The sequence below is a fragment of the Physella acuta genome, unplaced genomic scaffold (genome assembly GCF_028476545.2).
Source record: "Physella acuta isolate Inbredline_101_S28 unplaced genomic scaffold, ASM2847654v3 ptg000367l, whole genome shotgun sequence".
Lineage (NCBI taxonomy): Eukaryota > Metazoa > Mollusca > Gastropoda > Physidae > Physella > Physella acuta.
The window spans coordinates 277,149-347,912 of NW_026731886.1; the positions used below are offsets into that span (position 1 = coordinate 277,149).

A 70,764-nucleotide genomic window follows, 5' to 3' on the forward strand; every position below is an offset into this window, starting at 1 on the left:
ACCTGATCTTCATTGTTAGCGTCATCAGACCTTTATTGTTAACAATACAACATTAGACCTTTATTGTTAACAATACAACACCAGACCAAGTTATTGTCAACACTTTTGTTTTTCTAGTTCATAACCCCTTCCCCTCCTTCCCCTTCACTTCATTCCCCACCCCTCCTTCTCTCCCCTCCTTCCCTGAACTAACCCCCCCCCCCCCTCCCCCCCTTCTGAACTAAAATACCTTTTGAAACGATCCAAAGAGCCGATATAAAAATGTTTAATTGAATTGCTCCTGAAAAAAAAGTCTCATCTCTTAAAATGCAAGTTTGAGGTTTGTGTGTTTTTATTTGCACACTGTTGCACAACCATGCAATCGACAAGTGCTGGCGGGGGGGGGGGGGGGCTACTGGCCCAGCCGATGGAGAAAATCTTGATAATTCTTTAACATATTGTGTGATCGGATTTGATGGGTTCCTGACCTGTCCACAGAAACTGGTAAACTCTACTCCTCCTACGGCTTGTTGGCTTGAAAAGGCACTAATGAATATACCCAGTGGTAGGCATACGTTCAGAGACATTACTTCCTCCATACTTCATATACGAGAAAGTAAAAAGGCCCAAAATGAATAGACTAAGATAATATTTTTTGTTCATATATATATATATATATATATATATATATATATATATATATATATATATATATATATATATATATATATATATATATATATATATATATATATATATATATATATATATATATATATATATTCATAAGGGGGACCAAATCGTATGATAATTTGCACTTTCTGAAAATTTAATACATAAAAGTATTAAATTGCGTATAAATACTTATTTGTGACTTTTTTCCCTGAGACTTTTTTTCCTAAAATCCCACACACATGCCTATAGCCCAAACCCTTGTCTATACCCCCACCCCCCATAGGTCTAAACTTCTGCTGCTCCTTAAGTCCAACCTCCCCCTAAACCCTACCCCACCCCTCCCCCGTATATCCACCCTGGACGAATTTGCTTTATGTTAAGCACATGTTGAAGTTTTTAAAAATTGCTCAAAAACAAGTTGCCAATATCTTCTGTCAAGACTGGACTTGCTAACATTATAACAACCCAACCCCTGGACTAGCTAACATTATAACAACCCAACCCCCAGGGGCGGAATTGTGGCCACCCCGCAAAAAATATTTGGTCCCCCTTATGAATATATATATATATATATATATATATATATATATATATATATATATATATATATATATATATATATATATATATATATATATATATATATATATATATATATATATATATATATATATATATATATATATATATATATATGAACAAAAAATATTATCTTAGTCTATTCATTTTGGGCCTTTTTACTTTCTCGTATATGAAGTATGGAGGAAGTATTGTAATCAGGCAAAAAAAAAATCGAGATTTTCACAGATCTCGTCGTTTTACACCTCCCTGAGTCGGAAAAACATAGGGAAATTTCAAATATAAGTATTATATCAAATTTGTAGTTTTGTATCAACTTTTCCGCGATTTCCGATAACCTGAAGTGGAACTTATTTTAGTTTCAATTTTTCAAAAGCCTATAGCTTTTTCAGATAGATAAATGAAATTTCATATGTAAGTAAAAGATCTAATTTTCTGCCTTGTGTCCAATTTTGAGTCATTTCCGTTGACCGGAAGTAGTAATTTAAGCTATTTCCGATTTCTCAAAAAACGTATGTGAATTTATAAAGTTCTAATAACATTCTGCACTATTATACACATTTTGTTTGGCGTTCACTTGGTGTGCAATTCTTTTTTCTACGAGATTCTATTTTTTCTATTTTAAAAAGTTACTAAAAATGGATTAAAAATATTGTCTATATCCCGAGTTGCCATCGCCCGCAGTGTTATATAAGAATATTCGAGAAAGTTTAGGGGAGATCACTCCCGGTTTATTTAATATAAAACTTTTGTTTACATATAGGGGCCTACAATAACACGATGAAAACTGTCAAAATTTCATGTGATTTTTGTGCACGATTACAATACTTGCTCTATGCTCTGTATACGAGAAAGTAAAAAAATACATCAACATTTGTGGTGTTTGTGTAGTCTGAACAGTTACAGAAATGTAAAAGGAAAAAGAAAAAAAAATGTATTTTACACAAGGTGCTTCAATGGAATTAAAACAAAAGAGAAAATAATTAGTGCTGCACTACTTGAGTACTTTCTCGCCACCATGTTTGGTCCTGATCAATAGAATGGCACTTATAATGGGAAATATCTTAAGGAACTATGAACACCTAGTTGTAAATAACTAATCATCAACAAGCCGGGGGGGGGGGGGGATATGGCAATTAGCAGAATAGTCTGGAAAAGGGGGAGTTGCTAGACGTACAGATTGACTGTAGAAATTTTAGAAGACCAATCACAGTCGGCAGAATTACCATTGGGTTAGAAATCAACTAAAAGATTGGCGCTACTTTACAAAAACAACTTGGATGAAGTTTGTTTTTTTACGCAACAGCATATGTTAGCTACTGTAGTACATAAACTGGTACATCTGTTTGGTTTGTACAAAGCCACTACCAGGATGAACGAAAACGTAATTTTGGAATACAGAGTCATTGTTTTGGTCGGAGTTGGATCCCTGCGACTCCCTCCGTCCATAACTTCGTCAAGACTCAACCCCCATATCGTAACCTCCCCCCCCCCCATATCGTAACCTCCCCCCCCCAGTAAAGATGTCCTAAGACAAGGGTCCCATATCACACTTTCACCCCCCCCCCCCATCCTCTCTCCCACCATACACACACAACCTGCTAGTTTCTGACATACCACTACCCCCCTATCTACATTCTGCCTCTTCCCTTCCCCCTACTACAGACATTCCCCCACCCCCACCCCCACCCCACTTCTTTAAAGCAGCTCGCTCTGTCACGAGCCAGTCTTTAAGGCACAAAAAGCTAATTTTCCACATCCTTCACCCCCCCCCCCCATCCTTCACCACCCACATCCTTCACCCCCCACATCCTTCATTCAACAAGGAGCCCCCCACATACACACACACACCCCCCACCCCCAGCACTCCATGTATCTCCACCATAATCGCCATTGATTAGCTGTCTGACAAAACTGACTTGGGTTGTGGCAAATCCCAAAGAAACTTGCGTCTGTGTTTGGGTGAGAAGTGGATAGATCATATCCTGTGCTGGGTGGGGGAGGAGGGGAGGGGGGGAGGGGGGGGGGTGAATGATTTCACTGGCACTGAGTCGTAGAGAACTTCCAGCATTTGATTACCAAACGTTAGGGCAACACGGGCACTGAAGCAGACGACTCGGTCGTTTGTCCGTTTATTTGTGTTCCTTCTGCTTCACGAGTTGTCGTCCCTTAACATTTGTCTTCCCTTGACCTAAACTTTCAACATTTGTCTTCCCTTGACCTAAACTTTCAACATTTGTCTTCCCTTGACCTAAACTCTCAACATTTATCTTCCCTTGGCCTAAACTTTCAACATTTGTCTTCCCTTGACCTAAACTTTCAACATTTGTCTTCCCTTGACCTAAACTTTCAACATTTGTATTCCCTTGACCTAAACTTTCAAAATTTATCTTCCCTTGACCTAAACTTTCAACTTCTAAAACGAATTAACTAATTATTTGTTTTAATTAAAGCTATTTCATAACATTGTGTAATTTTTTATTATTGTTTTTTTATAAAGATTCGTTTTGTATACAAATAATCATGAACACGATATGCCAATAATCATGATATGCCAATAATCATGGACATGATATGCCAATAATCATGGACATGATATGCCAATAACATCGCTCGTCAATGCCACGAGCTGCGGGCATGCAGGCAAGTGACACTGTCGCGCCATCGTCATCCATCGTACCGTATTTATCCCAGTTACCATCGTCATCCATCTTACCGTATTTATCCCAGTTACCATCGTCATCCATCTTACCGTATTTATCCCAGTTACCATCGTCATCCATCTTACCGTATGTATCCCAATTACCATCGTCATCCATCTTACCGTATTTATCCCAATTACCATCGTCATCCATCGTACCGTATTTATCACAATTGCTGCGCTTTGTTGTTAGTGGCTGGATCGACTGACATTTTGAAATGTTTTCGGGGGTCGCCTGAATATTTAGGCTAGAATTTCGAGAATATTTTCTAACAAACCTACTAATTTTTTGTATCCTTACACTTTTTTAAGATCAACCCCTCACCCCCGATGTAAATCACCATCTTAGCCATCTACTGTCCCTCCCCCTATCTGACCAAGTGCCTTCTGTACCGTAGTATCCCTGCCTTCCTAACAAACTAGCCCACCCAGCGGCCTGAGATTGATGTGTGCCAACTTTTATGATCCGGCGCTACAAGCATCTGGGAATTGATTTTTTCAAGCACAAATTCAAGTCTCTCTTATCTAGTCCTGTGTTCTTCTTCGTGGCTCTTTCCTGCTTCGTTAGTCTCTGTCAGTGGTTCTCACAGGTCACTGCTGCAGTCAGTGGTTCTCACAGGTCACTGCTCCAGTCAGTCAGTGATTCTCACAGGTCACTGCTCCAGTCAGTGGTTCTCACAGGTCACTGCTCCAGTCAGTGGTTCTCACAGGTCACTGCTCCAGTCAGTGGTTCTCACAGGTCACTGCTCCAGTCAGTGGTTCTCACAGGTCACTGCTGCAGTCAGTGGTTTTCACAGGTCACTGCTCCAGTCAGTGGTTCTCACAGCTCACTGCTGCAGTCAGTCAATGGTTCTCACAGGTCACTGCTGCAGTCAGTCAATGGTTCTCACAGGTCACTGCTCCAGTCAGTGGTTCTCACAGGTCACTGCTGCAGTCAGTGGTTCTCACAGGTCACTGCTGCAGTCAGTGGTTCTCACAGATCACTGCTGCAGTCAGTCAGTGGTTCTCACAGGTCACTGCTCCAGTCAGTGGTTCTCACAGGTCACTGCTCCAGTCTGTCAGTGGTTCTCACAGGTCACTGCTGCAGTCAGTGGTTCTCACAGGTCACTGCTGCAGTCAGTCAGTGGTTCTCACAGGTCACTGCTGCAGTCAGTCAGTGGTTCTCACAGGTCACTGCTGCAGTCAGTGGTTCTCACAGGTCACTGCTGCAGTCAGTGGTTCTCACAGGTCACTGCTTCAGTCAGTCAGTGGTTCTAACAGGTCACTGCTGCAGTCAGTGGTTCTCACAGGTCACTGCTGCAGTCAGTGGTTCTCACAGGTCACTGCTGCAGTCAATGGTTCTCACAGGTCACTGCTGCAGTCAGTCAATGGTTCTCACAGGTCACTGCTGCAGTCAGCCAGTGGTTCTCAAAGGTCACTTCTGCAGTCAGTCAGTGGTTCTCACAGATCACTGCTCCAGTCAGTCAATGGTTCTCACAGGTAACTGCTCCAGTCAGTGGTTCTCACAGATCACTGCTCCAGTCAGTCAGTGGTTCTCACAGGTCACTGCTGCAGTCAGTCAGTGGTTCTCACTGGTCACTGCTGCAGTCAGTGGTTCTCACAGGTCACTGCTGCAGTCAGTCAGTGGTTCTCACAGCTCACTGCTGCAGTCAGTGGTTCTCACAGGTCACTGCTCCAGTCAGTGGTTCTCACAGGTCACTGCTGCAGTCAGTGGTTCTCACAGGTCACTGCTGCAGTCAGTCAGTGGTTCTCACAGCACACTGCTGCAGTCAGTCAGTGGTTCTCACAGGTCACTGCTGCAGTCAGTCAGTGGTTCTCACAGGTAACTGCTGCAGTCAGTGGTTCTCACAGGTCACTGCTGCAGTCAGTCAGTGGTTCTCACAGGTCACTGCTGCAGTCAGTGGTTCTCACAGGTCACTGCTCCAGTCAGTCAGTGGTTCTCACAGGTCACTGCTGCAGTCAGTGGTTCTCACAGGTCACTGCTGCAGTCAGTCAGTGGTTCTCACAGGTCACTGCTGCAGTCAGTCAGTGGTTCTCACAGGTCACTGCTCCAGTCAGTCAGTGGTTCTCACAGGTCACTGCAGTCAGTCAATGGTTCTCACAGCTCACTGCTGCAGTCAGTGGTTCTCACAGCTCACTGCTGCAGTCAGTGGTTCTCACAGGTCACTGCTGCAGTCAGTGGTTCTCACAGGTCACTGCTCCAGTCAGTGGTTCTCACGGGTCACTGCTGCAGTCAGTGGTTCTCACAGGTCACTGCTGCAGTCAGTAGTTCTCACAGGTCACTGCTGCAGTCAGTCAATGGTTCTCACAGGTCACTGCTGCGGTCAGTGGTTCTCACAGGTCACTGCTGCAGTCAGTCAGTGGTTCTCACAGGTCACTGCTCCAGTCAGTGGTTCTCACAGGTCACTGCTTCAGTCAGTGGTTCTCACAGGTCACTGCTCCAGTCAGTCAGTGGTTCTCACAGGTAACTGCTGCAGTCAGTTGTTTTCACAGGTCACTGCTCCAGTCAGTGGTTCTCACAGGTCACTGCTGCAGTCAGTAGTTCTCACAGGTCACTGCTCCAGTCAGTGGTTCTCACAGGTCACTGCTGCGGTCAGTGGTTCTCACAGGTCACTGCTGCAGTCAGTCAGTGGTTCTCACAGGTCACTGCAGTCAGTCAGTGGTTCTCACAGGTCACTGCTGCAGTTTGTGGTTCTCACAGTCACTGCTGCAGTCAGTCAGTGGTTCTCACAGTCGATGCTGTAGTCAGTCAGTGGTTCTCACAGGTCACTGCTGCAGGCATTGGTTCCCACAGTCGATGCTGTAGTCAGTCAGTGGTTCTCACAGGTCACTGCTCCAGTCAGTCAGTGGTTCTCACAGGTAACTGCTCCAGTCAGTGGTTCTCACAGGTCACTGCTGCAGTCAGTCAGTGGTTCTCACAGGTAACTGCTCCAGTCAGTGGTTCTCACAGATCACTGCTCCAGTCAGTCAATGGTTCTCACAGGTCACTGCTGCAGTCAGTCAATGGTTCTCACAGGTCACTGCTCCAGTCAGTCAGTGGTTCTCACAGATCACTGCTCCAGTCAGTCAGTGGTTCTCACAGATCACTGCTGCAGTCAGTCAGTGGTTCTCACAGCTCACTGCTGCAGTCAGTCAGTGGTTCTCACAGGTCACTGCTCCAGTCAGTCAGTGGTTCTCACAGGTAACTGCTCCAGTCAGTGGTTCTCACAGATCACTGCTCCAGTCAGTCAGTGGTTCTCACAGGTAACTGCTCCAGTCAGTGGTTCTCACAGGTCACTGCTGCAGTCAGTCAATGGTTCTCACAGGTCACTGCTGCGGTCAGTGGTTCTCACAGATCACTGCTCCAGTCAGTCAATGGTTCTCACAGGTCACTGCTGCAGTCAGTCAATGGTTCTCACAGGTCACTGCTCCAGTCAGTAGTTCTCACAGGTCACTGCTGCAGTCAGTCAGTGGTTCTCACAGGTCACTGCTCCAGTCAGTGGTTCTCACAGATCACTGCTGCAGTCAGTCAGTGGTTCTCACAGGTAACTGCTCCAGTCAGTGGTTCTCACAGATCACTGCTGCAGTCAGTCAGTGGTTCTCACAGGTCACTGCTGCAGTCAGTCAGTGGTTCTCACAGCTCACTGCTGCAGTCAGTCAGTGGTTCTCACAGCTCACTGCTGCAGTCAGTCAGTGGTTCTCACAGGTCACTGCTGCAGTCAGTGGTTCTCACAGGTCACTGCTGCGGTCAGTGGTTCTCACAGATCACTGCTCCAGTCAGTCAATGGTTCTCACAGGTCACTGCTGCAGTCAGTCAATGGTTCTCACAGGTCACTGCTCCAGTCAGTAGTTCTCACAGGTCACTGCTGCAGTCAGTCAGTGGTTCTCACAGGTCACTGCTCCAGTCAGTGGTTCTCACAGATCACTGCTGCAGTCAGTCAGTGGTTCTCACAGGTAACTGCTCCAGTCAGTGGTTCTCACAGATCACTGCTGCAGTCAGTCAGTGGTTCTCACAGGTCACTGCTGCAGTCAGTCAGTGGTTCTCACAGCTCACTGCTGCAGTCAGTCAGTGGTTCTCACAGCTCACTGCTGCAGTCAGTCAGTGGTTCTCACAGGTCACTGCTCCAGTCAGTCAGTGGTTCTCACAGGTAACTGCTTCTGTCAGTGGTTCTCACAGATCACTGCTCCAGTCAGTCAGTGGTTCTCACAGGTCACTGCTGCAGTCAGTCAGTGGTTCTCACAGGTCACTGCTGCAGTCAGTGGTTCTCACAGGTCACTGCTGCAGTCAGTGGTTCTCACAGGTCACTGCTTCAGTCAGTCAGTGGTTCTAACAGGTCACTGCTGCAGTCAGTGGTTCTCACAGGTCACTGCTGCAGTCAATGGTTCTCACAGGTCACTGCTGCAGTCAGTCAATGGTTCTCACAGGTCACTGCTGCAGTCAGCCAGTGGTTCTCAAAGGTCACTTCTGCAGTCAGTCAGTGGTTCTCACAGGTCACTGCTGCAGTCAGTGGTTCTCACAGGTCACTGCTCCAGTCAGTCAGTGGTTCTCACAGGTCACTGCAGTCAGTCAATGGTTCTCACAGCTCACTGCTGCAGTCAGTGGTTCTCACAGCTCACTGCTGCAGTCAGTGGTTCTCACAGCTCACTGCTGCAGTCAGTGGTTCTCACAGGTCACTGCTGCAGTCAGTGGTTCTCACAGGTCACTGCTCCAGTCAGTCAGTGGTTCTCACAGGTCACTGCTGCAGTCAGTCAGTGGTTCTCACTGGTCACTGCTGCAGTCAGTGGTTCTCACAGGTCACTGCTGCAGTCAGTCAGTGGTTCTCACAGCTCACTGCTGCAGTCAGTGGTTCTCACAGGTCACTGCTCCAGTCAGTGGTTCTCACAGGTCACTGCTGCAGTCAGTGGTTCTCACAGGTCACTGCTGCAGTCAGTCAGTGGTTCTCACAGCACACTGCTGCAGTCAGTCAGTGGTTCTCACAGGTCACTGCTGCAGTCAGTCAGTGGTTCTCACAGGTAACTGCTCCAGTCAGTGGTTCTCACAGATCACTGCTCCAGTCAGTCAGTGGTTCTCACAGATCACTGCTCCAGTCAGTGGTTCTCAAAGATCACTGCTCCAGTCAGTCAGTGGTTCTCACAGGTCACTGCTCCAGTCAGTGGTTCTCACAGATCACTGCTCCAGTCAGTGGTTCTCACAGATCACTGCTCCAGTCAGTCAATGGTTCTCACAGGTCACTGCTGCAGTCAGTCAATGGTTCTCACAGGTCACTGCTGCGGTCAGTGGTTCTCACAGGTCACTGCTGCAGTCAGTCAGTGGTTCTCACAGGTAACTGCTCCAGTCAGTGGTTCTCACAGATCACTGCTCCAGTCAGTCAATGGTTCTCACAGGTCACTGCTGCAGTCAGTCAATGGTTCTCACAGGTCACTGCTGCGGTCAGTGGTTCTCACAGGTCACTGCTGCAGTCAGTCAGTGGTTCTCACAGGTCACTGCTGCAGTCAGTGGTTCTCACAGGTAACTGCTCCAGTCAGTGGTTCTCACAGATCACTGCTGCAGTCAGTCAGTGGTTCTCACAGGTCACTGCTGCAGTCAGTCAGTGGTTCTCACAGCTCACTGCTGCAGTCAGTCAGTGGTTCTCACAGCTCACTGCTGCAGTCAGTCAGTGGTTCTCACAGGTCACTGCTGCAGTCAGTGGTACGTCACAGAGCTGTATGTCAATGACCCCAGTCACACACTGACACTACCAGCAGACGTTTCTAGAAAGCCTCTCATTATTTCGTGTTGATGTTCCACCAAAGCTGCCGGAATTTTCATCTAACTAGGGAACTCTGGAGCTGACAGAAATCTGCCCAGGAATTCTCCTTACAGTCTGGGAATTATTTAGTACAAGCACATCATCGATTGGCTGCTTTAGTCACGTTTCTACACGACTTGGCTCTGAGTTATTTCCCTTATGGTTGAAATGCTGCATGTTTTGTTCCTAGCTATATTGACTGTCTCTATCATGTACCACTGTACCTCTCTGTATCATGTAAAACTGTACCTCTCTGTATCATGTAAAACTGTACCTCTCTGTATCATGTAAAACTGTACCTCTCTGTATCATGTACCCCTGTACGTCTGTGTATGTACCACTGTACCTCTCTGTATCATGTACCACTGTACCTCTCTGTATCATGTAAAACTGTACCTCTCTGTATCATGTAAAACTGTACCTCTCTGTATCATGTACCCCTGTACGTCTGTGTATGTACCACTGTACCTCTCTGTATCATGTACCACTGTACCTCTCTGTATCATGTAAAACTGTACCTCTCTGTATCATGTAAAACTGTACCTCTCTGTATCATGTACCCCTGTACGTCTGTGTATGTACCACTGTACCTCTCTGTATCATGTACCACTGTAGATATAACATCTACAGCTACATCCAGCTGTAAAGAGGTCATCTACAGCAACAAATTGGTGGATGTAAACATAAGGAGCTATCAACAAAGGAGTGGGGGTGGGGTGGATACAAGTATAACTCTCCCAGCAAGAGGAAGTTGTAATGTGCCATGATACTCACACACACCAACCAACCAAACGCCATGAAGCAAGCAGAAATTGACACGCACCAACCAACCAAACGCCATGAAACAAGCAGAAATCATCCAGTTTAATGCTTACAATACTGACATAGGCTGTGCATCAACTGTTCACAATGAACTGGCATTTCTTCACTGAAAGACTTGGTTAAAACAGATTGGAATCAACAGATGTCTGTCTTAGTTTTATATGGCAGACTTTCAACAGACCAGACTAAAACAGAGTAAAACAACTGTTTGACAGGCCCTGACAGGCTGCTCACCTGACAGACAGGCTGCTCACCTGCCTGACAGGCTGTTCACCTGCCTGACAGGCTGTTCACCTGCCTGACAGGCTGCTCACCTGCCTGACAGGCTGCTCACCAGACAGGCTGTTCACCTGTCTGACAGGCCTGCCTGGGTTTGGTTGTCCAAGACAGCAGGAGGGATCTGTAGGATCCAGCCAGCCGTCCCAGTGTTTGACCCATCCTCTTGAGCAGCAGACGTGACATCTGACGTCATCTCCGCCACCTGAGGGAAGTCAAAGTTGTCTGCCCAAGCCAGGGTGAAGCTGGGCAATTCCTGCTCTACTTTCTCCTGCAGCTGGGCATGTAGCTGGGATTGTTGTAGCTGTGATTGTTGTAGTTGGGACTGCTGTAGCTGTGATTGTTGTAGTTGGGACTGCTGTAGCTGTGATTGTTGTAGTTGGGACTGCTGTAGCTGTGATTGTTGTAGTTGGGACTGCTGTAGCTGTGATTGTTGTAGTTGGGACTGCTGTAGCTGTGATTGTTGTAGCTGGGACTGTTGTAGCTGTGACTGTTGAAGCTGGGACTGTTGTAGCTGGGACTGCTGTAGCTGTGATTGTTGTAGTTGGGACTGCTGTAGCTGTGATTGTTGTAGTTGGGACTGCTGTAGCTGTGATTGTTGTAGCTGTGACTGCTGTAGCTGGGACTGCTGTAGCTGGGATTGATCCTGCAGCTGTTGGCCCATGTTTGTATTGCTGTCATTCTGTGCCAACTCCTTCTCGTCCATCTGTAAGATGGTGCCAGTGAGCCCCATGACTGACGGGGTCGTGTCACTGACACATGTCATGTCTGTGGACTTGGGAAGCTGGGTTAGGACCTGCAGGACAGTAGAGTTGCTCTCTGTGCCGTAGCAGGGCTCTGGGTGACAGCTGAGCAAAGAGCTGTCTGCTGTCTTGCTGTCTAGAGGCTGGTAGACTTGCTTGGTGCTGTCCTTGACCAGCGTCCACTGGAGAGGCTTGTTGAGGCCCTGGAGGTTGAGCAGGTTCTGGCCGTCCACAGCGATGACGATGTTGGTGCTGGCCAGTGTCTGGTCAACCTGACCCAGGCTGGCCAGACTGTTCAAGAGCTCAGAGACTGGGATGGTCTGGAACAGCTGGTTGACCGGCTGGACTAGCTGGTTGACCGGCTGTACCAGCTGCTGTTGGAGGGCAAACTGCTGGAAGTGCTGGATCTGTACCGGGGTCTGACCCTGATCCTGCAGCACGGGTTGACCCGGGTTCTGGAGCAGCTGGTGCTGCTTCAAGAACTGCTGCGCCTGCTGCTGTGTGTGCTGCTGCGCCTGCTGCTGCTGCATGTGTGCTTGCACTTGTGCAGAGGTGAGCAGCTGGTTCTGGAGGGGGAAGGTTTTGATGGGCACTGTGCTGTAGATGACGTCCTCTGTGTCGTACAGCGTGCTCTGTGTGCTGCTGATGGACTGGCTGGGGAACAAGATGGGGGTCATGGTCTGGATGTTGGGCTGGATGTTGGGCTGGATGTTGGGCTGGATGTTGGGCTGGATGTTGGGCTGGATGTTGGGCTGGATGGGCCGCTGAACTTTGAGGATGCTGACTGGTGAGGCAGCAGGCAGCAGGGCCTGCTCTTGTTTGACCAACAGGGCTGTGGGGCTGGGCTTCTGCTGTATCAGCCTGTTGACCAGCGGCCCCGCAGCTGGCTTGGCTGAGCCGGTCAGCACTTTCTTGGCCTTGGTATTGGCTGGAGCCATCTTAACTGGCTCGGCCACTGGGACTCCGTCAGGGTGAACCGTTTTGTTGTGGTAGTCCAGGAACTCTTGTTTCTTGAAGACCATGAGGCAGGCGGCGCAGCTGTAGGGACAGACTTTCTTCTGTGACTCATACATCTCCTTGCGGTGGTTGGTGGTGTAGTGGCGCCGCAGGTGGTCTCTGCGCACAAAGGTCTGGGGGCAGTGCTCACACAAGAAAGGTCTGCATGGAAATATAACAAGAAGAATCAGACAGTGTTCACACAAGAAAGGTCTGCATGGAAATATAACAAGAAGAATCAGACAGTGTTCACACAAGAAAGGTCTGCATGGAAATATAACAAGAAGAATCAGACAGTGTTCACACAAGAAAGGTCTGCATGGAAATATAAGAATCAGACAGTGCTCACACAAGAAAGGTCTGCATGGAAATATAAGAATCAGACAGTGCTCACACAAGAAAGGTCTGCATGGAAATATAAGAATCAGACAGTGCTCACACAAGAATGGTCTGCATGGAAATATAAGAATCAGACAGTGCTCACACAAGAATGGCCTGCAGGGAAATATAACAAGAAGAATCAGACAGTGCTCACACAAGAAAGGCCTGCATGGAAATATAAGAATCAGACAGTGCTCACACAAGAAAGGCCTGCATGGAAATATAACAAGAAGAATCAGACAGTGCTCACACAAGAAAGGCCTGCATGGAAATATAAGAATCAGACAGTGTTCACACAAGAAAGGCCTGCATGGAAATATAACAAGAAGAATCAGACAGTGCTCACACAAGAAAGGCCTGCATGGAAATATAACAAGAAGAATCAGACAGTGCTCACACAAGAAAGGCCTGCATGGAAATATAACAAGAAGAATCAGACAGTGCTCACACAAGAAAGGCCTGCATGGAAATATAACAAGAAGAATCAGACAGTGCTCACACAAGAAAGGCCTGCATGGAAATATAAGAATCAGACAGTGTTCACACAAGAATGGTCTGCATGGAAATATAAGAATCAGACAGTGCTCACACAAGAATGGTCTGCATGGAAATATAAGAATCAGACAGTGCTCACACAAGAATGGCCTGCAGGGAAATATAACAAGAAGAATCAGACAGTGCTCACACAAGAAAGGCCTGCATGGAAATATAACAAGAAGAATCAGACAGTGCTCACACAAGAAAGGCCTGCATGGAAATATAACAAGAAGAATCAGACAGTGCTCACACAAGAAAGGCCTGCATGGAAATATAAGAATCAGACAGTGTTCACACAAGAAAGGCCTGCATGGAAATATAACAAGAAGAATCAGACAGTGCTCACACAAGAAAGGCCTGCATGGAAATATAAGAATCAGACAGTGTTCACACAAGAAAGGTCTGCATGGAAATATAACAAGAAGAATCAGACAGTGCTCACACAAGAAAGGCCTGCATGGAAATATAAGAATCAGACAGTGTTCACACAAGAAAGGTCTGCATGGAAATATAAGAATCAGACAGTGTTCACACAAGAAAGGCCTGCATGGAAATATAAGAATCAGACAGTGTTCACACAAGAAAGGCCTGCATGGAAATATAAGAATCAGACAGTGTTCACACAAGAAAGGTCTGCATGGAAATATAACAAGAAGAATCAGACAGTGCTCACACAAGAAAGGCCTGCATGGAAATATAAGAATCAGACAGTGTTCACACAAGAAAGGTCTGCATGGAAATATAAGAATCAGACAGTGTTCACACAAGAAAGGCCTGCATGGAAATATAAGAATCAGACAGTGTTCACACAAGAAAGGTCTGCATGGAAATATAACAAGAAGAATCAGACAGTGTTCACACAAGAAAGGTCTGCATGGAAATATAAGAATCAGACAGTGTTCACACAAGAAAGGTCTGCATGGAAATATAAGAATCAGACAGTGTTCACACAAGAAAGGTCTGCATGGAAATATAACAAGAAGAATCAGACAGTGCTCACACAAGAAAGGCCTGCATGGAAATATAACAAGAAGAATCAGACAGTGCTCACACAAGAATGGTCTGCATGGAAATATAACAAGAAGAATCAGACAGTGCTCACACAAGAAAGGCCTGCATGGAAATATAAGAATCAGACAGTGTTCACACAAGAAAGGTCTGCATGGAAATATAAGAATCAGACAGTGTTCACACAAGAAAGGTCTGCATGGAAATATAACAAGAAGAATCAGACAGTGTTCACACAAGAAAGGTCTGCATGGAAATATAAGAATCAGACAGTGTTCACACAAGAAAGGTCTGCATGGAAATATAAGAATCAGACAGTGTTCACACAAGAAAGGTCTGCATGGAAATATAACAAGAAGAATCAGACAGTGTTCACACAAGAAAGGTCTGCATGGAAATATAAGAATCAGACAGTGTTCACACAAGAAAGGTCTGCATGGAAATATAAGAATCAGACAGTGTTCACACAAGAAAGGTCTGCATGGAAATATAAGAATCAGACAGTGTTCACACAAGAAAGGTCTGCATGGAAATATAAGAATCAGACAGTGTTCACACAAGAAAGGTCTGCATGGAAATATAACAACAAGAATCAGACAGTGCTCACACAAGAAAGGTCTATAAATAACAAGAAGAATCAAGCCAGGATACAAAGGGAAGTAACAGCATCAATGTTGAGTTGCAGCCTGAGGAAATTGGGACATTTTTCCTGTTCACATCAAAATTTCAATAAAGAAAATTCAGTTTAAGGTCAACTGTGAGCTAAAGGTCAACTGTGAGCTAAAGGTCAACTGTGAGCTAAAGATGTGAGGTTACCTCTCCTTGGTGTGGGTGATCTTGTGTCTGCGGACATCCTTAAGTGTGGCAAATTTTTTCCCACACTCACTGCAGCTCTGCTTGGGGGGCTTGCATGGCTCCGGCTTGTAGCGGTTGTGGGAGTTGACGTGTTTCTTCAGCTCGTCCTTAGACAGGAAGTTGGCCTTACAGATGAGGCAGGTGAGGGAGTCGCCCTCGTTGGCCTCGTGCTTGGCCAGGTGAAAGGTCAGTGTTGACCTGGGGAAACAAAATGGCTGCCTCAAGCATTACAAGGTTTAGGGAAATCTAGCTGTGATTGTTTTGTCTGATCCAAACTACTACATCAAATAAAATTAGGCAGTGCTGTAATTAGTTGGTTTTTTTTTACTTATTGAAGAAAGCAGTGAAAAAAGCATCATCACTCTCTTCAATACTGTAACTAATCTTAGCAGTCATTCCAGTTTTTTGCCTGCTGTTCTATAAACTCTCCTGGTGAACTGTACAGCCACCAGGAGAAGCTTTTAGTATCTTGTCTTAACTAGATCTACAGAGATTAGTCTAATAAAAATGGTTTGGATGTGACTTGAATCAACTGAAATGACTGATAGACTTGAGTACTGACTTGTAGAGATATGACTTCCCACACACTGTGCAGGTGTAAGCCTCCCTGTTGCTGTCATGCACGGACAGGTGGTTCTTCAGGTGGTCGATGCGGTTAAAAGTCCTGGGACAAAGCTTGCACCTGGGGCAGTGAGAAACAGAAATACAGTTAGTAGCAGGGAGAAACAGTAATACAGTCAGTAGCACCTGGGGCAGTGAGAAACAGTAATATAGTCATTAGCACCTGAGGTAATTTAATTAATTTAAGTGGCCTATAGTGGTGTGATACAACTAATATGATGTTGTTGGACTACAACAACTTATATGATGGTGTTGGACTACAACAACAACAACTTACTTGATGTTGGACTACAACAACTTATATGATGGTGTTGGACTACAACAACAAAACTTACTTGATGTTGTTGGACTACAACAACTTATATGATGGTGTTGGACTACAACAACAACAACTTACTTGATGTTGTTGGACTACAACAACTTATATGATGGTGTTGGACTACAACAACAACAACTTACTTGATGTTGTTGGACTACAACAACTTATATGATGGTGTTGGACTACAACAACAACAACTTACTTGATGTTGTTGGACTACAACAACTTATATGATGGTGTTGGACTACAACAACAACAACTTACTTGATGTTGTTGGACTACAACAACTTATATGATGGTGTTGGACTACAACAACAACAACTTACTTGATGTTGTTGGACTACAACAACTTATATGATGGTGTTGGACTACAACAACAACAACTTACTTGATGTTGTTGGACTACAACAACTTATATGATGGTGTTGGACTACAACAACAACAACTTACTTGATGTTGTTGGACTACAACAACTTATATGATGGTGTTGGACTACAACAACAACAACTTACTTGATGTTGTTGGACTACAACAACTTATATGATGGTGTTGGACTACAACAACAACTTACTTGATGTTGTTGGACTACAACAACTTATATGATGGTGTTGGACTACAACAACAACAACTTACTTGATGTTGTTGGACTACAACAACTTATATGATGGTGTTGGACTACAACTACAACAACTTACTTGATGTTGTTGGGCTTCTCATGGACCACCATGTGTCTCTGGAACTTGAACTTGGAAGCAAAAGTCTTGCTGCAGCCGTCGTAGGTACAGTTGTAAGGCTGGACGTTGGTGTGGACGCTCTCATGCACCAGCAGCTGCTCCTGGCTGCACAGTGTCCTGTCACAGAACTTGCACCTGAACGTTTCCTTTGGCACCTTGACCACGTGCTCCTTGTTCTTGCTGCCCTTTGGCCGACCTGGCCCACGCCTGGGTGAGGCTTGAATGGCCGTGCCATCCCCGGGCATAACTTGGTCGAGGGCAGGCAGGGAAGCTAACTCTGTGCTGCTCTGGATGTCCCTCATGTCATGAATGATGTCATCGCAGGGAACATTCAAGCCGTGCAGATCAGACTCCAAAAATTCTTGCGGTATCTTCACCACTTTAACCGGAGAGATGAACGGCTCTGTGATTTTGGATGGCTTCCCCTTTCTCTTGCGAGCCAAGTGAAGTGAAGTTCCCCGCTGGGCCCTGACAGCCCAGGCCGTGTTGGCCCCCCTGGCCTGCAAGAGTCTCCTGTCTGAGCCGTCCAAGCTCTCCTCCTCGTCAGTAGCCTGACGGCAGATGTGTGAGTCCAGCTGGCGGGGGCGAGTGAATGCCGTCAAGCAAACGTCACAAACGTATGGCTTCAGATCGCTGGCTTGTGGGCAGCCATTCTCAAACTGCTGGGGCAGGCAGACATTTTTCTCTGGACTAGTCAGCTGGTAGGGAGGGCTCTGACCTGGTGAACTTTGACCTTCTGACTTAATCTCACCATTCCTGTTTATGGCTGGTGTCACTGCCTTGTCTGGAAAATGAGAAAAAACTGTCTGTACACATTTATATAAGCACCAGGCAACTGTCTGTACACATTTAAATACACATCAAGCAACTGTCTGTACACATTTAAATAAGCACCAGGCAACTGTCTGTACACATTTAAATACACATCAAGCAACTGTCTGTACACATTTAAATACACATCAAGCAACTGTCTGTACACATTTAAATACACATCAAGCAACTGTCTGTACACATTTAAAAAGGCACCAGATAACTGTCTGTACACATTTAAATACGCACCAGACAACTGTCTGTACACATTTAAATAAATGAGTAGCCTGGCTAATGAGTAGCCTGCCTTGTAAAAATATCTGACCTTTGTTGATTGGCTCCTTGGGATACAGTATTTGTTTACCAATGGCTTTGGCATAAGCTGCGGAGTACCAAACTCTCAACTCTCCACCTGGCTCAATATTCTGTTGGGTTCAAAGGTCACATCATTTGTAACTACTTACAAATTCAGACTATAAACATTGCCTACCTATCAGGTAACACCAACCTAACCTACCTATAAGGTAACACCAATCTAGTCTACCAATCAGGTAACACCAACCTAGCCGACCTATACGTTAACACCAATCTAGCCTACCTATAAGTTAACACCAACATTGCCTACCTATAAGTTAACACCAATCTAGCCTACCTATAAGTTAACACCAACATTGCCTACCTATAAGTTAACACCAATCTAGCCTACCTATAAGTTAACACCAACCTTGCCTACCTATCAGGTAACATTGCCTACCTATCAGGTGAGAGAAATAGTTCCCTACCTTGCAGGTGACAAAAAAAATCTGCCTGTTGTTTTCAAAAGCCGCCATGTTCTGGTTAGAGAAGAGACTAGCTGGTCTGACGAACATCATCCAGTTGCATTTGTTCTCATCAGACAGGTCCAGGTACCTGCAAGCCCCACCTACACTGGACACCTGCACAGTGAAAACATGGCTGCTGGTTGCACTACTCACTGACTTCAAATATTTAGGGCTATAACAGACCACTTCCATACAAAAAAATAATGACTTGTTTAGTTAATACAATTAGCAGCTATTCAAAACATAGCTGGATTTTGTAATCTTTTAGATTCTGAAAATATGTACTAAATTAAAGATTTTGTATTTAGCTACCAAGAATATGATTTAAATTAATTGTATGAGTAGGTTCTTGAAGAGGTTTGAACCTCACCTGAAACTCCAGAGACCCAGAGGGTTGAGATGGCCTTGAGTTAGTCAACACACCTTCAACCGGACCAAACAGCGTTCGAGATTTGATCAGTTTCTTGGCAAACACTCCTTTCTTGGCTAGAGAGAAGGAATTATTTTTACAGTGCTCATCTATGTATTCAATAGTCAATACATTCTATCAGCATCAACGCTTATTATATTCAATACATTCTATCAGGATCAATGCTTAGGTTTAACAAAGTCAAAACCTTTATGTTGTTTTGGTGTATACCAACCATATAGTGTTCAACCAAACAATTTGGAAATACTTTCTCTATTCGAAGTCCTACAACCAACCTTCATTGGACAACATAAAGTAACAAACATAGGGTGCTGATAGTCCCAACACAATCAACCTTCATTGGACAACATAAAGTAACAAACATAGGGTGCTGATAGTCCCAACCTTCATTGGACAACATAAAGTAACAAACATAGGGTGCTGATAGTCCCAACCTTCATTGGACAACATAAAGTAACAAACATAGGGTGCTGATAGTCCCAACCTTCAGTGGACAACATAAAGTAACAAACATAGAGTGCTGATAGTCCCAACCTTCACTGGACAACATAAAGTAACAAACATAGGGTGCTGATAGTCCCAACCTTCACTGGACAACATAAAGTAACAAACATAGAGTGCTGATAGTCCCAACCTTCATTGGACAACATAAAGTAACAAACATAGGGTGCTGATAGTCCCAATACAACCAACCTTCATTGGACAACATAAAGTAACAAACATAGGGTGCTGATAGTCCCAACACAACCAACCTTCATTGGACAACATAAAGTAACAAACATAGGGTGCTGATAGTCCCAACCTTCAGTGGACAACATAAAGTAACAAACATAGAGTGCTGATAGTCCCAACCTTCATTGGACAACATAAAGTAACAAACATAGAGTGCTGATAGTCCCAACACAATCAACCTTCAGTGGACAACATAAAGTAACAAACATAGGGTGCTGATAGTCCCAACCTTCATTGGACAACATAAAGTAACAAACATAGGGTGCTGATAGTCCCAACACAATCAACCTTCAGTGGACAACATAAAGTAACAAACATAGGGTGCTGATAGTCCCAACACAACCAACCTTCATTGGACAACATAAAGTAACAAACATAGGGTGCTGATAGTCCCAACACAATCAACCTTCATTGGACAACATAAAGTAACAAACATAGGGTGCTGATAGTCCCAATACAACCAACCTTCATTGGACAACATAAAGTAACAAACATAGGGTGCTGATAGTCCCAATACAACCAACCTTCATTGGACAACATAAAGTAACAAACATAGGGTGCTGATAGTCCCAACACAACCAACCTTCATTGGACAACATAAAGTAACAAACATAGGGTGCTGATAGTCCCAATACAACCAACCTTCATTGGACAACATAAAGTAACAAACATAGGGTGCTGATAGTCCCAATACAACCAACCTTCATTGGAGAACAAGTTGATATCCTTGGCTCGTTTGAAGGTTAAAACTTTAGGGAGGGAAAGACAGGCTTTAGATGGGGGAGAGTTATCATGAGTGATGGTCATGTCACCCCCATGAATACAACACTCCCCAATGTTGCACACCCCACACTCCTCACACCCTGCAGAGAAAAATCAGTCAACTTGTTCATTTCTACAACAGGAGAAAAATCAGTCAACTTGTTCATTTCTACACCAGGAGAAAAATCAGTCAACTTGTTCATTTCTACACCAGGAGAAAAATCAGTCAACTTGTTCATTTCTACACCAGGAGAAAAATCAGTCAACTTGTTCATTTCTACACAAGGAGAAAAATCAGTCAACTTGTTCATTTCTACACCAGGAGAAAAATCAGTCAACTTGTTCATTTCTACACCAGGAGAAAAATCAGTCAACTTGTTCATTTCTACACCAGGAGAAAAATCAGTCAACTTGTTCATTTCTACACCAGGAGAAAAATCAGTCAACTTGTTCATTTCTACACCAGGTGAAAAATTAGTCAACTTGTTCATTTCTACACCAGGAGAAAAATCAGTCAACTTGTTCATTTCTACACCAGGAGAAAAAAAATGTTTTTAATATAGCTTTTACGTTATACAGTAATTACACACCAAAAGTTTCAAGTATTTTTTAATAGCATTCAATACATAGAGCTATGTTACAATGTTGGTATTTTTTACACTTATTTTTTATATTTATCTGATTGGGAAAATTTCACATTTATCAAATTTCAAATTAGCGGTTTCAAACATTACAGAAATCTGTGCAGCTGTGACTACTGTGAGCTTTTCATATTTGATCAAGAAGACAATTCAATCTAACATGCGCTCTTTTGGAAAGTTATATTGCACCTGATAGGTGCTGTTACATAGCACAATAACAAAAACAATCAAAGTCTTACACACATTAAATTACATGGTCATTTAACAAATAGTCGTACTAAGCCAAATCTTACATATAGATTCTGTGATTTCACTGGTGCCATCCTTCACAGTACCATTGGCACAATTTGCTTGCATGATAAAGATGTGTACATCAACAATATCAAGTAAATATAGATCTAGATTTATTCATATTCTGTATCATCGTATGTTCAGAGTTATCTGCAATCAAAATAAAATATGCATATTTATTTCAACTAGGCCTAGATCTATTACTATATTCTATAATGTTTATTGCTTATCTAGATCTGATTATTTTATTATAAACAATGAATGGAATAATTAAGATCTTTAAAAAAATATATAGATCTAAATCTCCAGGGGGGGGGGGGGGGGAAGACGACACTAGTACTAGATTCTAGTAAAAGTATGTTTTCTAAAAATCCCCCCCCCCCTCCAAAGAGATGCCTGGAAGAAACTATCTCCCATTAGCCATAGTGTAGATCCATATAAACTATATAATCCTGACAGTGTGTCTGCTGTTGTTCAAGAGGGGAGGAAAGCAGATCTAGAATTCTAGATCTAGAATCTAGATCTAGGTCGAGTTAGATTCTAGTACATACTCTACATAGTACATACTTACTACATACATACTAATACATAGGCCTAATCTAAGCTAGATTTAGTATTTAGTAGTCTGTCTGTGTTGTAGGAATCTAAAGGGGTGGGGGGCAAAATGAATTAGGCTAATGAAACGGCTACAGGATCTAGATCTAGACTAGTATTAAAAAATGTAGGCCTAGGGGGCCTATAGATCAAGAAATATTTAAGAAACCAAATCCCTAGCAGGCCTCAACAACCCGAGTAGTACCTCATTTTTTCTACTCTTTTTATTAGGCCTACTCGTTCGAGTAGCTCGAGGCCCCTCTAGGGAACTGTGCTTTGGATTTCGGTATCACACTAAGAACAAAGCCTTTAAAATACCTGAAAATAAATTTTAATGTTAAAAGCACATTATAAGCAATTTACTTGTAATCAATATGAACATTAGCTTTTCAAATAACCAGAAAAAATAACAAAAATAATTAATACATTCCGTACTTCCCCCAACAAAAACGACCACTGCATCTTGGGATAGGACGTGTAATTGGGTCAAAATGGCTGCGCCCATTCAATAGAATAACAACAATCATGCTTTAGTCACTGTTGTCAAAAATAAATTGTTTGTGGAATGTCGGGTGATGGGCAAAAGTCTGTGGATACTGTACAAAGAAGTAAAGATATTGCAGCTAAAAGGCAAGCGTTAGATCCGTGTTTAAAGGTCAGATAAAATTTAATCATGAACTTCTCATGTCTTAAAATTTGGCCAATAATTTTTCAAAGTCAAATAATTTCTTTTAAATCAAGGGATGTTACTCATATAATTTTATTTTTCTAGTCTAGATCTAGACTAGCTAGATTTTCTAGAAAATAATGCCATGCTTAGCCCCTATGCCCAAATACTAATTATAGTAGACTGTATCCCTTTAGTCTTGAATCTTTATTATTCTATATATACACAACCTATTCATAACTTTAACCTCACACATTAAAGTAACTGCATCAAATAAATAAATATTGAAAAGAGATTTTTCAAAATTCTTTTTTTTTTATATATTCTAATGTAATGGGTACTGACTTAAGTTTTGTTTCAACTGTAATTTGTTCTTTATCAAACAGTAATGTAAATTTGTCAATTGTTTACTTATGACACAGGAAAATGAAATGACTACGCAGTGCATGAATGAAAATGGGTATAATGGAGAAATGTGTAAGGACTTCTTTGAAAACTACAGAAATTGCAAGAAATTTTGGGTAAAGTTTGATAAGATATGTACTACAAACATCTTGATCACTGGCTGAAAAGATTGATGTTGAATATAATCTAAATTATGATTTCAACATTTCAGTCCTGGGTTATGGACCAGAGAAAAAAACAGGGGATACAACCCTATCTACCCCCACCTGAAGAAAGGGAAAGTGTTAAGAAGGAGTATCTACCCTTGTTGCTTAAAAAGTGATAGTAGTCAAAGTCCAAAATGACACAATATAGTAATATATGAATATGTTTAAGTATTACAAAATGAATTATTAAAAAATCAGTGTTTCATTATGTTGGAGTATATTTTTTAAGCAAAACTCAAGTTATTGTGTTAACAAACACCCCACAAAATACAAACATGTTGACAACAAAATGATAAAGTACACAAGACAATAATAACAAAAGTACTCTTCAATATTTATTTTTTAGATTTTAATATTTGCTCTTTTACCACTTTAACAACATTGTTCTCTTTGAAAAAGACAGTTGCCAATACAAGCACTAAACAAACACCTGTGAAACTAACATGGACCAATCTGTGCTGCCATCCAGAAGTTTCTTGACAAAACATTCTCTATAAAAAGAAATAATTAAAGTTCTTTCAATAAAATTGCCATTTACTTACGTAATATGGTACTGAAAAGTAAACAAGTATTCACAACTAGAAAAACACATTTTCTTAATTTATGGTCATATAATATGGGAGCATTTGTTAAACAACACATGGTTCAAAAGGTTCTATTACATTGGCTGTGTGTACTTTAGCGCATATTTAATTACCTCAGATAATGCTGTAAAAACCAACGAGAAAAGTAAGGAAAGTAGAACTGGAACAGAAGGAACAACATCACTCAAAGGTCTGTGAGTTGTGCCCAAAAAATAGCCGTTTATAAACCATAAACTGAAAAATAATCAATTGCGATAATTTTAAAAATTCAATACAAGAATGTAAAACCCTCACAAAAACAAGTAGAACTTAAGAAGTTATCCTTTGATAAAGGACAGATGGCTTTGTAGACTTCACCTGTTTATGTGACTTGGCATATGGAGGGATAGTGTGGTCAGCACTATGCCCGTCCAGCTTAACCTTCTGTAAGTCAGGTACCCATTATTTAAAGCAGGGTGGGCTGTGACATACTCGCGTCTGGGATCAAAACTTGAAATTTTTGGGTTACCATTCATCTACTCTACCATACTACCACGCCATCTCATTAACTTAACAAAATTGAAGTCATATTGATGATATTGAATTGAGTGCAGGATTTAAAAATAAATTTATCTTTCTTGTATTAAAATCCTTGTGATGGTTGTACATTTTACCTATGTATAATACGTGCAGTCATATTGAGGCAGTTGGCCAAAATAAAGCCAACACTCCCAATCAGGGTTGTTAAGAGCCAGGAAGCAAACAGAAACAGTGCAGAAAACATCAACATCTTTTTGTTGTACCTGGAAAGAAAAAAAAGATTTGTTTGAACTAGAAATAAATCTTGAATAAGGATTCCAACAGAAAATCTAATTGATTTCACTTAAAGATAAAATACTTATTACCTATCAACTTCATCTTTACTCATGGCTGCAAACACAAAAGCCTCTGTGATCCCGTTTATAGCAATTACAAGAACATAAAGGCAATACCAGCGTAACAACACTGGACCTGTAATAATTTTAGAAGTTTTTTATACATCAAATTGTCGTTTTTTAAATGAGTATAATTTTAAACTGACCATGAAGATCTACTAAAAATATATAGGGTTTTGTAGTTTTTATTTAAAAAGCAATAATCACAATATTTAACCATTTTATATTCCACTCCAATACAGCCAATAGATTAAATATTATTTGTAAAACCAAGAGTTAAATATACCATTGGCTCAATATAAAAACATTGTTAACACTAGCATTACTAACAAAGTAAAAGTTCACTCTAAATTTTAAAAAAATCAACATTACCATTCCCAGCTGTAAGTATTTCCCCACCATATATTTGAAGTGCTAAGTAGGCGTTGGAATAACCAAATATTAAAATAATAGATCCAATTATAGTTACAATCTTGAGAATAACTCCCAAAACTATGGCACATAATCTGGTAGAATCCTGGAACAAAATAATTGACTAAATTTTTTATATTTGTTAAAAGAATTATTAATGTGCAAGAACTGCCTCAAGATAAACAAAGAGCAGATGCTGTCAAGAAGTACATAAAAATATCGATTACCTGAAACAAGTATTTAAAAAATGTGATGGTTGTAATAAAATCTGGTTAAAAAAAAAATTATGCCCACCTGGTTTTGCTGATCTACTGGCAAACCTCTTGTCAACAGCTGTGAAAAGAACAAGTAGCTGTTTTCTTCTATGGGAAGGAAGATGAAGCGAGCAGCCAAAGAACCTAAGTTGTTGATTACATCATAAACACCTGAAAAATAAATTATTTCTTCAGGTATTTAAAATTTTCCAATGCATTAACTTGAAGACAATATCAAAGCAATTTAAAACTACTTTAATTTAAATTAAACTTGATGAATAATAATTGAAACGTAACAAAGGCAGAGGAAAACTTAATGGTGACTTACCTTGGTCAGCAAAGCTCAGCACATCAAAAAATGTCATCACAAATTTTTCACCTGTAAAAAGTTAAAAGTATAGATTTTTTATTTTAAACGTTTTTATTTTCTATAAATGAATAGGCTTGCTTTATATTATGATAGTGTCATAATCATAAAATTAGAAGCACTTACACTAACTATACTTGTTAGAGAAGGTATATTTATTACATGAGCAAATGACAAGGTTAATAGCATATTTGTGTAGGGTACCTTCTGTAAGGATCTGTTTTAAAAATGACTGTTTGAAAAAACTCCAAGTAAGGCTTGCTAGAGAATTATCAATATAAGGCTGAAACAAAATGAAGAAAATCTAGTTTTATTATAAATTTATCTATTAAAGGTTTTAGACGAACTTGTGATTTAAAAAATCTTAAAAACTTTTACGGTTTTTATTAGAAATTAAAAAAAAAACTTCATGTTTTAATTTTAAAAGTTACTTTTCTAAGTCACACTGATGATCTTAAAGATGTAAAAGATATACCTTATCTTCTAGAAGCCTAGGATATATGTCTCGTATTGATTGAAGTGGAAAGTCTTCATCTTTCTTTTTGTGAGAGTTGATGAAGTGTGAAAAGTAGCCATGATACAGCAGCACATATGTCAGACTGGAGACAACCTGAGAAATGCTGAGGTCAATAACTGTTACACGACAGTCAATGAATGGTCAATACAAAAACTAATTAGCCACCATTACTTTTTATGTATAGGTAAGTCATGAGATTATTTCTTTGGGAGAGACTACAAGTACAGCACAAAGAGATACCTGGGCTATAGAGAAGTTGATGATTCCCCAGTCTGGTCTTACTAGAACTAGTACAACTGTGGTGATGCACTTAACACTTTGAGATATGCCTAGCATAACAACCTGCAAAAAAAATGTTACATTACATTTACTACTAATTTACTGTCATAGGAGAGGATATCATACTATTTTAAGAAGAACTTATTAAGTTGATGATCTACAGAAGTATTGTCTCAAAACTCTGAAAGACACTTTAAACTTCTTAACTGGTGTCATCATTCATTGAATAAAGAAATCCAACTATAATTTTTGGGTGGTGTAGTTTTAACCAATAATTTAGGATCTCAACACATGACACAACCAGGTATTATGAACCTATAGTAAAGAACTGCCTGATAAGGTGTGCTACGAGATAATTTTGAAATCCTAAAGAGATATTAGAAATCTAATTAAATTCTTAGGAATCTTTCCTGATTAAGGTGCATTACTTTTAGCTTGATGAAAAGACATGCTTGTCCCACTACAAACAAGGGCTCAGCCAGAACTTCTATTATGGTAGAGAGCGAATAACAGAAAACACCCAACCCATAATGTGAGATGTTAGAAGTTTTGGTAGGATTCTCCAGAAAGTAGAACCACACATAGCCCAAACATGAACACCAAACAACCGCAACTGGGAAACTGAAACAAAGTAATTGACTGTTACATGGTCTGTAATTATATTGAGGGTTGTAAATGTGTAATACAATAAGGTGTAAAATTACACATGATAAAATAAAAAAAAAATTAAACTATTCTAATAACAACTAGCATTAATTTTTACAACCATGATTAATACTAGTGTCCAGCTAAAACTGACAGAAGTTGGTAGGACAATTAGACCTATTTATAGTTAGCCTACAACTCATTTATAAACTGTCCACCCATGATGAGAGGAATGACCAGTGTCTGACACTTACGTGCACCAAAGCAGGTTAATTACTTGTCTCCAGTCCCTCTTGACAGACTTGCTGAGACAAGCTCGATCAAATGCTTCTTTAGAGAGGAAGAGCGTGGTTGAGTAGAGCAAAGTCAATCTGTAGAGTCATTATCATGGTACATCTTTTAAAATTCTTTCTTTTTTAAAAGGTGCTGTTTTACATTGGGAATACATTTAAGTTTTTAATTTAACATGCATGAAGTTCCTACCTTACATTTACTACACCAAGAATGTCTTGGGAAATATAGCGCAAAATAAATGCGTTCAGGACAAATGTTGACATTCTCAGCCCAAACTGGAAAATAAGAGTTTCAATATATAATCAGTGATAAAATCCAAAATATAGGACATAGTTTAAACACAGTTTTTTTAAAGTATAACTGTTTCAATTAAATGTTATCTCCATATCAACTAAATGTTGTTACGGTTACAGATATAGATCTAATAATATTTCACTTATTTATCTGAAAAAAATCTCTTGCCTGAAGTAGAATGTTATAGGATGCAGCTCGAACTGCTCCTTGCAGTAACGCTGAAGGTGATGCCATTTGTCAGCTCCCAGTTCTATCTAATAATCAGCTTTAATGATAAAAGTATGGACTTACTACTACTTACTAGTAAGTAGTGTAGTGGCATATTACTAAGTAAACAATTGTGTATTAAAACATCTCAGTAAAAAATAAAGACTAGATCTAGTGATGTTTTGAAATTAGTAGTATTGTAATCTCGACTATTTTTATAGTTAGAAATTCAAATTAGGGTTAGGTGTATGGTTGGTTGGGGTTAGCTTGTTAGTTTGTTACTGTCTAGCAATTGAATGTAGATCTATGTGTTTAGTTAACTACCAGTAAGTATTAACACCCCTTTTCATTCTATTGACGATATTATCTAATATAATATCTATCAACATTATGATAATATTAAATATTATCGGACACTGTTATAAAAAATCCCCCCAACTTTTTCGGACATTAACTCATTAAAATTGAGTCATTACTAGGTCTATATAATACTAGCCTCGGCCGAATTTAAATTTTTACGCAACTAAACTAAAACGATTGATTACCATCATAATCAAAATTAATCATCAATCATCATATTAGGCCTATATTATATTTATATTATTATAGAATCTAGGCCTATATACTAGTATTAGTTACTAGTATTAAACTTTTAACTTAGGCCTATACTATAGTTAATTATTTAATAATTATTTAGATCTCAGTTACGCTACATTGTTGACGTCGTATGTTTACCAACATCACAAGAACTTCGATACCGGCATTTTTCGCTATTGTAGTTTTTTAGTTTCATCCGGTTTCTCTTTTTCCTAGAACTTATTCGACGATTTCCATAATAATTGTAATTTAAGATTTAGTGCTATATGATGAGTTGCTCTACACTAGTGACTAGCAGTGTAGTGTATGTAGGAGGTGTGTTTGGGGGGGGGGGGGAGAATGGTAATTCTGACATTTGTTAAAACGATTTGGGGAGAATTTTACGAAAGTGTGATGAAGTACACATTTTGTATTTAAAGAGGAAGGGTGTTCTCACAATGAAGAGGTTTCAAAAAGGGATCCAGTTTCTTTCAGACATGCCCCCCCCCCCCCTTTCATGCAACTCCTCTCGATGAAATAGAAAAAAAATATAATATATACAGAAATAAATGCATTAAACTTAAACAGAAATGTTGACATTCTCAGCCCTAACTAGAACAGAAACTTTTAAAAAACCGTATATAAATTCCATTTATTATAAAGCTATTTTCACATTTTATGTGGCAGCTGAATTGTTTTCTATTTCTATTCACATTTTAATACTTGTTGTAACACGTTTTCTCAACTTACAAAAATGTATTTTGATGTTGTTTAATGTATTAAAATAACTTTGGTATATTCCCATTAATTTCTATGAGAAGATTTTTTACTAGGTATCTTGAACTTCTGTCCTGCCTTCACTGTAATGGCTTTGAAGATGAAACAGCTCAATAGCAATAGTCACATAAATAGCATAGCCAGGACAAGTGACCAATGTATTTTTGCTAATGTGCTAAGTAAATGTTTGTTGCTTGAGTTTTTAGTGGGGTGTCATTTACACTTTTGAACGAGCTATTTAGTTAACAACACAAGACTACTGTATTTAACACAAGACACACAATAATGTACAGAAACAACTTGGATACAATCAATGAAGTCAAGCAAGTATTAAAATAATTTTATTTGTCTATTTAATGTCATACACCTCCTCCTGCAGCACCTTCACTTCTTCTGGGTTGTATTACATAAAATCATCATCATCACCTTCAAAGTCCTGGTAACAATGTACATTTGGAAAGGTTATTAAAATGTGCATGCTCAATTTGTATTGCATGAGCGTTTATTACTAACCTATATATAGCTATGCTGATTCCTGCCGGAAAAAGATAAGCATGTGCAATGGAGAGAAACTACCGCCTTCAATCGCTGCAAAGTTTTGGATGGTACAGAGCATGCGTGTGTTTACAAAGAAACCGCAGAAGCCTAACCCAAACCCTAACCCTAGCGCAGCTATTAAGGTCACTGCGCATGCACAGAAATATTGAGTTTCGTATTTTCTACCGGAAAATCTTTTTCCGAGTAGTCACCTTGATATAGTTATCCTTTGCAATAGTAATCAAATTAATTTATTTATAAAAGTGCATAAGCAATACAAAGTATTTAAACATACCTTATTTGTTTGCATATTTTCTGATTTCATTAATGTACTGTATGATCTGAAAAAACAATTTCTTTAAAACCAGTGGAGGAAATTCACATGTGCATGAGATAAACTAAATAGTTAAAAATTAGGTGACTGGCATTCAGGAAAACAAAAGATAAACTGTTAACATACTGAAGAGTACAATTAAACTGTTTCTTTCAAGAAGAGCTAATAATATCCCATTTAATAAGTTTTAACCTTTAGACTCAGACAGCCAACTATAAAAAATGAATTATATACTTCAAACGAGTGTTCACTAGTTCAGAAACCAAGTCATTTTACGGCTGCATTAAACTGAAGTATCACCATGAATTATGTCCCTTTTCTTACAGCTCATGAATCATTGTGACCATTGACTCACACAAACCCTTATAGATCCCAAGACTGTAACAGGTATAATCAGCATATTTTACATATTTTTTGTTCATGATAACATACAACCTCATTCAGGGTAATCTAAGCTAGTCAGGGTAGTCATATCAGTTATTCCAAATACCCAACAAAACATTCTTTCCTCTTTAAATTTTGCAGTTGGTGTCATCCACCCCCCCCCCCCCCCCTAGTGATAATTTTAAAGTGTGCACAGTTAATAGTAAAGATGTTTATCTATAGTCAGTTATTAATACACGTGGATTAACTCTAAGCCTTTATTGAACTGACAAAAAGCAAATTTCTTCTATATATATTTTGAAAGTTTTTGCAATGGTGTCACCCGGTGCGGTCTGGATTCCCCGCCCCACGAAGCCTCTGTTATGCACAGCATCACTGAGGGCAATCTAAGCTGGTGATGATTATATATAGCATCACTGAGGGCAATCTAAGCTGGTGATGATTATATACAGCATCACGGAGGGCAATCTAAGCTGGTGATGATTATATACAGCATCACTGAGGGCAATCTAAGCTGGTGATGATTATATACAGCATCATGAAGGGCAATCTAAGCTGATGATGATTTTATATAGCATCACTGAGGGCAATCTAAGCTGGTGATGATTATATACAGCATCATGAAGGGCAATCTAAGCTGGTGATGATTATATACAGCATCACTGAGGGCAATCTAAGCTGGTGATGATTATATACAGCATCATGAAGGGCAATCTAAGCTGATGATGATTATATATAGCATCACTGAGGGCAATCTAAACTGGTGATGATTATATACAGCATCACTGAGGGCAATCTAAACTGGTGATGATTATACAAAGTATCATACACAAAAAAAACCCCTTTCAACACACCTGACTTCCGCTTGCTCCTGTTTCCGCTTTTCGTCTTCTTTTTCTTTTTGTTTCTGTTCCTGTTGTAACCGACGTTGATTTTCTCTTTCTTTTCTGTCTCTGTCTTCTCTCAAGGCTCTAAAGTCAGGCTGCTCTTCTGTCTTTGTTTTATTTAACCTGTTGACTATTTCATTTATTCTTTTTTCAACCCGAACTTTTTTTACCTGAAAATAAAAATAAAAACATTTTATGGAATGATCTAAAATTAAAGAACAGTACCATAAAAAACAATTTTAATGGAGTAATTTAAAATCAAAGAACAGTACCATAAAAAACAATTATGATGGAATTATTTAAAATTAAAGAACAGTACCATAAAAAACAATTCTAATGGAATGATTTAAAATTAAAGAACAGTAGCCTACCATAAAAAAATTGAATGTTTAAAGGAATGTTATATCTTCACCAAGAGAAATTTTCTAAAAATTATTACTTTTTAAGTAATGGCATGAACGTATAGTGAAGTATGTCAATGATTTTAAATCTTTATCTTTACAAAATATGACTCTGGCCACAAAATAAAACTTTAAAAATGACAATGGGCTCACATCTTTGTCTTTATGAAAACCAACTTGTCCCACATCCATGCTTGCTGTTTTTTTTAAGTTGCTCCACATTGTGTAGACCACATCTAAATTATTCTGTTTGTTTCCTGTTGAGATGCACTGCTTTAAACAACTACTTTACAAAGAATGTAGCATTAACTACTGTAGTATCATTAAAATGAATGAACATTTAGACTGACGCACCTTGTATGCTGTTGGCTTTGACCAGCTGGACACAGTCCTCTATAACAGCCTGAGGTATGTCATCTATAGTTTCCCCCTAGCAGAGGAAACATAACAAACACCAACAAATATCAGTAAATATAAATGGACATTAAAACAAGCGTCCATAGTTAATATTTTGCTTTTTAAATGTTTTCCTTAAGATTTCTTGAGTGTCATATTAAACTTTCTTATCTCCCCTCCACAATAACAAGTCTTACCCCTCCCTTTCCCCCCCCCCCCCCCCCCTCCTCTGAAGTGTCAAATAATTAATGTATGGATCCCTCATGTTATAAATTAAATTAATATGGTAAATCAGATCATGAATTTGTTACTGTTGTTAAATCCAGTTTTCTCAAGAACAAAGAAGACACAAACATACAGCATGTAACCTCAAGTAGACGTGGGCAGATGACAGCTTATCAACGTGAAACCTTCAGATTGAGAAAATAAACAGTACAGTAAGCAACAATCTATAAACCATTATATATATTTACTTTTAACATGACCCGAGCCTTATAAGATTTACTTACCATACATCCTCAGGCCAACCCCATCTTATCAATTCTTCATCTAAAACAAAAAAGTTTGCAATTAAATTTTACAATTTTTTATTTAGATTTTAATTTAATAAATACTTTGCTAAATCATGTGATGTGTAGTCAAGAAAAAAACTTAAAATTTGAAAACATGAGATGAAAATACTTACTTTCATTTTTATCAAATCCCATGTAAAGTGTGTAGGGCGGTGATACAACTAAAAATGTAATAGAGAGTGCAAAATTGATAAGTTTAAAATAATTAATTTAGATTATAACTATTGGTAGAATGCTGTTTATTTCATACCAATATTAAAATAGACTTTTATGTTACTTATTTATTTTATTATTTTAGCAGATTTAGGAACAATTTACTAGTTAGGCCTACTAGTTTGTTCCATTTCTTAAAAGTACCTCAATAGACTTACTACTAGGTCTACTAATAAACTAATAAAAGAGTAGGCCTATAAACCAACTAGGTACATAACTTATTAACAAGATCAAGTAACTAGATAATTGAGCACCTAAGACAATACCGCAGCTGAGAAAATATGACAAACCACCATTTCCCTCCTGAATGTTCAACACTATTGGTCGCGGCAGTTTGCAAATTTTTGTTGTGTATATATTAACATGTTGTACATCATTCTTTTTGTAACTGAATAACCTTTTAAACTGTATAAGTTTGACTTCAGATGTTTAAGAAATTGCAGATTGAATAGCCTTTATTACCCCTGCAGTGACACCCCCCCCCCCCCGGAAAATGTTGACCCCTCAAAAATATCAAGCCCATCCCCACCAGGAGAAATAAGTCTGGAATAAACACTGAGCAACATCCCAATTAGGGAGAGGCCTTTTCACTTTTTAAAAAGTCTATAGAATAGACTCGTTGAGTTTTTGTACTAGAATGGTAAAACTTAGTAGAGGACTAGATTAAATTAAATGTATAGGCCTACATATAGGCCTAACCCTCAGGGTTTGAGGTCAAATTATCTTGAATAATTTAATAAATACTTTCAAAGTTATTTGGGCTATTAATTTACTTTAACAGCCATATTGTTTAACTTTTTTTTGGTAACATTTTCGCTAGAGGTCCAGGGTAAACCACTCTAATTTACAGACTTTAATTATCAGCATACGTCATTAGCTTGGGGCCATTGTGAGTTCATATAAGTTTTTAGTTTATTTATAGTATCAAACAATACAAACTTAACCGACTTGCATTAATGAGTTTCTCGTTTAATAACAAGAACCTATTTTCAAGAAAAAAAAAGCTAAATCTAGTGCACCTTCAATATCCAAATTTGGATTTTTCTCAAGTTTTGACAAAAGTAAATTATAAAAAACTAGCATATCATACGCCACTATTTAGTTGTTTTATTTTCTACTTTTCAGTAATTCAAAATTTGTGAATTCGACGGTACCAATGCTGCCACTGAAAATATTTGCTTTAAAACAAAATCAGATGGTCGTTAAGGACGATACCCCCCTCCTTTCCCCCAACCCCACTTTTAAAGCAAACTCCTCTTAGTTACCTCCCCTAAGTTTAAAATCGTTTCAAACTACATTATCTGCCCCCTAATAGCCGTCACTAAACCCGGCTCTACAATTGTAAACATTTAGCGTGAACCAAAATTCACCAGACCATGTAGGGGTGGGGATGGTAGGGAGGGCGCTTACTGCTTGGTGTTTTCTATCGTCTCCAAGAAGAGAATTATATATATATATATCTATATATATAATTCTCTTCTGGGATCAGTTAGAAAACAAGCTGCAAGCGCGCCTTTGCAGTCCCCTCTCTTCCTCTCTATCACTATCACTACCACCCCACCCCCACATGATCTGGTGAGCGGTGTTCAGTCACTCTGTTTACATTTTACAATCATAGAGACGGGTTTGGTGACGGCTATTAGGGGCAGATAATTGAGTTTGAAACGATTTTAAACTTAGAGGAGGTAACTAAGAGGAGGCTGCTTTCACGTGGGATGGGGGGGGGGGGGGTAGTGTTTTTAAGCAAATATTTTCAATGGCAGCATTGGTACTGTTGAATTCACAAATTATAAAATTACTGAAAAGTAGAAAAAAAACAACTAAATAGCGGCGTATGATACGCAGCGGGTCGGCTCGTATAATATAATAGATTAAAACAAAAATTCATAAAGAATAACGTTTTTGTGTGTTTCGGTTGTGTTTATAATAAAATACGCTCAAATGGAGGTGAACGTAAAGCTGAAGCGGTGAATAAAATACGCTAAAATTAAAATGGAATTTTACCAAATACTCTAAGCATCCATGGGCCTATTTTACGTACATCTACCTAAAAGTCCCTAAAACTAAAACAATAGATTTAAAATAGATTAGGCCTAGGCCTATACTATACTGCCTAGGCCTAGATTCTCTAATTTTTTTTATAGGCTACAAAAAATTTTAATTTCTCAGAAACTTTCTGTCTTAAATTAAAACTTAAAATTAATAGTTTTTTTACATTTTTAGGCCTAATTTATTATAGGCCTATTTATAGATCTAATTATATAATTAAAATATAAAAAATAGGCCTAAAACAAAAAAATTAGTTAAATTTTAAAATTAGGCCCCTAGGCCCTAAAAAATGAAAAAGTCTTTAATTTTAAATAAAAAGTTAGTTAAAGTAGTAGACTCTAGGCCTAAACGAAGCCATTTTAAATGATTTTGCTGTCATTAGATTTTGAGACACTGATGTTAAGAAATTAAATCTGAACATACCATTGCTTATAAAATAAAATACCATATTGAATACTTTTTTTTTAAAATTGTCAAGAAGTAGGCCTAGCCTAGATTTAGGTAAACAATCACATTCACCCGAACCGGATGTTAAATGATGTCAATTATCAAAAACATTAACCAGCTTAACTAAGATCCGAAAGCTGACATAGTCCATAAATATAAATAAATGTCTTCTCAGTAAATAGGGGCCTATTTAATATTTATTGATAGATTTATTTTTTTAAAATGCGTACAATCTTGTAATAGATTTTTATCTTGTAAAATAAAAATCTATAATGCGCTTCAACATGTAAATTGAACTAAACGTTCTTCAAATATAGTCTAGTAGACTTGGCCTGTATAATAATAAAATTATATCACGATAACAATTTGTCTAGATATTATATTGTAGAGTAGTGAGTAGACTAATACATTTATAAAATATAATTTTTAAATATTTTGCTTTATTTTTATAGTTCATTTAGAAGCTTAATCTCCCGAAGAATGTGTATAGGCTTATTAATCTTATTCTCCATTTTGACATTGAATTTAAACAAAGATCTTTAAATTAATTTTTATGGCCAATTAAATATGTCCCTATAGGGCTGGTAAGTTCTACGGCTCAATAAAACCTGCATGAGCTATAGAACTGTTTAGTGACCTACTTACCAGCCCTATTATCTAAGACAGTAATGTTAAAAGTTAATAAAATTAGAAAAGTGAGATATATAGTTTAAAAGAAATCGCTCCATCATCGATGTGTCAGAAGGGAGAAGGGGAGCGGACCTGATCGTTTTTAGGACAGTGGCGTCTTGTTAGAGATCGATTCAGATCAAATTTTTTTTTAAATTCCAGCTAGAAATTACCATCAATTTACAGAAACTACGAAACTGTTAACATCTATATTTCCATGGTTAAATAAATGTTATGTAAATAAGCCTTTCTAATTTTTCAACGACTCATTGCAAAAAACTTTTGAGCACCTAGTTGTGCGCCAGGCAGAACGAGACTCCCTTTATCATAATGTCAGTCCACTTTAGCAGCTGTATGCTTATATCTGTTGTGTCCCCCAACAACAGAGCTTTGCATTAAGTCTTGGTTTCAATTTAACGTTTCACATTTCATACGAGGGCCTACTGTATGCTATATTGATCATCATTATACTGGTTGTCTACCCCACGTAACGCCATCTCGCACCCCCCCCCCCCCAATATGTTCTAACTGGCAGGAAGTTAACATTTTATTTTGAATTGGAGATATAGATGGATACAATGTTAGATGGACGGTTTTAGAAACTCTGAGCAAATATATGGGGTGAAAGCTGAATAAACGTATAGAAAAATAACTTAAACAGTAGCCTATTCTTTTACACGTGAGGAATCAAAACATCAATAATCAAAACTTCAGAAAATAAAACATCAGAAAACAAAACGTCAGAAAACAAAACACCAGAAAACAAAACATCAGAAAACAAAACATCAGAAAACAAAACATCAGAAAACAAAACGTCAGAAAACAAAACACCAGAAAACAAAACGTCAGAAAACAAAACAAGAAAACGACTTGTGTCCAGGCTGGGGTGACACCACGTCGAAAAAACGTAAAATTTAAAATGTACAATGTTTAACCCAGTTAAGATAACAAAATATAGGGGGGGGGAGGGAGATATCAAAACGAAAAGAATTGTTTTATCTGTGTTACCATCAGTGTGACGACGCTAAGTTAGGTCGTTTAGGTCAAGTAGAAGAAGTTAATAGAAACAGTCTATAGCTAGTAGTTTTTGAGGCTATAAGATTTACCAATTAGATTTGTCTAGATCAACAGCTTTTGTGTTCATAAGATTTACTCTTTATGATTTCTCTCCCCCCTCCATTTCCTATCGTATGCCTAACATGTTAACCGTAGGAATGATTCAGAGTAGGCGACAATTTTTTTCCAGAAATAACCATCTCACTGGATGTAGAGAATTCGCATTTGGTTCGATTTCCGATAAGTCAATCCATCCACGCTTGGTGCGTCAGCCCCTCTACACTTGGTCCCGTAGACGGCTATTCGGATGTGTGAAATGGGATGACATTTTGTGTTGTAGTCTGTGGGATGACATTTTGTGTGTTGTAGTGTGTGGGATGACATTTTGTGTGTTGTAGTGTGTGGGATGACATTTTGTGTGTTGTAGTCTGTGGGATGACATTTTGTATGTTGTAGTCTGGTTACGTTTATGATGTGTGGTTTAGTTAACTGTATGTTGGTGTGTGGTGAACTGTATGTTGGTGTGTGATGTGGCTAACAATATGCGTGAAGTTATGAATGTGCTCTGGCTTCTTATTGACGGGCAGTGGCTGTATGTTTGTCGGATTCCATCAGTAACATATGAACAGTGATGTATGTTACAGGATTAAATCTGTAACATATGAACAGTGGTGTATGTTGCCTATCTTTTACCTCTTGAATCTGCTTTCTATACGTCTAGTTGCACAAATCACGCACGACGCCATTTTCAATTCTGGAAATTGTAAATCCCAGAATGCCATAAACTCACAACTTAAATCCCAACTTGCCAAAAGATCACAACTTCGAGCACTATGCAAGAGAAGTATATTTTCTTCACTAGTTATAGGCAGTGTAGGATATTGTGAGGTCTTTGTTGGTGCCAGTCTATTTTATGAATCGTCCATACCCATGTTTGATTTTACTAGTACATTTAAAAAATAAGACAACAAATTCAAGTTTTAATAAATATTTTAATTAAAAAACCAATTCTTTAATTCACACTAAAGTCTGTTCATGACACACATGAACACGGTAATTAAACATCAACTCAGTAAATGAACACATCACTAAAACAATGATACATATTAAGACAATGATACATATCACTAAAACAATGATACATATCAATCATTAAGACAATGATACACCTTCAAATAGAAATAAACAAGTTTAAAAGGTACAATGTGGACATTATTCTTTACTGCAAAACTAATCTACTGCAGTAGCTGGTCCCAAAATAGATGGGAGTGGTTTAAACGATTGGGGTTGCTCTCTCTCTACTACAAACTTGCTACACGATGTTCTGACTTGTTACAAAAGTAATCCAAGTCTAGAAGTGGAAGAACCCTACAACTTCTTCAATCATACGGGAGCTAGTGCAACACACGAACCTCCGTCAGCACGAATAGTTTCCCTTATCTGCGCAGTTAAGAAATCGTTTGTAGGAGATAGCAGGGACCGCTATCAGGGCAGATAGCAGGGGCAGATAATAACATGATGGTAGTTTGTGAACAGGGACGTTTTGTAGCGGGGGGGGGGGTGTTACAAAGTGTCGGCTGATAACTAAGATGGTACCATGACTCGGGATGGTAGGTACAACTAGGATGGTACAACTGGGATGGTACTATGACCATGGATGGTAGGTACAACTGGGATGGTACTATGACCTGGGATGGTACAACTGGGATGGTACTATGACCTGGGATGGTACAACTGGGATGGTACTATGACCTGGTAGAACTGGGATGGTACTGTGCCAAAAGTTGTGATGATAAAAAAAAGCTGAGATCTAAGTACAAGGCTACACATATATTGCACGTGCATGGGGTGAGCATTTTTAAAAATGCCATTTAAGGTAAGCCAGAAACATTTGTCAAACCTGTGTCACACACTGTCACAAACTTGAGTCACACACTGACAAACTTGTGTCACACACTGACAAACTTGTGTCACACACTGACAAACTTGTGTCACACACTGACAAACTTGTGTCACACACTGACAAACTTGTGTCACACACTGACAAACGTGTCACACGCTGACAAACTTGTGTCACACACTTGAGACATTATTCCACACACTGCAACAAAAAATTGTTTTTGTCAAAGGCAATGAATCCTACTGAAACACGCAGGAATGTTGTAATAATGCAGAGGGTTACGTCATAAACTCTACGTTAATGACGTCACTGTATGATGTAAAAAACGAGTTGGTGACGTGTTGAGCGCGAGCTACCAGCTAGCGAGATACAAGAACGGGTGCAGCCGTTGGTGCTAGAGAAGTTCCAGCTCACGTCTAATTGGGAAACACGTGCATAGGAGCAGACATGGCTGACAAGGATGGCTCACATCGGAGGCGTCACGACCTGCCCCGCTACCCTTGTCTACTGACATCAAGTGACCAGTGACAGTAAATGTCTACTGACATCAAGTGACCAGTGACAGCTGTCTACTGACATCAAGTGACAGCAAATGTCTACTGACATCAAGTGACCAGTGACAGCAAATGTCTACTGACATCAAGTGACCAGTGACAGCTGTCTACTGACATCAAGTGACCAGTGACAGTAAATGTCTACTGACATCAAGTGACCAGTGACAGTAAATGTCTACTGACATCAAGTGACCAGTGACAGCAAATGTCTACTGACATCAAGTGGCCAGTGACAGCAAATGTCTACTGACATCAAGTGACCAGTGACAGCAAATGTCTACTGACATCAAGTGGCCAGTGACAGCAAATGTCTACTGACATCAAGTGGCCAGTGACAGCTGTCTACTGACATCAAGTGACCAGTGACAGCAAATGCCTACTGACATCAAGTGACCAGTGACAGCAAATGTCTACTGACATCAAGTGACCAGTGACAGCTGTCTACTGACATCAAGTGACCAGTGACAGTAAATGTCTACTGACATCAAGTGGCCAGTGACAGCAAATGTCTACTGACATCAAGTGACCAGTGACAGCAAATGTCTACTGACATCAAGTGGCCAGTGACAGCAAATGTCTACTGACATCAGATCAAGTGACCAGTGACAGCAAATGTCTACTGACATCAACTGACCAGTGACATCAGCCCAAGTTTTCTGACCACAAAACTGAGCCTTGCTCTGCCCCTAATGACGTTTTGTTTGACTAATCCAATTTGTGACGGTAGGCCCGACGCCTGTAATCTAAGCCAGCAAACAAGTTGGGTCACATAAACAGCTTAGAGCTTTGTTTACAATGTGCACGGCAACAGCTGGTCAGTTGCATTGTGGTCTACGTGTGTCGCTGCACGTTCATAACACAACACAGAGCCAGGGGAGATAAACCATGACGTCGTAGTCATCTCGAGTTATCAGTCTTAGCGTAGGCCAAACCGTTCATTAAACTTCAACAGCAGAACGGACATTGATTGAAAAAGGAGATCCACATAATACCATCTGAATGGCGAACTGGTTTGAATGGCGAACTGACGACAGCTACAACAATGGGGTTAATACACCAGAACTTTTAGAGTTATCTCCCTTTATGCGGCTTTTTAGAGTTAACCCCCTTAACAAGACCATTTAATTAAAATTGAAGTTACATCGATTAAACGTAGCCATCTAGAGTTACTCCGCTCAGCACACCCCGAGTAACCCCACCATACTGAGACCCGTGGCTCTCTACACCACACGTTCAGGTCGTGTACACCTCTCAGGGTACACGATCAACTGGTGGGGACCACTGGAACAGGTTGACATTAGGGTACCCGATCAACTGGTGGGGACAGGTTGACATTAGGGTACCCGATCAACTGGTGGGGACAGGTTGACATTAGGGTACACGATCAACTGGTGGGGACAGGTTGACATTAGGGTACACAATCAACTGGTGGGGACCACTGGGACAGGTTGACATTAGGGTACCCGATCAACTGGTGGGGACCGCTGGGAGTTAAGGCTCTTTTTTTATAAGATGTACCAGAAGCCGTGGGATGGTAACCTCACCATCATCTGTACCGTAAGATACACATCATCATCTGTACTATACGATCAAACACAGCAACATCACCAATCTGATAGCTATCACCGCATATGTGTATTATTAAGAAAAACCTTTGAGTGCATGCAAATAGAAAATAAATGCTGTATTAAAAAAAACTCTGCAGTCGAGTCTGATGGGGTTAGGGTAGAAAGACATAATTCAGACTAGTCTAGATTATCCAGCGATCAATAGCTCACTCTGCCCCCCCCCCACTCACACACACACACGTACACTCACACAGAGAGAACTATCCCAGTGCCAGATTATTTTGCTGGCTACTGTCCAGTCTGGCAACTCGTCAAATGTTTGTCACGTCCCAGTGGTAATTAGCTAGTCAAGTTTGTCAGCCGTCCAACACATGATGATGGCCGTCCAGCACTCGATGATGGCCGTCCAACACACGATGGCCGTCCAACACACAATGATGGCCGTCCAACACACGATGATGGCCGTCCAACACATGATGATATAATCCATGAAAAAGCTGCAGATTGTTGACTGTCCGTGTTCCTGTATAGAATGATACATTCAACTTCCGGTGCTAGACATTCACGGGTGCTACTGCTGGGCCAACACAGGTGCTACTGCTGGGCCAACACAGGAGCTACTGCTGGGCCAACACAGGTGCTAATGCTGGGCCAACACAGGTGCTACTGCTGGGCCAACACAGGTGCTACTGTTGGGCCAACACAGGTGCTACTGCTGGGCCAACACAGGTGCTACTGCTGGGCCAAAACAGGTGGGTCAACACAGGTGCTACTGTTGGGCCAACACAGGTGCTACTGCTGGGCCAAAACAGGTGCTACTGCTGGGCCAACACAGGTGCTACTGCTGAGCCAACACAGGTGCTACTGTTGGGCCAACACAGGTGCTACTGCTGGGCCAACACAGGTTTTACTGTTGGGCCAACACAGGTGCTACTGCTGGGCCAAAACAGGTGCTACTGCTGGGCTGGGCCAACACAGGTGCTACTGTTGGGCCAACACAGGTGCTACTGTTGGGCCAACACAGGTGCTACTGCTGGGCCAACACAGGTGCTACTGCTGGGCCAACACAGGTGCTACTGCTGGGCCAACACAGGTGCTACTGCTGGGCCAACACAGGTGCTACTGCTGGGCCAACACAGGTGCTACTGCTGGGCCAACACAGGTGCTACTGCTGGGCCAACACAGGTGCTACTGCTGGGCCAACACAGGTGCTACTGCTGGGCCAACACAGGTGCTACTGCTGGGCCAACACAGGTGCTACTGCTGGGCCAACACAGGTGCTACTGCTGGGTCAACACATGTGCTACCGCTAGGCCAACACATGGACTAGCTAGCCGTAGAAATGCACCCACAGTTAGGCCTAATCTAACAACAAAGAACCGCCCGTCAGACTTGCTTCTCTCTGGGCGCCATAGATGTGGGGCGCCATAGATCTGGTACGCCCGTGACCTCGGCCCTCTGACGTCATCATTAGTTCCAAGATGTCTTTTGACGAGAAACACTTCCGCTATGCCGTGAACCTTGACCCGGTGATTGAAGCCGACCACGCCGCTGTAAAGAGAAGAGTTCACAAGTTGGGGTCAAAAATAAATGAATGAAAGCCTACAGCACACACACATCACACAGCAGAAATCACACAGCACAAATCACACAGAAAGTCCATACAACACAGGTTTTCCTTGATTCTCGCCAGCGACGGTGAACGCAGTTTTATTAAATCTACTTGAGAGCAGCATAAGATTTAGAGTTTTGTTACATCTACTTGAGAGCAGCATGAGATTTAGAGTTTTGTTACATCTACTTGAGAGCAGCATGAGATTTAGAGTTTTGTTACATCTACTTGAGAGCAGCATGAGATTTAGAGTTTTGTTACATCTACTTGAGAGCAGCATGAGATTTAGAGTTTTGTTACATCAACTTGAGAGCAGCATGAGATTTAGAGTTTTGTTAAATCTACTTGAGAGCAGCATGAGATTTAGAGTTTTGTTACATCTACTTGAGAGCAGCATGAGATTTAGAGTTTTGTTAAATCTACTTGAGAGCAGCATGCGATTTAGAGTTTTGTTAAATCTACTTGAGAGCAGCATGCGATTTAGAGTTTTGTTAAATCTACTTGAGAGCAGCATGAGATTTAGAGTTTTGTTACATCTACTTGAGAGCAGCATGAGATTTAGAGTTTTGTTACATCTACTTGAGAGCAGCATGAGATTTAGAGTTTTGTTACATCTACTTGAGAGCAGCATGAGATTTAGAGTTTTGTTACATCTACTTGAGAGCAGCATGAGATTTAGAGTTTTGTTACATCTACTTGAGAGCAGCATGAGATTTAGAGTTTTGTTACATCTACTTGAGAGCAGCATGAGATTTAGAGTTTTGTTACATCTACTTGAGAGCAGCATGAGATTTTGAGTTTTGTTACATCTACTTGAGAGCAGCATGAGATTTAGAGTTTTGTTACACCTACTTGAGAGCAGCATGAGATTTAGAGTTTTGTTACATCTACTTGAGAGCAGCATGAGATTTAGAGTTTTGTTACATCTACTTGAGAGCAGCATGAGATTTAGAGTTTTGTTACATCTACTTGAGAGCAGCATGAGATTTAGAGTTTTGTTACATCTACTTGAGAGCAGCATGAGATTTAGAGTTTTGTTACATCTACTTGAGAGCAGCATGAGATTTTGAGTTTTGTTACATCTACTTGAGAGCAGCATGAGATTTAGAGTTTTGTTACATCTACTTGAGAGCAGCATGACATTTAGAGTTTTGTTACATCTACTTGAGAGCAGCATGAGATTTAGAGTTTTGTTAAATCTACTTGAGAGCAGCATGAGATTTAGAGATTTGTTACATCTACTTGAGAGCAGCATGAGATTTAGAGTTTTGTTACATCTACTTGAGAGCAGCATGAGATTTTGAGTTTTGTTACATCTACTTGAGAGCAGCATGAGATTTAGAGTTTTGTTACATCTACTTGAGAGCAGCATGAGATTTTGAGTTTTGTTACATCTACTTGAGAGCAGCATGAGATTTAGAGTTTTGTTACATCTACTTGAGAGCAGCGTGAGATTTAGAGTTTTGTTAAATCTACTTGAGAGCAGCATGAGATTTAGAGTTTTGTTAAATCTACTTGAGAGCAGCATGAGATTTAGAGTTTTGTTACATCTACTTGAGAGCAGCATGAGATTTAGAGTTTTGTTACATCTACTTGAGAGCAGCATGAGATTTAGAGTTTTGTTACATCTACTTGAGAGCAGCATGAGATTTAGAGTTTTGTTACATCTACTTGAGAGCAGCATGAGATTTAGAGTTTTGTTACATCTACTTGAGAGCAGCATGAGATTTAGAGTTTTGTTACATCTACTTGAGAGCAGCATGAGATTTAGAGTTTTGTTACATCTACTTGAGAGCAGCATGAGATTTTGAGTTTTGTTACATCTACTTGAGAGCAGCATGAGATTTAGAGTTTTGTTACATCTACTTGAGAGCAGCATGAGATTTAGAGTTTTGTTACATCTACTTGAGAGCAGCATGAGATTTAGAGTTTTGTTAAATCTACTTGAGAGCAGCATGAGATTTAGAGTTTTGTTAAATCTACTTGAGAGCAGCATGAGATTTAGAGTTTTGTTACATCTACTTGAGAGCAGCATGAGATTTAGAGTTTTGTTACATCTACTTGAGAGAAGCATGAGATTTAGAGTTTTGTTACATCTACTTGAGAGCAGCATGAGATTTAGAGTTTTGTTACATCTACTTGAGAGCAGCATGACATTTAGAGTTTTGTTACATCTACTTGAGAGCAGCATGAGATTTAGAGTTTTGTTAAATCTACTTGAGAGCAGCATGAGATTTAGAGTTTTGTTACATCTACTTGAGAGCAGCATGAGATTTAGAGTTTTGTTACATCTACTTGAGAGCAGCATGAGATTTAGAGTTTTGTTACATCTACTTGAGAGCAGCATGAGATTTAGAGTTTTGTTACATCTACTTGAGAGCAGCATGAGATTTAGAGTTTTGTTAAATCTACTTGAGAGCAGCATGAGATTTAGAGTTTTGTTACATCTACTTCAGGGGTCTCCAAACTATGGCCTGCGGGCCGGATGCGGCCCGCGAGGTCGTCTCATCCGGCCCGCGGAGATCTTTTTGTCCTCGGAAAAAACGTTTGTTGGTGATGGCTAAGGAACTTTGCCCAGAGAAATCAAAGACATGCCTGAAAGAAACTGGCCCCCGAACTGAAATTTGATAGTTAATGCGGCCCTCGGACTGAAAAGTTTGGAGACCCCTGATCTACTTGATAGCCAGCCAATTAGAGTTTTGTATTCGACATTTGTTTGAACCTTTGAAAATTTGGAACCTTGTCCAGATCTGCATGGAATGACCGGCCTCGGATCTTAATTCATTTCCCCTGGCGTCGATATTGATCGAATGAATTAAAATATCACGTGACGCCAATTTTCTAGATTAGTATGACGTGTTTTAGCCTATAACCTCCGTTACATCAGGGCGTCAACGTTGTGTGTGTGTGTGGGGGGGGGGGGGTAGAATAACTTAATACACTGAAAACTGGAAACACACACACATGCTGTACAGTAGATTTTAATTAACTAATCAATCCACCTGTTTAAAAGTAATAGCTTATTAATGAATTTTTTAAAAACTCACAGTGCAAATAACATAATATCGACAACTTTGATTAGTAAAATGTAATTAAGGAACTAATTTCAAAGCAAAAAAAAAAAATGATGCTCGTCGTTTCTAGAAGCCTAATGTATAATCAATACATGTGTAATTAGATTAAATGGCGCAATCATTTCTTGTGGGCGATTTCCATTAATGACAGCCCTCGTTTATAAAGATGTGGTGTGAGTGTGGGGGGGGGGGGGGGATTATTTTGGTTTTGTGCTCGATGATTGATCTTTTAATGTGTATATGAGCGTTGTCTACAAATTTTCAATTTAGCCGAGACAAGTTTTAAACTAGGTATACGAACACAGAAGCCTATCAACCTAAATGCTAGAACGCACCTCCCTCTCCATTCCTAGTGGTGTCACTCGGTGCGGTCCCCTCCCCCTCCCCCCCCCCCCCCCCCACTTCTGACGCCAACAAAATAATTTATTTATTAAAAAAATATATTTTGACAAAAACAAACATGATACATCACATCAAGAGAAAAACGCCCAGACGCCGGCTTCTAGCAGTGATATCAAACAACACAGTTCAACCACAGAACAAATTACATCAAATACCATACAAGAACATAGTTGTAACCTCATTCTAAAGTGGCTGTAAATGTACTTTTTATTCTACCGAAAATTAACCCTTTCAGTGTGTCCCAGCATTAACCCTTTCAATGTGTCCCAGCATTAACCCTTTCAGTGTGTCCCAGCATTAACCCTTTCAGTGTGTCCCAGCATTAACCCTTTCAATGTGTCCCAGCATTAACCCTTTCAATGTCCCTGCATTAACCCTTTCAATGTGTCCGATTGCTTGCGGTTGACCAAAAGTCGTGTTTAAAGTCTTAGTCTGAAAGTGTTTAGCGTTACCTCTACCAAAAGTGGTGTTTAACTTTACCTCTACCAAAAGTCGTGTTTAACTTTACCTCTACCAAAAGTCGTGTTTAGCGTTACCTCTACCAAAAGTGGTGTTTAGCGTTACCTCTACCAAAAGTGGTGTTTAGCGTTATTTCTACCAAAAGTGGTGTTTAGCGTTACCTCTACCAAAAGTCGTGTTTAACGTTACCTCTACCAAAAGTGGTGTTTAGCGTTACCTCTACCAAAAGTCGTGTTTACCTTGTGGTGTGGCGGGTCAGCTGCAGATGAGCTCAGCTTTGAGTGGCCGCTGCTGCAAGTTCTGGCCGCTGCCGGTAGGGTACACATTCGTCTCCGTCAGCCGGAACTTCCGGTCGCCATCGTACGTCACTTCCTCGTTGGTCCGCTTCTCGCCGGCCGTGACGTCCGTCCTGCTATTGTTGAGCTTTAAATCGTTGAGCAGCATGTTCCCGATGGGCTGTCTGCTCATGTCAGTGCAGCTGTTGTTGCGACTGCCGCGGTGGAGGAGGCCGGTGGTGGTGACCGTGGACAAGTTGGAGTCCAGGCTCTCGCTGCTGAAGCGTTTGTTCTCGAACGTGTCCTTTACCTCTGACTTGTCCATGCTGACGAAGACGTTGTGGTTGTTCTCCCGGAGCACAGACTTCTTGTCGCTGAACCGGAAGTAGTCGATGAGACTGTCTTGAGACATCTGTCTGGGCGTGATCATGCCGGAAGCCGTGTCAGACACGGCTCTCGTGCTGAGGTTCTCGGACACGGCCAGCGAGTTCCGGCTGACCTCGGCAGACCGGCTGCGGGAGCTCCAGGAGCCGCAGTCCGTGTAGATGCTGGACGAGTCGCTCATGAAGCTGTCCATGGGCAGGGGCTGGCTGTCGAAGCCCGCATACACCTTCCTTTTGGGCCGACCCAGAGCCGGGGGACTTCTGGGCGTGTCCTGCCAATCAGAGTCGGAGTCGGAGCTGGGAGAGACACTTATCGAGCTGGAGAGACTACTCTCTCGCGTCGGTAACTCCAGGCGCAGTTGCCGAGAATGGGCCATGGGATGCCTAAAGTCTTGGCCCTGTTGCCGAGAGTGTGGCAAGGACTGCCTAAAATCTTGGCCGGCTGAAGACGGAGCCGTATAACACCTGCTCCTAGGTTCGAGCCCCGGCTTCTGGGCGGCGTGCATGTTTGTGGAGGAATGTCTTCTGTCGGTGTTGAACTCGGAGCTTTTTCTGCGGGCTGTCACCGACAGGTGCCCGGGGTCAAACCCACACCCGTAGCAGTGGAACACGTTGTTCAGTCTCTTCAGTGGTTTGGGTGCCTTGATCTTTTGAGCAGGTATCAGGTGTTTAGCGTGAGAAACTTTGACCCCGTGATCAGAAATTTGAGGAGCGTTGCTTGCAGGGGGGAGGTACAAGGGCTTCCGCCAGAACCTGCGTGGGGAGCTGGTGGGATCTTTGGTGTGGGAGCTGGTGGACGCCTCACTAAAGCTGGTGTCTGAAGCCGTGTAGTACATGCTTGTGTTCTCAGAGTCCTGGCCCCTTGAGCTGGCGGCGCCCCGCGAGTTGCCATTCAAACTCAGACTAAAGTAAGCCGAGCTGTTGCTGTCGTTGACGTCTTGCTGCGGGCTTTCCTTTCTCTTGACGAAATCCAAGCTGCGACAGGAGTAGAAGCTGCCGAATGAAGAGTTCAGTTGGTTGCTGGTCAAGCTTGTGCGCCGGGGCAGAGAGCACGACCTGACCCCTGACTTCTGGCTCCAGGTGGGCGAGCCGTCTACGTCATCCTCAGGGTCACAGGTCAGGTCCGAGATGCTGCAGGTTGCCAGGATGTAGGACCGCCGCTTGACCAGGGTCTCCTTGCTGCCATCGACCCGCGGGGCTTGCTCCCCCTGGGGTGTCGGGGGGTCACTGTTGAGCTGGGCAGAGTCGCCGGACACGTTTAGCCTGGCGTCCACATACTCACTGCTGCGGCTAGAGGCGCTGGACGACTGCACGTCATCTTCAGGACTGGACAGGCCCGACTGTTCAAAAAATGTGAAAATCTGGCCATTGCTGGAGTACAGGACATCGTCATGTAACACAGTGGCCAGTGACTTGCCAGAAAGGTTGGTTGGCTTATCCTCTCCCTCCACACGGAACAACTTGAGACACTCCACCGAGTTACTGAGGTCTGACATGCTGCTGAAGCCGTGGGTCGCCAGTCGCAGGGAGTTTCTCTTCCAGCTCGACTGGGGCGACAGCAGACCCGGCTCTTGGGTCATCTGGGGGTCAGCACGAGTCTGGCTGGCGGGGTCAGCACGGGTCTGGGTGTCGTGAGTGCTGTCTGAGCTACTGCGAGTGCTGCCCTGAGACGATGACGTGCTCCCGCTCTTGCTTGACCTGAGCGACACCTTGCGGCAAACGATGGCGTTGTGTTCGTTCACCGTCCACTCCAACACACTGTCGGCGTCCTCGTCTGGACACACTTGACTGGGCTTGTCTGGACACGCTAGACTGGGCTTGTCTGGACACGCTTGACTGGGCTTGTCTGGACACGCTAGACTGGGCTTGTCTGGACACGCTTGACTGGGCTTGTCTGAAGAGTTGCTCACCGTGACGCTTTGCTGGCTATGCTCACGTGATGTCCTGACACAATTATCCAGCCTGGGGGCCGGCAGCGATGTGAGGTCTGGTTTGCCTGCCCTAGCCTCTCTCTGGACGACCCGACCCTGCTGGACGCTGGCGTGGAGCGGCGAGTTGCTGACCACTGTCTGCCGGGTGTATCCGTTGCTGCTCCTGTTGACGGTGGTGATGATGGTCAAGCTGTCCGGACTGCTGGCCATCTCTCGGCAGTTCCCGAGGATCGGGTAGACTTTTGTCCTGTGGGGTTTCACCGGAAGTGATGTGGGCGGGGTGGTGCGCGGGGGTCGACGTTTGGTGTCGTCTGTGGGCGGGGCCTTCAAGACGGGGCCGGGGAAAATGCGACAGTCAGAGGGTGAAACACTGCCGCCGGCAAGTTGGCGGACGCCATTTTGCTCTTCTTTGCCTAGAGTTAGAAAAGGTTTTTCGTGCTCACGGGGGCTGGAGGTCTTCAAGTCGAAAAAAGGCAAAGAAGGTCTGGGTGGGGACTCGATGACCGTTCCAGCTCTGGTACCTGAGGCACTGGTGCCAGACTGAGCAGGCCTGGTCAAGATCATGTCCGACTCTACACAGGCCAGAGGGGCCTGCACGTCGTCTAGCGGGCTGGTACACAGGTGGTGCTTGGCTGAGAGGGGGGAGAGGACCTTCGCCGTTCTGTTCTTGGCATAGTACACAACTCGACCACGTTCCATGCGGACTGGTCACCTGCCGGGGTGAAGGTCACTCTCTGGTCTCTCACCTGCCGGGGTGAAGGTCACTCTCACCTGCCGGGGTTGCTGGTCACTCTCAACTGCCGGGGTGACCGGGGTGTTTACTGGTATAAGCTAGCACGCGGGGTAGGCTATTTGTCGAGTATTGCAGCAAGGATCAAAAGCCAGAAGTTCAAACAGAAACACCGCATTCCATTCTGCGAGCAGGAGGTGGGATGTCAGGGTTGTACAGTGAGGTCCCCCATGGCCCGCCCCAGCGTGTCTTTATTGGTTCCTGTTTCCGGTCTTTTCACCGGCTAAACTTTAGGCTAGTTTCGTTATCCTGGTAAGCCATCTGAAAGTAAAAAAGGTGGAGGTATGTAAGCTGTCACGTGATGGGGTGGATCAACACAGGTCACGTGACCTTGTGTACACAGCACGCGCTTATGTAAGGGGAGGTAATTAAATAAAGAACAGTCGGAATGTCTGGAATGTCTCAAATTACAGGGAGCGGGGTGGGTGGGGCATGTTGTTTGTTTAGGGCGCTAAGGTGGAGAGACAAGAAGACAGAGGGTAGGACAATGTAACAGGACACTGGGTAGGACCATATGAAAGGACATTGGGTAGGACCATATGACAGGACACTGGTTAGGACCATGACAGGGCCTAAGATGTTGACGGAAATGTACAAAACTAGGGGGGGGGGGGGGTCAATGACGTCATGTGTACCAGACACTGGAAATGTGTACACAGTGAGTATGCCTTAGGCTGTCATCGATTATCCGTACCCTTGTCAGTGAGTCTCACTGATAACAGGGCATTAACTTTACAGAGGGCATCACTGTAACAGGGCATTAACTTTACAGAGGGCATCACAGTAACTGGGCATTAACATATCATAATTAGTTTTTATTTAATCATGTCCACATTTTCTAACCCCTGAGATAGGCCATTTGAATTATTTTCCATCTAGATCTTCCAGACCATCACGCACTGCAGTGTTCTTAAACTAGGCAGTCGAGGTAATTGATACACTTAGAATTCTAGATTTAATTGTTGAACACAATCAATAGCTCGCGAGGTAATCTGATCTGCATAAATTACCGGTAGAACACACATGGGTCACCAGCATAAATTACCGGTAGAACACACATGGGTCACCTGCATAAATTACCGGTAGAACACACATGGGTCACCTGCATAAATTACCGGTAGAACACACATGGGTCACCTGCATAAATTACCGGTAGAACACACATGGGTCACAACACATTTTCGTGACTCGCCCTCGTTCTAGATCTTTACGATTATTCAGTGTTTCTTTCATATATGTGTATGTGGGGGCAGTGGCGTAGCGAGGTCGGGTATCATCCGGTGCGGCACTTAATGGTGTCACCCCCAGAGGCGTAGCGATTTGCACCCCCCTCCCACCTCAAATGTTCGATTTGCACCCCTCCTCAAATTTTCGATTTGCAACCCCCCCCCCCCCCCCCCTCGAACTTTCGATTTACACCGCCCCCCTCAAGTTTTTCTCTATATATTTATATATTTTGCTATTTTTTGCTTTGCCTTGGTGTCACCCCCCTAAATGGTGGGTGTCAACCGGTGCGGTACGCACCCCCCCCCCCTCGCTACGCCTCTGTGTGGGGGGGACTAACTTTATTTCGACCCCCCCCCCCCCCAAGGATATTGAGATGCGTCTAGAATACTAGTTCTATAAGACACTATACCCAGATCATGTATCGACTATAGTGTCGCAGTAGACCTCGCTCTAGATCTAAATCTATTATAAATTATATAGATCTAGTCTATATATTAATATTAGGGCATATAATTATTAGTCTAATAGAACTTAGATTTAGATCTAGAATCTAGATCTATATACTATGTACTATATAGTATATAGCCTACCCAAGCCTAATGGACAATTAACCAGTAAATTGTATAACTTGGTCTTTAATTTTAGTAGGCCCTAAGGGCATAATACACGATAATATGATAATATACTATACGGTATCGTTTTATAGATCTAGACCAATATAGACTAATAGAATCTAAATCTAGATCTATAATTAGTACAGTAGATATAGAATCTTGGCATAAGCAACAATTTAAATATTTTATAATTTAATATTAATTATAAATTAATTATTGGTCGTTGCTTTTTATAATTATATCTTTTTTACTTTCTCGTATATACGAAGTATAGAGAAAGTATTGTAATCGTGCACAAAAATCACTTGAAATTTTAACAATTTTCACCGTATTACACCTCAGTCCTTCATCACATCCGAAGTATAGAGGACTTATTTTAATCGGGCAAAAATTATCAATCCAGATGTATCAAAATTAAGAGGTTTTGTGCGTAATCCAGTCTGAAAAACTGGGCTTTGCAACTCTGTCCGTATGTCTGTGTGTGTGTGTGTCTGTGTGTCTGTCCGTGTGTAAACACGATTACTTGAGTACCGTTACAGCTAGGTTGATGAAATTTCATATATAAGTAGTTTATCAAAATCGTAGATCCGTATCAACTTTTGAGCGATTTCCGAGAACCGGAAGTGGTACTTTTTCTACTTTGAATTTTTAAAAAGCCTATAACTTGAGTATTATTTCACATAGATAAATGAAATTTCACACATAAGTTAAAGATCTAATTCTCTACCTTCTGTTAAATTTTGAGTAATTTCCATTGACCGGAAGTAGTAATTTACGCTACTTCCGATTTCTCAAAAAACTAATGTAAATTTTTAAAGTACTAATAATATTGCGCACTATTAAACACTCTTTTATTTAGCGTTCACTTGGTGTGCAATTCATTTGTCTACGAGATTTTATTCTATTTTTAAAACTTTAAGTATTTAAAATTGATTAAAAATCATGTCTATAGCCCGAGTTCCCATCCCCTGTTGTTTTTTATAAGAATATTCGAGAAAGTTTAGGGGAGATCACTCCCGGTTTATTTATTATAACTCTAGTCTTACGCCTAGATCTAGAATCTAGAACTTACTTCATTTTTAAATTAAAATATCCAAGTTCTTGATCTAGTAGTTTAATCCAAGCAGTTGCGAAATTCACTACACACTACACATTCGATACATAACAGAAATATGCCTCTTCGAACGTTTAATCCACACTGAAACAACTGCGCGGTTGTTTATCAGCGACACAGGATGTGTGACACACAATGCTCTACCAGAAACTAGAATCGTGTAGATCGAATCATCAAAACAAGCGGCCTACGACTGCGCGTAGTATTTCAGTGGACGACCTCTCCCGGTGTGTGCAAGCGTGGCCTGTGACGCGGGTAGCGCGCGCTGCGGATGGCGGTCGATGGAAGGCGGGTGGGGCGGTAACGATCCGGCGTTAGGCGAACGTCGGGACAGACCGATGTCGTCCCATCGTGGCAGTTGACAAGAAGATAATCAAATCCACTCGTTCGTTGCTGAATTATTGTCACCCGTCGTTTGTCACAATTACACACACGCTAAATATGTCACATCCATTGCGCTGTTGGATGCACTTTAGGGGAAAAAATATTTGAAGGCGAAAAAACCGGTGGTGTAGCTAAACATATGGTCACGCTTTAATACTTCGTACGGGTAGTGGTTAGGGTGGACCACGTTGGTAGTGGACCATGGCTATGTTGGTAGTGGACCATGGCTATGTTGGACAACTGGCTGTGTTGGTGGTGGGCTATGGTGGTTGTAGTGGATAGTGTATGGCTATGTTGGTGGTGGACCATGGCTATGTTGGACAACTGGCTATGTTGGTGGTAGTGGATAGTGTATGACTGAGATGGAGATGGTCTTTAACATTTCTGTGGACCATATGACGTAACCAAACCTCTCCATCGTACTCGGTTTCAGGATTCCTCCAAGTTGGGCCCATGAGATCCCAGTTCTTACTGCTCCAACGGCAATTCATCTCTTCAACTTGGTGATTGACCATCGCTTGGGGTTTGCGTCATGCTGTGTGGCCTAATCAGAGCCGGCGTTAGGGGGTGGCAAACGGGGCGGCCGCCCCAGGCCCCGCGCTTGAAGGGGCCCCGCGCTTCAGCAACGCCATTGTTGTCTGAATTAGGTTGTAAACTTAAATAATCTTTGCTGAATTAAATTTAAAAAAAAAAAACCCAACTAAATGGCCGAAATTGTTGGATGTTAAAACAGAGGCCACGGCTGATGTTAGTGAGTTATCCTCTACATTGACTGGGACAGACCGTTATTCTAAAGAAAGACATTAGTGTCACACTTCGTTGGCACGGTCGACTCGCTATTGTCCTGAGGTGACTGGAGATGGCGGTCGCGAATTAGCCCCCGACCTGACATGGGAGGTAAAATCGGGAAAAAGGTAAAAAGATACCCTATTGTTTGCGGACCGTTGAAGACGTTTTTTTAGTGAGCAGGCGGGGGTGCCTGTAGTAAACAGTCAGTGACCTGCTGATGGCTTGCAGAGGAGGAGGGGGGGGGGAGAGCGGATGGGGACATGCCCCGGAAATCCAGAGCATTTATCCCTAAAATCATAATTTATACACTGTATGGGCATCTTTTGTGTAATTATGCATATTCACCACGACACGCTTGATAGGCATCCATACAGTAATTATGTTCATATTTATTTTATATATTGTCAGGTCATCTTTAAATACATTATACTTGTGTTTATTTTGATATTTTTGAAGGGCATTTATACAGTAATTATGTCCATTTTCATTTTGGTAAACTTTGACGGTATTCGTAAAGTGATTAAGCACATGTTTATTTTAATTAATTGTAGGGACAGTGGCGTAGCGAGGTCGGGTGTCACCCTGTGCGGCACTTAATGGTGTCACCCCCCCCCCCCCCGGGAAAAAACTTTCAAACTTTCGATTTGCACCCCCCCTCCTCAAACTTTCGATTTGCACCCCCCACCTCAAACTTTCGATTTTCACCCCCCTCAAGTTTTTCTCTATATATTTTGCTATTTTTTGCCCTGGTGTCACCCCCCTAAATGGTGTCACCCAGTGCGATCCGCACCCCCGACCCCCTTCGCTACGCCTCTGTGTAGGAATATTCAGTATGATAGTTAAGGCCATAGTGATTCTTGTTTTAAAATAGTGTAGGCACACTAAACAAATTATAAAGTCTATACTGTTTGATACATCGGGCCGAGACTGTTTTATGGTAAAGTTCTCCTGATTTCTAAAACGTCTAAATTACCGGCAGTCCGAGCATGCCATCGCTAAAGTCATAAATAACATGAAGCTGGCTGTCACATGGTTCACTTTCTATTTATAGACACGGACCTTCTCTTGTGAGAACGAGGTCTTAATCTGTAATGTAATACGCGGACGCTCTATAAACACGCACCTTCTCTTGAATGGCTGCGGTCAGAGATCCAGTAACGTAGTACCCGAACTGATTTTTTTTAGGGTTTGGCATCCCATAGATTTAAATGCACTGTTATCCTTCACCCCACCAACTGCCACCCACCCCAGTGTTCCACCCTACTGAGCGTCCGTGATTAAATTTGAGAGTCATTTCATTTGGATATCTATAGCCGTAAACAGTGTTTTCACGATTCGAGCTTATTCCGAAATCTATCAATGTTTTGCTATTTTCCCCGGCATCCACACACTTTGAATGCCACTGTTGAGAGTACCAGATGAAAGCACGTTATCGGGTGAAGATGAGTTTAGAACAGAGTATTTCTTGTGTATAATGGATCAAGCAATTATTGGCATGAACACTCGATTTGAACAGCTACGACAATACGATTCACTCTTTGGGTTTCTCTACAACATAAACACAATGAGAAAATTAAATAATGAGGATTTGTTAAAAAGTTGCATGAATCTTGATATAGCGTTGCGATCGGTGAGCTCACGTGACTTAAACGGAGCAGATTTGTGTACAGAGCTCACAATGTTTCGAGAAATTTTGCCCGAAGGTCAGCCAAACAGTGCCTTCAGTACATTTGGAGTATTCGGGGATTCATTTCCCAATACGGCGATCGCCTACAGAATCTTGCTAACAGTTCCAGTCACAGTGGCAAGCGCCGAAAGAAGTTTCTCCAAATTGAAGTTGATCAAGAACTATTTGAGATCAACGATGTCCCAAGACAGGCTCTGCGGCCTGTCGATTCTGTCAATAGAAAAAGACATAGCCTCCAGTTTGGACTATGATGATATAATCATGGAATTTTCCTCACGAAAGGCCAGAAAAGTAGATCTTCGTTTTTGAACGTACTGGTAAGATTTTCATAAATAAACATTAATGTAAAAAAATCAGGTTTGAAGCTGACGTTCATCGTCACTTTAATGCGTGTCTCAAACTTATATCTGTTTTATTTTTTACTTTTCAAACTAAAAGCCTTAACAGGAACAAGCAACGTTTCAAAAGCACTTCTAAGTAAACAAATTATTTGTTAATCAGTGTCTTAATGTTAATACGACATTGATAAACAGCTTAAAAATACCATATATATCGTTATAAATATTAATTCGCGTTGAGAAGAAAAAAAAGGCCTCACTGTACATGTTTTAATTATACACCAATGAAAAAATATAAGGCCCCGCGCGGATGGTTGGCCATAGGCCCCGCGTACCCCTAACGCCGGCTCTGGGCCTAATTAAGGAACGTGGATCCGACGGCCGCCAGAAACCTGGGGTCTATGTACTGGCTGATACAGCTCGGCTCGGAGAATGCATAGGTGTGTCCCGATGGTTGGAATATCAGCTTCCAGCAACAGGTGAGTCCAGGTGAGATGTCAGGTGAGTCCAGGTGAGATGTCAGGTCTGGGGACCAGGTGAGATGTCAGGTGAGTCCAGGTGAGGTGTCAGGTCTGGGGACCAGGTGAGATGTCAGGTGAGTCCAGGTGAGATGTCAGGTCTGGGGACCAGGTGAGATGTCAGGTGAGTCCAGGTGAGATGTCAGGTCTGGGGACCAGGTGAGATGTCAGGTGAGTCCAGGTGAGATGTCAGGTCTGGGGACCAGGTGAGATGTCAGGTGAGTCCAGGTGAGATGTCAGGTCTGGGGACCAGGTGAGATGTCAGGTGAGTCCAGGTGAGATGTCAGGTCTGGGGACCAGGTGAGATGTCAGGTGAGTCCAGGTGAGGTGTCAGGTCTGGGACCAGATCAATTGGGGGTGACTGCTGTGTCACATGAGTAAGGTTCATTCGATCAACTGCCTTTGTTATTTATTTCAGGTGTTTTGTCACAGGTAGCGGCCCAGGTGATTTGTACACCTGTAGGGAAGACTATATATATATATATATATATATATATATATATATATATATATATATATATATATATATATATATATATATATGTATATATATATATAAGTATATCTGAAGGTCTACAAGACTTGACACCCCCCCCCCCCCCACCACGGCCTTACTACTCTGACCAACAGATGGCACACACACACAACAGCCTCCAGTATATATTTAGCTTTAAGCGGCAAATTAATCAATGTTTAATTAACCTTGAGCATGGCGTAATACAGAAAGCTGTGACTTGATTTTGTTTGCTCTTTTTACGCCAATACAAACAAGCTTAAAGTTGGAGTTGGCTAGGTCAAGCTACGATAGGAAAATGTTTTTAAAAGGTATGTGTTAGAATTTTAAAATTGGCCTGCCGTGCTTCAACCCCCCCCCCCCCCCCCCACCTTTCTAGCTACCCACCCAACCAAAAATATTGTCAAACAACAAAAACCTTGACGTAGACCACAAGCCCCTCCCCCTCACCCTTTACAACAACAAATTCTGAAAACATTGTTTCGTTAAATTGGGGTTTGAGTTTTTATGATGTTAAACAAGATTAAATGGTTGTTGTTATTTAGACAGTTTGTTTAGTTTTCATGTAGATTTTCTAGTCTTCAGTCAGACCAGCCGTATTTTAATTGGTGAATGTATAGCATCAATCTCATGCAGTAGTTTATGTAGCCGTAGGACCAGTCGTATTTTAATTGCGTTAATCTCATGCACTTCTTTAAGGGGGATATGTTGACTTCTATAGGTCCTTCACACTGTGGTCCTGTCTTAGTGGTCCTTCACACTGTTGTCCTGTCTTAGTGGTCCTTCACATTGTGGTCCTGTCTTAGTGGTCCTTCACACTGTGGTCCTGTCTTAGTGGTCCTTCACACTGTGGTCCTGTCTTAGTGGTCCTTCACACTGTGGTCCTGTCTTAGTGGTCCTTCACACTGTGGTCCTGTCTTAGTGGTCCTTCACACTGTTGTCCTGTCTTAGTGGTCCTTCACACTATGGTCCTGTCTTAGTGGTCCTTCACACTGTGGTCCTGTCTTAGTGATCCTTCACACTGTGGTCCTGTCTTAGTGGTCCTTCACACTGTGGTCCTGTCTTAGTGGTCCTTCACACTGTGGTCCTGTCTTAGTGGTCCTTCACACTGTGGTCCTGTCTTAGTGGTCCTTCACACTATGGTCCTGTCTTAGTGGTCCTTCACACCGTGGTCCTGTCTTAGTGGTCCTTCACACTATGGTCCTGTCTTAGTGGTCCTTCACACTGTGGTCCTGTCTTAGTGGTCCTTCACACTATGGTCCTGTCTTAGTGGTCCTTCACACCGTGGTCCTGTCTTAGTGGTCCTTCACACTGTGGTCCTGTCTTAGTGGTCCTTCACACTGTTGTCCTGTGTACAGGTAATTTGTGTACAGGTAAATTGTGTACAGATAATGTGTCTTGTGTACAGGTAATGTGTCTTGTGTACAGGTATTTTGTGTACAGGTAATGTGTCTTGTGTACAGATAATGTGTCTTGTGTACAGGTAATGTGTCTTGTGTACAGGTATTTTGTGTACAGGTAATGTGTCTTGTGTACAAGTAACGTGTCTTGTGTACAGGTAATGTGTCTTGTGTACAGGTAACGTGTCTTGTGTACAGGTAATGTGTCTTGTGTACATGTAACGTGTCTTGTGTACAGGTAATGTGTCTTGTGTACAGGTACTGTGTCTTGTGTACAGGTAACGTGTCTTGTGTACAGGTAATGTGTCTTGTGTACAGGTAATGTGTCTTGTGTACAAGTAACGTGTCTTGTGTACAGGTAACGTGTCTTGTGTACATGTAACGTGTCTTGTGTACATGTAACGTGTCTTGTGTACAGGTAATGTGTCTTGTGTACAGGTAACGTGTCTTGTGTACAGGTAATTTGTGTACAGGTAATGTGTCTTGTGTACATGTAACGTGTCTTGTGTACATGTAATGTGTCTTGTGTACAGGTAATGTGTCTTGTGTACATGTAACGTGTCTTGTGTACAGGTAATGTGTCTTGTGTACAGGTACTGTGTCTTGTGTACAGGTAATGTGTCTTGTGTACATGTAACGTGTCTTGTGTACAGGTAACGTGTCTTGTGTACAGGTAATGTGTCTTGTGTACAGGTAACGTGTCTTGTGTACAGGTAACGTGCCTTGTGTACATGTAACGTGTCTTGTGTTCAGGTAATGTGTCTTGTGTACAGGTAATTTGTGTACAGGTAATGTGTCTTGTGTACAGGTAACGTGTCTTGTGTACAGGTAACGTGTCTTGTGTACAGGTAACGTGTCTTGTGTACATGTAACGTGTCGCGTATACAGGTAATGTGTCTTGTGTACAGGTAATGTGTCTTGTGTACAGGTAACGTGTCTTGTGTACAGGTAACGTGTCTTGTGTACATGTAACGTGTCTTGTGTACAGGTAATGTGTCTTGTGTACAGGTAACGTGTCTTGTGTACAGGTAATGTGTCTTGTGTACATGTAACGTGTCTTGTGTACAGGTACTGTGTCTTGTGTACAGGTAACGTGTCTTGTGTACAGGTAATGTGTCTTGTGTACAGGTAATGTGTCTTGTGTACAGGTAATGTGTCTTGTGTACAGGTAATGTGTCTTGTGTACAGGTAATGTGTCTTGTGTACAGGTAACGTGTCTTGTGTACAGGTAACGTGTCTTGTGTACAGGTAACGTGTCTTGTGTACAGGTAATGTGTCTTGTGTACAGGTAATGTGTCTTGTGTACAGGTAATGTGTCTTGTGTACAGGTATTTTGTGTACAGGTAATGTGTCTTGTGTACAGGTAATGTGTCTTGTGTACAGGTAATCAGCTCACATGTATCAGGCTTGACCTCCCCTGGATTGGATGATTAAATCACGTGACGGATGAAATAGATGGACACGGTTCCAGAATATGACAGGATCGAGTCCTACTTCGAGGGGATTTAGGCTTTTTCGTGATGGAATCGATTACCCCGCGGCTTGAATATCAAGTAATTAATGGATCGACTACGGGCTTAACGGGTTGGAGTGGGAGAAACCGTTTTATTGACCAACCTTTGACGTCTGCTGTTTTATTGACCAGCCTTTGACGTCTTTTATTGACCAACCTTTGACGTCTTTTATTGACCAACCTTTGACGTCTTTTATTGACCAACCTTTGACGTCTGCCGTTTTATTGACAAACCTTTGACGTCCGATGTTGACCAACCTATGACGTCTGATATTGACCAACCTTTGACGTCTTTTATAGACCAACCTTAGACGTCTGCTATTGACCAACCTTTGACGTCTGCTTTTGACCAACCTTTGACGTCTGCTGCTTTATTGACCACCCTTTGACGTCTGCTATTGACCAACCTTTGACGTCTGCCGTTTTATTGACCAACCTTTGACGTCTTTTATTGACCACCCTTTTCGTCTGCTATTGACCAACCTTTGACGTCTGCTATTGACCAACCTTTGACGTCTTTTATTGACCAACCTTTGACGTCTGCTATTGACCAACCTTTGACGTCTGCTGTTTTATTGACCAACCTTTGACGTCTGCTGATTCAGCTACCTCGGCAACATGGCGCGCTGATGGTGTCACATTTGAAATCTTGGCTCCACCTGATTTACTGCAGGTAAACATCGACCAAGAGATCGATGCTGTCATACATCAGCTGCTGGGTAAACAAAGTTGGCATGTCGCAATCTCGGGCTATGGTTGGTGGTGACTCCTGGTGACTCACGGCATGAGGTTGGTGGTGACTCCTGGTGACTCACGGCATGTAGTTGGTGGTGACTCCTGGTGACTCACGGCATGTGGTTGGTGGTGACTCCTGGTGACTCACGGCATGTGGTTGGTGGTGACTCCTGGTGACTCACGGCATGTGGTTGGTGGTAACTCCTGGTGACTCACGGCATGTGGTTGGTGGTGACTCCTGGTGACTCACGGCATGTGGTTGGTGGTAACTCCTGGTGACTCACGGCATGTGGTTGGTGGTGACTCCTGGTGACTCACGGCATGTGGTTGGTGGTGACTCCTGGTGACTCACGACATGTGGTTGGTGGTGACTCCTGGTGACTCACGGCATGTGGTTGGTGGTGACTCCTGGTGACTCATAACCTGTAGTTGTCTAATTGTTGTAGGTCAATTACACTCAAGGAAACTGATTAATTTTTATAGAGTTAATTCAAATTCGAATTAAGTCACATTTTATTTCACACAGCATAGTTATCAACCCTTGACCTACGTCAAATTTTGAAAGAAATCGGTCCGGTAAACAAGGTGGAAATTTCTGTCCTTGACAGACGATCGAAATTCGACACAAACCAGTGAATACCAATGTTTGAAATTTTTTCCACCCACCTGGATCGGCACTCTTGTTATCGGTATTTTAGAAACCAGAAATAGAGTACATTGCGGATATTAGAGTTCACTCAAAAGATGAAAGACCAATCTGTAATATTAAGTCCAAGTTACATTTTCAAATTTGCAGTTCGATATAACAGGTGAAGTAGATTCCACCAGTTTCTTTGACTTCAGCACGTGAAGTGTGTTTTGTTCTGTCACCTCAAATCTCATTCCTTACGCCAGGTACACATTAGAGCTGAGCAGGGGACTTCCAGGCTGTGGCTACTCACCCACGCGTTTTTTTCTTCTTTGTGACGTACAGTCTAAAAATAGAACGGATCGATATAGAACTACCGTACCGACTCAACACGCCGACACGCCCGTGTGCCCACCTCGTCGTGTGTGCTAGCTTTCATCGAACCGTCACCGCGTCGTATGACGCAACAACTCAGCCGCACGTATTTCCCAGCAGCACATGACGACAGCAAGCAGGAATTTGTCAACTTTTTGGGCTATCCTTGCTGGTCACATGCTCGCCTGGTAAGGCTATTTATAGACTGTGACTCACCTGACCCGAGTCACGTGGTCGATAACTCCCCGTGTTTTACCTAGACAAGTGACACTGGTGACCCCTGGCGTCACACAGGTGATCATCTAAGGTCGATTGGAGTTTCCCACCTGAGTCAGTAATACTGCTGGGGGGGGGGGGTCAGTAGGAATGGAGGTAAGGGGGGTCAGTTAAACTGGCTGTGATAGAGGCAACACACACATGCATGATTCTATGATTCTACATTCTAAAATGATACACTCTAACTTTGGCTAATGGGGTTGTATAGCCAGGTTTCTTCTGTAGAACATTTCATCCGTACAACATTTCATCTGTATAACATTTCATCTGTATAACATTTCATCTGTATAACATTTCATCTGTATAACATTTCATCTGTATAACATTTCATCTGTACAACATTTCATCTGTATAATATTTCATCTGTATAACATTTCATCTGTATAACATTTCATCTGTATAACATTTCATCTGTATAACATTTCATCTGTATAACATTTCATCTGTACAACATTTCATCTGTATAACATTTCATCTGTACAACATTTCATCTGTATAACATTTCATCTGTACAACATTTCATCTGTATAACATTTCATCTGTACAACATTTCATCTGTATAACATTTCATCTGTATAACGTTTCAAACGAAACATGTCTAGTTTACCATGCCGTCCCTGACTAAAGCCCTTGATTTTAAAAATATTGTTTTGTTTCTGTTATTTTAATTGGACACAACTAATGGAAGCTGTAATGTACTGGCTATATATAGAACTGTCTTTGTTTTTTTTACCTGTGAAGGTAGACAAAAGGCCGCGTGTCACAGGTGGGCATTCTATCTGACAGGTGAAGTAGAGTTCCAGTGCTTCAAATGTCACTCACCAATGAACGTTGACACGTGCGGGAGACTGTCGCTAGATATACTGGATCTGGTGACGCTTGGCTTCAGCTTAGGTCTAACGTGTGTGGGGGGGGGGGGGAAAGATGGGTGGGTGGGGGCAGGGGGGGGTGTAGCATGATTTGGTGGGGCAGGGGGGTGTAGCATGATTTGGTGGGGCAGGGGGGGTGTAGCATGATTTGGTGGGGCAGGGGGGAGGGTGTAGCATGATTTGGTGGGGCAGGGGGGTGTAGCATGATTTGGTGGGGCAGGGGGGGTGTAGCATGATTTGGTGGGGCAGGGGGGTGTAGCTTGATTTGGTGGGGCAGGGGGGTGTAGCATGATTTGGTGGGGCAGGGGGGTGTAGCATGATTTGGTGGGGCAGGGGGGTGTAGCATGATTTGGTGGGGCAGGGGGAGGGTGTAGCATGATTTGGTGGGGCAGGGGGGTGTAGCTTGATTTGGTGGGGCAGGGGGGGTGTAGCATGATTTGGTGGGGCAGAGGGGTGTAGCATGATTTGGTGGGGCAGGGGGGGGGGGGGGTGTAGCATGATTTGGTGGGGCAGGGGGGGGCGTAGCATGATTTGGTGGGGCAGAGGGGTGTAGCTTGATTTGGTGGGACAGGGGGGTGTAGCATGATTTGGTGGGACAGGGGGGGGTGTAGCATGATTTGGTGGGGCAGGGGGGGGGTGTAGCTTGATTTGGTGGGACAGGGGGGTGTAGCTTGATTTGGTGGGGCAGGGGGGGTGTAGCTTGATTTGGTGGGGCAGGGGGGGTGTAGCATGATTTGGTGGGGCAGGGAGGGTGTAGCATGATTCGGTGGGGCAGGGGGGGGTGTAGCTTGATTTGGCCGAAGTGTGATGGCCTAATGAGCCATTGGCCGAAGTGTGATGGCCTAATGAGCCATTGGCCGAAGTGTGATGGCCTAATGAGCCATTGGCCGAAGTGTTATGGCCTAATGAGCCATTGGCCGAAGTGTGATGGCCTAATGAGCCATTGGCCGAAGTGTGATGGCCTAATGAGCCATTGGCCGAAGTGTGATGGCCTAATGAGCCATTGGCCGAAGTGTTATGGCCTAATGAGCCATTGGCCGAAGTGTGATGGCCTAATGAGCCATTGGCCGAAGTGTGATGGCCTAATGAGCCATTGGCCGAAGTGTGATGGCCTAATGAGCCATTGGCCGAAGTGTGATGGCCTAATGAGCCATTGGCCGAAGTGTGATGGCCTAATGAGCCATTGGCCGAAGTGTGATGGCCTAATGAGCCATTGACGTGTGATGGCCTAATGAGCCATTGGCCGAAGTGTGATGGCCTAATGAGCCATTGACGTGTGATGGCCTAATGAGCCATTGGCCGAAGTGTGATGGCCTAATGAGCCATTGGCCGAAGTGTGATGGCCCAATGAGCCATTGGCCGAAGTGTGATGGCCTAATGAGCCATTGACTGAAGTGTGATGGCCCAATGAGCCATTGGCTGAAGTGTGATGGCCTAATGAGCCATACATTTGAGAACATTGCCCTTTTTTCTGCCTCATAATTTATCTTGTAAACAAACATGAGTTGAACTAAACCCTGACCTTGAACTTAGTTTCTCAGGTCACCGATCAAGAACCACAACTTTTTTTCCTCCTTTGCTTCGCGTTACTCCCCTTTGATGTATGTGATGAACACTTGACGGTCGTCTCCCTTATCAGTGGAGGGAGAGAACCCTATCTTTACAGCCCGAACGCGCACATTGCAAAGTCGGATAAAAAGAAGCCCCCCCCCCCCAACACCACATCATCCCCGCCCCCTCTCCAACCCACCATGACTAGCGTCTACCATCCCATAATATCTCAATTTGTTGGAGACGACCATTTCGATTGGGGCTATCCTGTTCTTCACACGACAACACACGTTGATGGCTGGTAGCCCAAGCTGTTGGGTACCATTCAAAGCTGGGGCATTTGACTAGAGCTATATCAAAACTTCTATTGACTTGATCTATGAAACTAAACATTCTATTTACTCTATCTGTATTGATAGGATGTACCAGAATTCTATTTTTTCTGTACTAAATCCACTCGACAAACAGGCTAAAGATACTTTACCTAACATACAAAATGTCTTTTTTCTGCCAATTATTTAATTTATTGTCTGTATTCCTTAGTGATCTACCCCCCCCCCTTCCCAACCCAACCCAAACATGTGCCACCCCCACCCCTCCTCCCCGTACACGTGGAGGGCGACCAAAACAAAGAGAGACATGAAAGCTTTAATTTATGGCCCAACCAGAGTTCCTCCCAGACTTCGGGGGGGGGGGGGGTGGAATTTATATGCGAAATATATACTTTTACCAGTGTCCGCCTCACCCCCCCCCCTTGATATATCAAGTGCCCCCCCCCCCCCCCCCCTCGGAGAAAATGTCTGAAAGAAACACTGGGCCCAACACGACAGTCACACGTGCAAACATGGAATACACGGCAGGGGTAGGGGAGTTTATGGCTGAGGTCTGCCCCCCCGGGGATGATTTACGGGCCAATTTGTACAGTGTGGGGGGGGGGGGGAGTGATAGGCTAGAGTTAAGTGTTGAATTGTTTGATGTTCACGTTGCTGACCCCTCGTGACCTGCATATATTGGCATAAGATCACGTGATGTTAAACAAGTCTGTACAAAATGTCAACTGATGTATCGAATTCAGCAGAAATAATTGGAAGACACTGACGGACTGACACAAGGCGACACTGACAGACTGACAATATGTCACTGTCCACTATTGTGACGTATACTTCTCACACTGAGGCCGGTCTGCCGGCTAAAATGACCGTGCGATAAAAACCCATCCGGCGCCGTGTTGACCCATTCGCTTGCCCTGCGTGTGCACTGGACCGTGACGCCCTGCCACGTGACCAGCAGACCTGTGAGGGGAATCTTCCCCACCCCCCACACCCTCACCACAAACACACCCTCACCACACACACAACACACACTCACCACACCCTCACCACACCCTTACCACACACCCCCCCACACACACCCTCACCACACACACTCACCACACACCCTCACCACACACACCCTCACCACACCCTCATCACACACAACACAACACACACCCTCACCACACACAACACAACACACACCCTCACCACACACTCACCACACACTCACCACACACTCACCACACACTCACCACAAACACACCCTCACCACACACTCACCACACCCTCACCACAGACACCCTCACCCTACATTGCCTCTCCACACAGTTCCACCCCACCCCCACAGTTCCCCCCACACAGTTCCACCCCACCCCACAGTTCCCCCACACACAGTTCCACCCCACCCCACGCGGCCTCCCCACCATACCCAGTTCCACACACCTACCTTCGCACACCACATGACGTCATCAGTCAAACTGTGACGTATGGATTGAAGGGCCGGGCTGACACATGACGTCACGTACACTTGTTGTGACATGAGAAAATGACGCCCTACCACCAGTCACGTGACTCCCGTCACAGCTGCCAGCGTTTATTCCACCCCACAACCTTTACAGACGACCAAGATCTTTAACATGCAGATCGCTACTAATTACCATACTAATTAATGCCAGACCACGTCGACTTTGATGGCCGAGTGCCCAGATCAACTACAACAGCCGACTACAGATTCCCGCCAAATATCTGTGCAGATATTTTTAGACACTCCACCATTAAAATTGTTGCTTAGAAGGGAACTGAACAAAGCAGTGTTTCTTTCAGATTTTTTTCTCCGAGGGGGGGGGGGGGCGGGCGACTAAATTATTCGGCGGGGGGGGGGGGAGGGGGCTAAATTTTTACATTGGGGAGGGGGGGGGGGGCGGACATGGATAAAAGTAAATAATTTCTATATAAATAAATTTCGTTGGGGGGGGGGGGGATGGTAGACGTGCTACGGTGGCGGGAGTGGGTGAGGGGGGGGGGGCGTTGCCCTCGAAGGGATGTATGAAAGAAACGCTGGAGTTTATGTATTTTTTTAAAGCTTGAGGCAGTTGATGTAGACTTTACCCCCCCCCCCCCCCCCCACGAGTGACCACGTGCAGTGAGCACCACAGTCAGCTGATCAAAATTCTCCACCCTCAATCTTCTCAGATCTACACCAGCCTGACGTAGTATGTTAATGGGGTCACAGGTCAAATTCATTTACAAAGAGAGAGAGAGAGAGAGAGAGACAGAGAGAGGGAGCTCTGATTGTTCTACACACAGATAACACACACACTCTGTCCCCCTCCCCCACAGCCCTCACCTCATCCACACACCCACACCTCCCCCATACACCCTCACCTCACCTACACACCCTCACCTCACCCACACACCCTCACCTCCCCCACACACCCTCACCTCACCTACACACCCTCACCTCACCTACACACCTCACCTCACCCACACACCCTCACCTCACCCACACACCCTCACCTCACCCACACACCCTCACCTCACCTACACACCCTCACCTCACCCACACACCCTCACCTCCCCCACACACCCTCACCTCACCTACACACCCTCACCTCACCTACACACCTCACCTCACCCACACACCCTCACCTCACCCACACACCCTCACCTCACCCACACACCCTCACCTCACCTACACACCCTCACCTCACCCACACACCCTCACCTCACCCACACACCCTCACCTCCCCCACACACCCTCACCTCCCCCACACACCCTCACCTCACCTACACACCCTCACCTCACCCACACACCCTCACCTCACCCACACACCCTCACCTCACCCACACACCCTCACCTCACCCACACACCCTCACCTCACCCACACACCCTCACCTCACCCACACACCCTCACCTCACCCACACACCCTCACCTCACCCACACACCCTCACCTCACCCACACACCCTCACCTCACCCACACACCCTCACCTCACCCACACACCCTCACCTCACCCACACACCCTCACCTCACCCACACACCCTCACCTCACCCACACACCCTCACCTCACCCACACACCCTCACCTCCCCCACGGCCATACAAGAGAGTCAGTTCTGCACATACACCACGTCAGACATAAACATACGATCACACACCTACCCACACACCTACCCTCACACCTGCCCACACAATCAGCCCACACACCTGCCCACACACCTACCCTCACACCTACCCACACACCTACACACACATACCTACTCACACACCTACTCACACACCTACCCACACACCTACCCACACAATCAGCCCACACAATCAGCCCACACACCTGCCCAAACAATCAGCCCACAGACCTGACCACCAGCCCGCACATATCTGAGGATGTGAATATAATTTGACAGCAGAGTTTTGGGTAGGTCAATGACCTAACACCTGACCCGTGACTGACCTAATAAATATTTGGTTGACCCAGATCAATTCGGGTGACCTTATTTTCTGCAACTGAACCAATCAATGCACTTTTTAAAACGTGAACTCGAACGTACGGATGTGACTGTTGATAGGCACCGTACTGTTGATGGTGGTACCACTTCTTTCTGGGGTGGCGAAATCTTAATAGCAGTACCACCTCTATTCTGATGTTGGGTGTGGCTAGGTGTTGATGGTGTGGCTAGGTGTGGATGGTGTGGCTAGGTGTGGATGGTGTGGATGGTGTGGCTAAGTGTTGATGGTGTGGCTAGGTGTGGATGGTGTGGCTAGGTGTGGCTAGGTGTGGATGGTGGTACCACTTCTATTCTTATGTTGATGGTGTGGCTAGGTGTGGATGGTGTGGCTAGGTGTTGATGGTGTGGCTAGGTGTGGATGGTGTGGCTAGGTGTTGATGGTGTGGCTAGGTATGGATGGTGTGGCTAGGTGTTGATGGTGTGGCTAGGTGTTGATGGTGTGGCTAGGTGTAGCTAGGTGTTGATGGTGTGGCTAGGTGTTGATGGTGTGGCTAGGTGTAGCTAGGTGTGGATGGTGTAGCTAGGTGTTGATGGTGTGGCTAGGTGTGGATGGTGTGGCTAGGTGTTGATGGTGTGGCTAGGTGTGGATGGTGTGGCTAGGTGTGGATGGTGTGGCTAGGTGTGGCTAGGTGTGGATGGTGTGGCTAGGTGTTGATGGTGTGGCTAGGTGTGGATGGTGTGGCTAGGTGTTGATGGTGTGGTTAGGTGTTGGGTGTGGCTAGGTGTGGATGGTGTGGCTAGGTGTTGATGGTGTGGATGGTGTGGCTAGGTGTGGATGGTGTGGATGGTGTGGATGGTGTGGATGGTGTGGCTAGGTGTTGATGGTGTGGCTAGGTGTTGATGGTGTGGCTAGGTGTGGATGGTGAGGCTAGGTGTGGATGGTGTGGATGGTGTGGCTAGGTGTGGATGGTGTGGCTAGGTGTTGATGGTGTGGATGGTGTGGATGGTGTGGCTAGGTGTTGATGGTGTGGCTAGGTGTTGATGGTGTGGCTAGGTGTGGATGGTGTGGCTAGGTGTGGATGGTGTGGCTAGGTGTTGATGGTGTGGCTAGGTGTGGATGGTGTGGCTAGGTGTGGATGGTGTGGCTAGGTGTGGATGGTGTGGCTAGGTGTAGCTAGGTGTTGATGGTGTGGCTAGGTGTTGATGGTGTGGCTAGGTGTTGATGGTGTGGCTAGGTATGGATGGTGTGGCTAGGTGTTGATGGTGTAGCTAGGTGTGGATGGTGTGGCTAGGTGTGGATGGTGTGGCTAGGTGTGGATGGTGTGGCTAGGTGTAGCTAGGTGTTGATGGTGTGGCTAGGTGTTGATGGTGTGGCTAGGTGTTGATGGTGTGGCTAGGTGTTGATGGTGTGGCTAAGTGTAGCTAGGTGTTGATGGTGTGGCTAGGTGTTGATGGTGTGGCTAGGTGTTGATGGTGTGGCTAGGTGTGGATGGTGTGGCTAGGTGTTGAGTGTGTGGCTAGGTGTTGATGGTGTGGCTAGGTGTTGATGGTGTGGCTAGGTGTTGATGGTGTGGCTAGGTGTTGATGGTGTGGCTAGGTGTTGATGGTGTGGCTAGGTGTTGATGGTGTGGCTAGGTGTTGATGGTGTGGCTAGGTGTTGATGGTGTGGCTAGGTGTTGATGGTGTGGCTAGGTGTGGATGGTGTGGCTAGGTGTGGATGGTGTGGCTAGGTGTGGATTGTGTGGATGGTGTGGCCAGGTGTTGATGGTGTGGCCAGGTGTTGATGGTGTGGCTAGGTGTGGATGGTGTGGCTAGGTGTTGATGGTGTGGCTAGGTGTGGATGGTGTGGCTTGGTGTGGATGGTGTGGCTAGGTGTGGATGGTGTGGCTAGGTGTTGATGGTGTGGCTAGGTGTGGATGGTGTGGCTAGGTGTGGATGGTGTGGCTAGGTGTGGATGGTGTGGCTAGGTGTGGATGGTGTGGCTAGGTGTGGATGGTGTGGCTAGGTGTGGATGGTGTGGCTAGGTGTAGATGGTGTGGCTAGGTGTGGATGGTGTGGCTAGGTGTGGATGGTGTGGCTTGGTGTGGATGGTGTGGCTAGGTGTGGC

The 70,764-nt window shown here is 42.9% G+C and overlaps 5 protein-coding genes across 13 annotated transcripts; 1 reads left to right on the forward strand and 4 right to left on the reverse strand.

The window, feature by feature from the left end:
• Window positions 1–10,547: 10,547 nt before the first annotated feature.
• Window positions 10,548–22,591, reverse strand: LOC131941630 (PR domain zinc finger protein 10). Of its 7 annotated transcripts, none has more exons than XM_059300996.1 (11): window positions 22,511–22,547; window positions 22,281–22,393; window positions 21,484–21,631; window positions 20,489–20,650; window positions 18,996–19,111; window positions 18,587–18,739; window positions 18,130–18,229; window positions 16,956–17,778; window positions 15,883–16,002; window positions 15,282–15,518; window positions 10,548–12,701 (listed from the first exon to the last, which is right to left on the reverse strand). In XM_059300996.1, exons 3-11 carry the CDS (start codon window positions 21,545–21,547, stop codon window positions 10,871–10,873), a joined length of 3,606 nt encoding a protein of 1,201 aa, XP_059156979.1. In that variant the 5' UTR covers window positions 21,548–21,631; window positions 22,281–22,393; window positions 22,511–22,547; the 3' UTR covers window positions 10,548–10,870. The 7 variants fall into 7 exon arrangements, with proteins under 7 accessions (XP_059156979.1, XP_059156980.1, XP_059156982.1 ...); XM_059300997.1 differs by having other exon boundaries at window positions 22,502–22,520; XM_059300999.1 differs by lacking the exon at window positions 22,281–22,393 and having other exon boundaries at window positions 22,511–22,591.
• LOC131941636 (coiled-coil-helix-coiled-coil-helix domain-containing protein 7-like) lies at window positions 22,592–23,558 on the forward strand. Its single transcript, XM_059301011.1, has 3 exons — window positions 22,592–22,730; window positions 23,165–23,263; window positions 23,359–23,558. The coding sequence occupies exons 1-3, from the start codon at window positions 22,641–22,643 to the stop codon at window positions 23,467–23,469; spliced, it is 300 nt and encodes a 99-aa protein (XP_059156994.1). The 5' UTR covers window positions 22,592–22,640; the 3' UTR covers window positions 23,470–23,558.
• Window positions 23,559–23,669: 111 nt separating this feature from the next.
• LOC131941633 (protein RFT1 homolog) lies at window positions 23,670–28,925 on the reverse strand. 2 transcript variants are annotated; one of them, XM_059301003.1, is made up of 15 exons: window positions 28,833–28,925; window positions 28,081–28,177; window positions 27,808–27,893; window positions 27,579–27,695; window positions 27,108–27,300; window positions 26,641–26,742; window positions 26,359–26,493; window positions 26,088–26,166; window positions 25,845–25,895; window positions 25,557–25,687; window positions 25,224–25,368; window positions 24,822–24,927; window positions 24,591–24,719; window positions 24,051–24,171; window positions 23,670–23,844 (listed from the first exon to the last, which is right to left on the reverse strand). In XM_059301003.1, exons 2-15 carry the CDS (start codon window positions 28,144–28,146, stop codon window positions 23,689–23,691), a joined length of 1,617 nt encoding a protein of 538 aa, XP_059156986.1. In that variant the 5' UTR covers window positions 28,147–28,177; window positions 28,833–28,925; the 3' UTR covers window positions 23,670–23,688. The 2 variants fall into 2 exon arrangements, with proteins under 2 accessions (XP_059156986.1, XP_059156987.1); XM_059301004.1 differs by having other exon boundaries at window positions 28,855–28,873.
• An 883-nt stretch (window positions 28,926–29,808) lies between these two features.
• LOC131941635 (coiled-coil domain-containing protein 25) lies at window positions 29,809–35,798 on the reverse strand. The gene is made up of 9 exons (XM_059301010.1): window positions 35,669–35,798; window positions 33,097–33,144; window positions 32,921–32,960; window positions 32,770–32,821; window positions 32,370–32,445; window positions 32,169–32,272; window positions 31,582–31,784; window positions 30,305–30,350; window positions 29,809–29,908 (listed from the first exon to the last, which is right to left on the reverse strand). Exons 1-9 carry the CDS (start codon window positions 35,691–35,693, stop codon window positions 29,876–29,878), a joined length of 627 nt encoding a protein of 208 aa, XP_059156993.1. The 5' UTR covers window positions 35,694–35,798; the 3' UTR covers window positions 29,809–29,875.
• A 2,591-nt stretch (window positions 35,799–38,389) lies between these two features.
• LOC131941632 (mucin-2) lies at window positions 38,390–53,535 on the reverse strand. Of its 2 annotated transcripts, XR_009386664.1 has the most exons (4): window positions 53,279–53,535; window positions 47,226–50,626; window positions 39,138–42,990; window positions 38,390–39,105 (listed from the first exon to the last, which is right to left on the reverse strand). XR_009386664.1 is itself a non-coding variant. In XM_059301001.1 (3 exons), the coding sequence occupies exon 2, from the start codon at window positions 50,272–50,274 to the stop codon at window positions 47,242–47,244; it is 3,033 nt and encodes a 1,010-aa protein (XP_059156984.1). In that variant the 5' UTR covers window positions 50,275–50,626; window positions 53,279–53,535; the 3' UTR covers window positions 38,390–42,990; window positions 47,226–47,241. The 2 variants fall into 2 exon arrangements, 1 of the variants encoding a protein (XP_059156984.1); XM_059301001.1 differs by having other exon boundaries at window positions 38,390–42,990.
• Window positions 53,536–70,764: the final 17,229 nt, after the last annotated feature.

What these genes read in the sequence shown, in the direction of transcription:
- LOC131941630 (XM_059300999.1), bottom strand. Translation starts at nt 21,547, where the DNA reads ATGCAAGCAAATTGTGCCAATGGTACTGTGAAGGATGGCACCAGTGAA. An exon ending in CAAGGAGCCAATCAACAAAG is followed by an intron (nt 17,779 to 18,129) that starts GTCAGATATTTT and finishes CTCATTTTCCAG; the next exon opens with ACAAGGCAGTGACACCAGCC. An exon ending in GGGAAGTCATATCTCTACAA is followed by an intron (nt 15,519 to 15,882) that starts GTCAGTACTCAA and finishes TTGTTTCCCCAG; the next exon opens with GTCAACACTGACCTTTCACC.
- LOC131941636 (XM_059301011.1), top strand. Translation starts at nt 22,641, where the DNA reads ATGTCGGGTGATGGGCAAAAGTCTGTGGATACTGTACAAAGAAGTAAA. An exon ending in CGTTAGATCCGTGTTTAAAG is followed by an intron (nt 22,731 to 23,164) that starts GTCAGATAAAAT and finishes CTTATGACACAG; the next exon opens with GAAAATGAAATGACTACGCA. An exon ending in GAAATTGCAAGAAATTTTGG is followed by an intron (nt 23,264 to 23,358) that starts GTAAAGTTTGAT and finishes TCAACATTTCAG; the next exon opens with TCCTGGGTTATGGACCAGAG.
- LOC131941633 (XM_059301003.1), bottom strand. Translation starts at nt 28,146, where the DNA reads ATGGCATCACCTTCAGCGTTACTGCAAGGAGCAGTTCGAGCTGCATCC. An exon ending in CAGTAGATCAGCAAAACCAG is followed by an intron (nt 25,369 to 25,556) that starts GTGGGCATAATT and finishes ATTTTGTTCCAG; the next exon opens with GATTCTACCAGATTATGTGC. An exon ending in ACTGCACGTATTATACATAG is followed by an intron (nt 24,172 to 24,590) that starts GTAAAATGTACA and finishes ATTATTTTTCAG; the next exon opens with TTTATGGTTTATAAACGGCT.
- LOC131941635 (XM_059301010.1), bottom strand. Translation starts at nt 35,693, where the DNA reads ATGGTATTTTATTTTATAAGCAATG. An exon ending in ATTTTATTTTATAAGCAATG is followed by an intron (nt 33,145 to 35,668) that starts GTATGTTCAGAT and finishes TTACATTTTTAG; the next exon opens with TTGTATCACCGCCCTACACA. An exon ending in TCTACTTGAGGTTACATGCT is followed by an intron (nt 32,446 to 32,769) that starts GTATGTTTGTGT and finishes TTCCTCTGCTAG; the next exon opens with GGGGAAACTATAGATGACAT.
- LOC131941632 (XM_059301001.1), bottom strand. Translation starts at nt 50,274, where the DNA reads ATGGAACGTGGTCGAGTTGTGTACTATGCCAAGAACAGAACGGCGAAG.